The sequence below is a fragment of the Telmatherina bonti genome (genome assembly GCF_933228915.1).
Source record: "Telmatherina bonti genome assembly, chromosome: 23".
Classification (NCBI taxonomy): domain Eukaryota; kingdom Metazoa; phylum Chordata; class Actinopteri; order Atheriniformes; family Telmatherinidae; genus Telmatherina; species Telmatherina bonti.
The window spans coordinates 25,798,148-25,859,095 of NC_136632.1; the positions used below are offsets into that span (position 1 = coordinate 25,798,148).

The 60,948-nt window shown below is 42.0% G+C and overlaps 2 protein-coding genes across 3 annotated transcripts; both read right to left on the reverse strand.

Annotated features, from left to right (window-relative positions):
* Window positions 1-15,192: 15,192 nt before the first annotated feature.
* On the reverse strand, window positions 15,193-30,957 carry LOC306773308 (uncharacterized protein). 2 transcript variants are annotated; one of them, XM_079263097.1, is made up of 9 exons: window positions 30,829-30,957; window positions 28,580-28,645; window positions 27,504-27,629; window positions 27,250-27,324; window positions 26,559-26,654; window positions 26,281-26,375; window positions 20,770-20,812; window positions 19,305-19,388; window positions 15,193-15,782 (listed from the first exon to the last, which is right to left on the reverse strand). In XM_079263097.1, exons 1-9 carry the CDS (start codon window positions 30,886-30,888, stop codon window positions 15,663-15,665), a joined length of 765 nt encoding a protein of 254 aa, XP_079119223.1. In that variant the 5' UTR covers window positions 30,889-30,957; the 3' UTR covers window positions 15,193-15,662. The 2 variants fall into 2 exon arrangements, with proteins under 2 accessions (XP_079119223.1, XP_079119222.1); XM_079263096.1 differs by having other exon boundaries at window positions 20,707-20,812.
* An 8,638-nt stretch (window positions 30,958-39,595) lies between these two features.
* Window positions 39,596-60,698, reverse strand: tspan9b (tetraspanin 9b; the record flags this gene model as incomplete). Its single annotated transcript, XM_079263100.1, has 8 exons — window positions 60,618-60,698; window positions 42,879-42,941; window positions 42,626-42,745; window positions 42,228-42,302; window positions 42,052-42,147; window positions 40,616-40,726; window positions 40,446-40,529; window positions 39,596-39,667 (listed from the first exon to the last, which is right to left on the reverse strand). Exons 1-8 carry the CDS (start codon window positions 60,672-60,674, stop codon window positions 39,596-39,598), a joined length of 678 nt encoding a protein of 225 aa, XP_079119226.1. The 5' UTR covers window positions 60,675-60,698.
* Between the last annotated feature and the right edge of the window lie 250 nt (window positions 60,699-60,948).

The following is a 60,948-nucleotide window of genomic DNA, read 5'->3' on the forward strand; positions in this document are numbered from 1 at the left end:
AGCAGTCAAATGATGGTGTCACGATGGCGCGGCTGCAGAGCTTGACGAAAAGCAGACATGTGGAGAGCAGGAGGACCGAGCTGCTGAACATGGTGCTGCCTGCATCAGATCTGCAACTTCAAGACTAAAACACAAAGCTTACTCACCACAGTCTGGTTGAGAGGATCTGGTTGGTGAACAGGAGACCAGGTGAGGAGCTGATTGGGTAATCTGGAACAGGTGAGATGGGTTGGACCAGATCCATGATCTGTCCTGTTGACGTTGTGATGCTTTCAAGTGAAATGGTGGCTTTTATTTTGTAATTTAAAAAAGAATAAACAAAGACATTTTCATGTAAGAAAGAAAAAAAGAATGAAAAAATAAAACAGTTTTAGAAACATGATGCAGGCCTTGTGTCTCCTGGAAGGAGAGGCCGGTCAGACCGTGATCCTGCCCTGATCGGGTCTACGTGGGAAGAACGTAGCTGGAGTCCCAGCAGGCAAAAGCCAGGTCCATCTGGGCTAACAGTGATCAGCATGCATGTGCTTGGATGGGGGGAGGAGGCTGGAGTACCTGGAGAGAAGTCATGAGACCTGAGCGGAGAACTTTCCAGCTGAATGAGTCCTCATTGAGCTGAATCTTCAGTCTATGTGATGGTCGTAGCTTTTAGCTGCGTTGACTCAGTCGACAGAGAAATAAATGGACTCTTTACTTGTGCAGCACTTTTCTAGTCATCCTGACCACTCAAAGCACTTTACATGGGATTCAGGGTCTTCAGGAGGAGCATGGAATCAAACCACCAACCTTCAGGTTGGCAGACGGCTGCTCTTCCTCCTGATCTGCAGCTGACTGACAACAAATCATGTCACACGGACAATGTCACGTTTCTTATTTAACCTGATTGCAGAAGCTGCACCCAGAAGCGCAGCAGCAGCAGGATGCAAACGTCGACTTTGCACCTGAACGGGAAGAGGGGCGGGGCCTAATTCAAGTTTACTAGTTAAGCACATCGAGATCTGCGGATAAGTCGCTGTAGACGGACGTTTAGACGGCCGAACAACTCCTGAACAGGACGACATCATGGCCAAACTTCTGTACCGTACAGCCTCCAACAACTCAGTACCCCCTCTTCCCAAAGTCTCTATGTTATTCATCGAACAGACGTATTAAAGCAGAACAGAGATGGAATCAGGGGACAGCATAATCTTTGTGGAGAGTCTAAAAGTCAGGGACTTTGGAAGGTATATCGTCTCTACGGTGGGAATCTATACTTCAGACACGTCATCGAAGAGGTGTGGACTATCTCCCTCGCAGGCGATTAAAGGAAAGGCTGAAACATCTTGATGTGTGTCCAGAAGACGCTGACAGGTTCAGGACTCTCATGGAGATTACAATAAAACTTTAACTCTTTGGGATTTCAGGTTTGTCCGTCCTGAGGGACTGAACCACAGACTTTCGACCTCCATATTCAACCCTGAGAAGCAGCTCTTCTCCGACTCAGAGACACGAATGGGAGAAGAGCTGAAAACAGACAGGCCTGTCTCATTTCCTGATAAATGATGTGGAATAAGTGGGGGTGAGTCTGGGACATTGGGACAATCAGCCTGCCGTGTGGCTCAGACAAACAGGTTTTATGGTTGCTTCAGTGTTTACTTCATGGATGTTGATGTTCCCATCCAGCATCATCACAGCAGAATGACTGGCTGCCATGCTGAGCAGAAGAAATGAGCTTTGCTTAGAAGAGATTTATGGATACAAGGCTTCGATTGATATCAGTCCACTGCTGAATAAACATAGGACCCATCCAGGATGCACCCTGCCTCTCGCCCAATGATTGTTGGGTTGGACTCCGGCTTCCCCCCAACCCTGAACTGGACGAACCAGTTAAGAGAATGACTTAAAACAACACAAAATGTGACAAAATGCCCCTTTAAACAACAACAATGATGTTATTTTAAACAGGTTAAAGTGATTGTTATTTGTGGGAATTATCAGATCATTGAGCCTCTCAGGTCCGGAGGAAATGTCTGGAACCTAGAAATGTTTCACATTGATCAGTACTTTGGTTTTTTTCATCAGAAGTTACATTTTCCACGCCTCTATCTGCAGCCCACAGTTTCGTTTTCCCCTCTGACTGGGACACCTGATGTCGTTCGTTTTTCCAGCCTGGAGTTGTTGTATTTAACGTCCAACATTACAGACTGGCTGCTCCTGATTGTGTCTGCAATTAAGAGGAAGGCAAAGACCATCGTAACAAGCAGAAAGTCGGATAATTACTGCATTTCAGGCTTCCATAAACTGGCTTTAGGGTCACTGTTCATACGTATAAGTTGTATTCACAACATTTTATTCAGCCTTTAACTGATCTTTTTGCTTTTTTTTGGGGAAAACATGGTTGTTCCAGCTGAAGGGTCTCACAAGTCGAAAGAAAGTAAAACAGATAAGAGGAGTGATGAGGAAAGTCGGTGCTTAGATGTCATGTTTTCAAACACCCCCAACAATGAGCTGGAGTGAAATCTGATCCTCGGATGGTGAACGTTCCAAGAAAAAAGTCCCATCTTTCTTCAACCCCCCTTCTCCTCCCACCGACACGGTGGCACGTTGCCAGACCACTAAGAGATGAAACAAAACCTTTTCACAGGCAGAAAACTCTCACATGTTCGGCTTCATTGTTTTCCTGCATAACTTTCAGTTTCCTGTGATTGCTTGGGTTTTTTTAAGCCGACTGATGAGGAAGTTCATCCATACCAGTAAATGTGTTTTCTACCATTAAGAAACAGGGAACTTGTCAGAAAATCATCCTAGAAATTAAAAGGAAGACTTACTGGAAACTTCCGGCTTATTAATCAGTTACAGTTTCAAACATTGGGAGATCTCACATAAATAAATTGGAATAAATTAGAAAAAAAAACTTTATATTGTTCTAAAAACGTAAAGAAATATGACCAAAATAATAATTATATGTGTAAGCATTCAAATGAAGTTAAGGTAGAGTCACTTTTAATACTTTTAGTGCTTTTTCAGAGACAAACAGCTGTGGCAGCGCCCACACAAGTCGGCATGCTCCCACCCACACAGATACACGTAGTAAGATATACATCGGCGTGGGGGAGGTTCACACTGCGGCCTTTCTGTGTGGAGTTTCCATGTTCTCCCCGAGTATGCATGGTTTCCTCTCACCATCCAAACACATGCATGCCAGGTTGATTGGTTGCTTTAAATTCTCCTGGAATTAAGGTGCGTGTGGATTGTTGTTTCTCCTGATGTGTCGCCGCTGAGATGTCCAGGGTGTACCTTCCTCCCGCCCGACCATCACTGATACAGGCACCAGTTGCAGCTCTCCTTCTGTTACTGGAAAAAAACTGGAAGAGTCAAACACAAAACAATAAGCTTCAAAATACCCCTTTCTGGTTTGTGTTTTACAAACCAAACACTGCAAAGAAAAGTAATCCGCTGCCTGTTAAGCCCCTATCATGTGTGACGTATGAAGGCAAGCAGCTGCCTGTCTGAGCGGCGACTGCACACCAAAGTAAAAAACGGTCAGGTTTTCATTCCAACCAGGGCTTTATAAGTCGCTGCCAGAACCTGCTGGAAGGATTAGGATCATCAGGAGATTCAACACACCTCAGCTGAAAGCTTTTTATCCTGTTTATGACCTCCTGCTTCTCTTTGTTTACTTGGGTTTTGTTTACTGTGTCTCATCCCATCTTAATCCTCAACGGAATGCGTAACTTTCTACGTGATTCATCGTGATGGTTTTCATACTATAAACGTTCCTTCTGGTTGTGAAACATTCCTGATCTTTGTTCCATCACAGACTCTCATTCTGTACATCACAGATGGAAGGAAAAAAAAGTCATTTCTGTTGCAGTTTGTTGCAAAATAAAAGCGACATTTCTAAAATTTCAACAAAAAACCACCTGTGATTTCCAGGTGTTTAAATTATGTGTTCAGCTCATGTTTCAGGTAAGACTCCAGTTTGAACAACATGGAGAAAGAAAAATGTTTTGCATTTTGGAGCTGATTTTTTTCCGTCGCTGTCGCTGCTGTCCTCGTCTTCCAGAAATGTCTAAAATGAACTGGTCGTGTGAGTTGCCCATCAAAATGAAGCCCCGCCCCTTCCAAAGATATCTGTAAAGAATCCATTATTAGAGCTGACTTGTTTAAAATCATGTTAGTCTCATAAAATTGTCATAAATCTGCATTTTTTTCTTTTCATTTTCAACTTTTCTTACTAATCTGACATAAAACCACATCAGCATCTCAGATGCAGTCTGGCTTAATGATGATGTTCTACTTCAACTCTTCAGACGTTTACATTATGTGGGGAAAATTGCAGCCAAATGTTCTTCAGCGCTGGAGCCGTTTTCCCTGCATGAGCCTCCTAAAGAGGCACTTCCTCTCTGAGGCCCACACCGGGAATGGATGTGTGTGTGTGTGTGGGTGTGTTATATAATAATGCAATTAATGCCATTTCTCAAAGATTCTTGAGCCTGAAGAGGGACGTTTGTTAAGAAATGGTGAATGATGAGGAAGAGCTCGATGTCGGCTGAGAGGAGGCAGAAAAGTCAGGACATGTTTATTTTATAAACAAACAAAAAACACTGGAGGGATAGAAACACCATAAATAAATAAAATCCTGGAAAACACAGTAAAGATGACGGGAACAAAACTTGGGAAAGAAGGCAAACAGATGTGGATCTGGCACAGAACAGAGTCGGCCATTTTGCAGTACTGTTGGAGGTGCTGTTTTCATTGTACTATTTGGAATTTGAAAGGAAACTTGTCATTTACAATTTAATAAACTTAAACTTTGAACTCAACTGATGTACACCAAATGGGTCAAAAGAAAAGATGATGCAATGTCCAAGCAAAGTCAAGAGCTAACAGAACATGCTAGCACTAGCTATTCGGTCACGACCCACAGCTCATGACCATAGGTGAGGGTAGGAACGTAGATCGACTGGTAAATCGAGAGCTTCACCTTCTGGCTCAGCTCCTTCTTCACCGCGACAGACCGGCGCAGAGTCCGCATTACTGCAGACGCCGCACCGATCCGTCTGTCGATCTCGCGCTCCATCCTTCCCTCACTCGTGAACAAGACCCCGAGATATTTAAACTCCTCCACTTGAGGCAGGACCTGACCCCCGACCCGGAGAGGACAATCTACCCCATTCCGGCTGAGGACCATGGTCTCAGATCTGGAGGTGCTGATTCTCATCCCAGCCGCTTCACACTCGGCCGCGATTCGCTCAAGTGAGAGCTGGAGATCACGACCAGATGAAGCCAACGGGACCACATCATCTGCTAAAAGCAGGGACCTAATCCTGAGGCCACCAAGCCGGATCCCCTCAACACCTCGGCTGCGCCTAGAAATTCTGTCCATATAAGTTATGAACAGAATCGGTGATAAAGGGCAGCCTTGGCGGAGTCCAACCCTCACCGGAAACGAATCCGACTTACTACCGGCAATGCGGACCAAGCTCTGACACCTGTCGTACAGGGACCGGACAGCCCGTACAAGGGGGTCCGGTACCCCATACTCCCGGAGTACCCCCCACAAGAGCCCCCGGGGGACACGGTCGAATGCCTTCTCCAGGTCCACAAAACACATGTAGACTGGTTGGGCAAACTCCCATGCCCCCTTCCAGGACCCCAAAGAGGGTATAGAGCTGGTCCACTGTTCCGCGACCGGGACGAAAACCACACTGCTCCTCCTCAATCCGGGATTCGACTATCCGGCGGACCCTCCTCTCCAGAACCCCTGAATAGACCTTACCAGGGAGGCTGAGGAGTGTGATTCCCCTGTAATTGGAACACACCCTCCTGTCCCCCTTCTTAAAAAGGGGGACCACCACCCCAGTCTGCCAATCCAGCGGTACTGCCCCCGATGTCCACGCGATGCTGCAGAGGCATGTCAGCCAGGACAACCCCACAGCATCCAGAGCCTTAAGGAACTCCAGGCGGATCTCATCCACCCCCGGGGCCTTGCCGCCAAGTAGCTTTTTGACCATCTCAGCGACTTCAGCCCCAGAGATAGAAGAGTCCACCCCTGAGTCCACCAGCTCTGCTTCCTCATCGGAAGACGTGTTGGTAGGATTGAGGAGGTCTTCGAAGTATTCCTTCAAGCGACCCACAACGTCCCGAGTTGAGGTCAGCAGCTCCCCATCTCCACTGTACACAGTGTCGATGGAGCACTGCTTCCCCCTCCTGAGCCGCCGGATGGTGGACCAGAATCGCCTCGAAGCCGTCTGGAAGTCTTTCTCCATGGTCTCGTTGAACTCCTCCCATGCCTGAGTTTTTGCCTTGGCAACAGCCGCATGCCGCTTAGCCCGCCGGTACCCATCAGCTGCCTCCACAGGCCAAGAAGGCCCGATAGGACTCCTTCTTCAGCTTGACGGCATCCCTCACTGCTGGTGTCCACCACCGAGTCCTGGGATTACCGCCACGACAGGCACCAACGACCTTACATGCACAGATCTGGCTGGCCAACCTTAACAGTAGAGGCACGGAACACAGCCCATTCGGACTCAATGTCCCCCGCCTCACTCGGGACATGTTCGAAGCTCTGCTGAAGGTGGGAGTTGAAGCTCGCTCTGACGGGGGACTCAGCCAGATGTTCCCTGCAGACCCTCACAACACATTTGGGCCTGCCAGCTCTGACCGGCTTCCTCCCCCACCACCTGAGCCAACTCACCACCAGGTGGTGATCAGCTGACAGCTCCGCCCCCCTCTTCACCCGAGTGTCCAAGGCATGTGGCCGCAGGTCCGACAAAACGACTACAAAATCGATCATCGAACTGCGGCCCAGGGAATCCTGATGCCAGGTGTACATATGGACACTCTTATGCTGGAACATGGTGTTCGTTATAGACAATCCATGACGAGCACAGAAGTCCAATAACAAAACACCATTTGGGTTCGGGGGGGGGGGGGGCATGCCTCCCAATCACTCCCCTCCAGGTCTCACTGTCATTGCCCACATGAGCATTGAAGTCCCCCAGCAGAACAATGGAGTCCCCAGAAGGAGCACCCTCCAGCACTCCCTCCAAGGACTCCAGAAAGGGTGGGTACTCTGAACTGCTGTTCAGCGCAAAAGCACAGATAACAGTCAGGACCCGTCCCCCCACCCGAATGCGGAGGGAAACTACCCTTTGTCATGGTGTGAAGATGTTGGACCCACATGCACGATTAAGCAATCTGGAGAATGTGAAAATGGTTTATTTGGTGAACTGAGGGGATGGTTCCGGAAAGACCCAAAGGCGGGGTTCTCTGCAAAGATAGATGTATGAGTAATGGAAATGATGGAATAATTCTCAGGGAAGTGAAGGTGTCCTACTTGTTTCGGAGTTGCCGTGAATTCGGGTGGTGTCAGGAGGTCCGAGAGGATGGATGTTGGCAGTGGGTGCCAGTGAGGGTCCTTTCGGTGGAGGGCAGATAGGCAGCGACAAGCTGATCGGATCCGGAGGATAGCCAGTGAAGAGAAAGCCAGGTTATTGGTAGGGAGTGGTTGCTGGTGATGATTGGCTGCTGGGAGGGAAATCGCAGGTAGCTCTGGAGAGTCCACAAAGGAGTGTCTCTGGAAAAAACAAGAATTTGTAAAGTCTCTCAAACGTTAGAGGATACAGGAACTCGCTGGAGGGCTTAGGTTTTACCACAGAGGCTCAACGCTCAAGCGACGAAGGACTGGCAATCAGCTGCAGATATAGTGCTGGCAGAAGATCTCTAATTCTCTACAGGTGTGCAGGTCTGCACACCTGTGGTGAAAACACCCTCCAGAAAATGGTTCCTCTGGCTCCCTCTGGTGGATCCTGAAAAGAACCCACACCCCCTGACACCCTTTCATCCAAACCCCAAAGTGCAGGCACCAAGCTGGAGGCCGATGAGAATGCCTACACTTGCTCGGCGCCTCTCACCTTGAGCAACGTCCCTAGAGCCAGGTTCTGCAGCCGGGGATCAGACCGCCAGGTGCCGCCCAGCTCATACTGCACCCGACCCCTATACTATACTATACTATATATATATAGTTATATAAAGTTATATATAGTTAATGACTTTCTGTTTTTCTATTTCTATTATTCATTTAAGCAACAATTTACCAGGAATAAATGGCACATAACCAGTGCTTTAAGTCGAACTAAATAAGTGGTGGTACTCCCTTAATGACTTGCTGTCAGTTTGTCGTGCAAATACGGGACAAAAACATGGCTGATACTTATATGTAGAACTATAAATTGATCTGTAGATTAATAATTTTACAGAATTTTTTAAAAAATGACAAAAAAAAAAAAACAAACACAGCAAGTTCTAAATCAAATCCACATTTGCCAAATTCAAAGTACCATGGAGACACTTTTATGAACTTCAAGCCTCATTGCTGGACATTAAAAATAACACTAAAAAGTAAATACATAAGCCTAAAGTTCATTAACCCTTTCATGCATGAATTAATAATAAAACAATGCAACATTTTTCACAGTTTTGTAAAAAAAAAACAAAAAAAACACTTAAGTGGTTTATTTACAAAAAACCCTCCTTATTCATGAATATGCAAGAAAAAAGCTTGTAAACAGGTTCCCACTACAGGGCCACTATATGCATGAAAGGGTTAAAAACATAAAAAGTTCTACATTTAGACTTATTTAGCTCATTACCAGACTAATTTAACAGTATATTACTATTACACTTTTCCTCTGTTAGACATGTTTTTCCCAGCATCAGGCCTGGTCCATAACACTTAGCAATATTATCTTTAATCTAGAAATCATCTTCATAAACTGAAAATACTGATCAGACATATTCTTAGTTTGCAACATCTGACCTTTTTTTTCTCCACCTTTCCTCTCATTCAAAGCACGTCCACTTCAATGTAAACACAGAAGCGAGTGAACAACGTGATGTTGTGGGCTACAGCAAGCGTTGTGCTTCTAAACCTAAACCGGTCTCAGCAATACATTTCTTTTGAAGCGACTTTTCTTTTTTTTCTTTTTTTTAAATTAAAATCAACAAACATTAGTTGTTATATGTGTTGAAGTCGTAGAAGGGTTTACTGATTGCTGAATAAAAGCTGGTAAAAGTCCTGGTATGCACTATATGCTGTAAAAAAATAGTCCCGGTATGCAAAGGGATAGAATTTAAAAGTGCCGGTACTGCGTACTGCTGCGTACTTCAAGCACTGCACATAACTGTTAAGAAGCATTTAAATAACATCCAAAAATGCATCAGAATGCTCTCACCCTGCCTGCCAGGTAGTTTCTGACATTGTCAACGTTACGTTGTCTGTGAATAAATGCACGTGTTGCATAAAGCCTTTAGGTATGTACATGCATGTGCAGGTGTAGCAGTCAGTCACTGAAACAAAAGGAAGAAGTAAACATAACAGGGTACATCAAGCAAATAACAAGCGAGCAAAGAAAAGTAAAGCGAAATGCAAAACTTCTAAACACACTTTCTTCCAACAGTTTATATAAATCTGCATTTAAGGCTGTTTCTCTGAGAAAAGGGAATGATTAAATGCCACCAGGCTGTGATTAAACTCTTACTCTGCTGAAAGACACTCAGCATGCAGCATTTACTGTACCAACACAAGGCATTTCTAAACTCAACTGTTTGTCTTCACCTCTTCCTGCTCCACCATTGTACAAAACCACCTTCACAAAGTCATGTGGCTGTCAGGAGGAAGCTGACTCGATTCTGACTTTGGCCTTATCCAACATCTCCGGGAGGTCAGAAAGCATATCGACTCAATACATCATGATGTCCATTTGGTGTGGTAGCATTAATATGAAATATCCAGTACATGTCTCTTTGGGCCAGTTTCTTCAGTGTGGGTGCTGATGTGGGTGTGGACTCCACAAACCAAAGCCCTAAAACGGTGACAGACGCTGCAGTCAGTTGGAGCTTTTCCATCACCAATAACTAACTAATGCTCACAAAACAGGAGAAAGTCCACATAAGACAGAGCTTTCCCCTGAGATACAAATAGGACAAATATAGCAGGAATGGTGGAGATGAACTTGAGGACTAAAGGACAGAAAACTGCAAAAGACCTCTCAGACAACTAATCTGACACTACTGTGGTGGTTTTCTGTTTCTAATGCAAAACATATGACTTATGAGTCAAGGTATGACCCTGTGTCTGGCGCAGTGGCTGCTGGGATAGTCGCAGCTTCCCATGACCTTTGTTTGGACAAAGTCGTTAAAGAAATGTATGGATTCAAGGTACACCGGTAGACAAGTTACATGTCTGCAAGTTGAGCATGGAGGTGGAACAATCATGTTCAGGTTTGGACAGGATTTCCCAGGATTAGGGGGAATTGAATTGCAAATGATTGATGTTCTAGGTTCAGATGTCAGTGTGTGCTGGTCTGAGCTCTGGTATCTTTTGTTTTAATGTTCATTCCACGGGAGATTTTCAGTGACAGGATTTCTGTGGGTTGCTCAGATTTTTTCACACTGTTGTAGTTTTATTTGAGTGAAAGAACTTCACGAGCATTTCTATGGGTTTCTTACTGGCAGCCTAATAATGGCTCTCAGGGGCCTGTTTTCCAGCACAAGTTTGATGGTCCTACAAGACTCAGCGCTCCGTCGGAGCAGGAAATTCCAGCATTCCTGGGAATTATGTGCTCTGTTTGGAAATAAAGCATACCCTATACCAGTTCTAAGGTCATAAAAAGATGTTTCTTACCAGGTCTGAAAATCAAGGTGACCAATTATATTTTACTGATCAAAATCATTATCTAAGCAAAAGTTAAACCAGATACATAAGTGGTGAAAACTGAGTCATCTTCAATACTTCAATAGGAAGTAGCCACAAGGTGCTTGATTGACTGATTGTTCTCTATGAGTTAATTGTTAACATGACTGGAAAGACATCAGTGATGATTGCAAAGAAGCAACTGTTCCTGCCCTTCAATCTGAGATGGATTATAAAGTCATTCCAAACTTCATAACTTTATAAAGAAAAGTATTAATCACAAGTGGAAAATATGTAGGACAGCTGCCAAGTTTACCAGGAGTGGAAGTGAGTTTAGCCCAAGGTCGGATGATGCAACACTCAGAGAAACCGTGAAGAAGAACAGGATTCACATTGCACACTCTAGGGGCCTCAGTTTGCATTTCAAATGTTAAACTTCATGACAATCCAGTTAGAAATAGATAGGTATATTTTGTTTACCAGCCAGCACGTACATGTGAAGCCCATTAGGGTGCAGTTTGTTCGCAGTTTCAATGGTGACCATACCTGTGTTTGTCCATATGGGTTTTAAGATGTTTCTGACTGAGTTTTAGCTGGGACCCAATTTGGGGACTGTTGGCCAACCTACATTGACTCCCCATGATCTTTTAGCCCACCCGCATCCCTTATGGTTCCCATAAAGCCCACATGTATCCCACATATGGGGCCACTTAACTGGAATCTCATGGACCAGCAAATTTTGTCCCGTTCAAGCCCATGCCCACTCAGTACCTATATAATCCAAGTTTGACACTTCTGGGCCTCACATGGACAGGCTGGCTGGGTTGGAAGGGTTGCAGGAGAAAGCCTTCTCACGAAAAACAACATGGCAGCATGGCTGAATCTGAACAAACCTCAAGTGTTCTGGAAGAATATCTTTGTACTGACCAGATAAAAATGAGGGTGTTTGGTCACAATCCAGAAAAAACAAACACAGCATATCAGCACAAAAACCTCATAGCACTTGTAAAGTGATGGAGGGATGATTATTTAGGTCTGTTCTGCAGCTGTGTGAGATTATTTGCAAGTGAATTATGAAAATGCCTGTTGCACCTTGGTGCCTTCGATGAAATATTAGCAATTTGGTAAGATAAGATAAGACAAGACAAACTTTATTTATATAGCGCTTTTCATTAACACAAGGTCACAAAGTCCTTCACAACACTAAAAGCATAGAATACCTGCAATATTTGGGGGAAAAAATAGTGTGCTAATCAAAGTATTAGCAACTTTATGTGTTAGCTCAATCATTAGCTATATGATGTGAAAAATAAACACCTAGTCACTTAGTCAACTTTTACAAATCAATACCTGAGACATTTAATTCTGATCTAAACCAGGTCTTAAAATACTTCTGCAAGCTAAAGTTTTAGCAGTTTGTTGTGCTAGCTTAAGTGTTTTCAACTTGGTGAACCTGGTGAATTATTCGCAACCAGGTTTGCTAGCTAAATTAGTCCATTAGCATCTTGATTTTCTTGCTGGATTAAACATTGTTATTTATTCTCTCCAGCCATTGGTTAAACAACCAATGGCTGGAGAGAATAAATAACATGTAATATGAAGAAGTGTCACATAAACACACAGAATTAAGACAAAAATAAAGTGGTCACAATAATTTGATCAAACGGTTGAAAAAACTACAAAAGTGCCTTTAGAAAAAAGAAAAGAAAATAACTTCTTTTCAGTGCACACATAAATATTTTGTCAGTCTAAGGTTTCACTCATCAGTTCTGCCTCTACAGGAAATCCCATCTACTGTGAAAGTGCTGATATACTTCCAGCGAGGAAACAGAGACGTGAAATCAGCAAGCTTAACTTCCTACTTTCTAAACACTGCTGAAACTATAGCTTACTGTTGTTTCCCAGTAGCTTCTTTCTGTTTAAGCCCACAATTTTTGGTCCTATATAGTTTATTTATTGGTCTATTTTGGTCCATAAAACTGTAAACCAGCAGCGCAACTAACAGTGGACTGCTTTTAATTTGGCGATTTCTGCGTTGTCTCTTTCCAGTTCCCGGGAAGACAAGTTGCTTCCATCTTCAGGGAGTCAGATAAGCACTTCCAACACAGCTATCCAGAAAAGCATCTCTGAACACACAACATGTTCAAGCGATTGGATGGGGCATGTTTGTTTTTTCTGTGAATATTGAACTGAACATATTGATAAAGAACTTGAGCGTGAATTGTTCAGATGATGTGGCGTCCTGCAACAGCCACTGCCTACATTTTCTGGCGCTACACTGACATAAAGTTTTTGGTGGTTTCTGCTTTGTCTTTTTCCTGTTCCTCTCCTCCTCTGGTTTGTTCCTATCGCTGGTTGTGTGTCAGTTACACAACTCAACACTGCCCTTGATTTCTGGTGATATTTCTCTATTTTCTGTGTCAAGTGACAGATAGCTAAGCTCCTTGAAAATGGATCAAAACTGGCAAAACTGACACAGGAGATGGACAAACCTCATCCATCTGCGTATCCGTCTTTAACTCAACTCTATTTATTAAGCCCTTTAAACAACCACACCTGAAACAAAGTGTTGTACATAATTAGACAATAAAAGTCAAATTTCTGTGCAGGTCGCATCTGTCTGCACTTAAGCATGTTGGACTGTCAGTCTCATTCACTTTTAATTTGAAAAACCATCCATCCATCCATCCATCTTCTGCCGCTTATCCGGGGTCGGGTCGCGGGGGCAGCAGCCTAAGCAGGGAAGCCCAGACTTCCCTCTCCCCAGCCACATTTGCCAACTCTGCGGGGGGGATCCCGAGGCGTTCCCAGGCCAGCCGAGAGATGTAATCCCTCCAGCGTGTCCTGGGTCTTCCCCGGGGTCTCCTCCCAGAGGGACGTGCCTGGAACACCTCACCAGGGAGGCATCCAGGAGGCATCCTGACCAGATGCCCGAGCCACCTCAACTGGTTCCTCTCGATGCGAAGGAGCAGTGGCTCTACTCTGAGCCCCTCCCGGATGACCGAGCTCCTCACCCTATCTCTAAGGGAGAGCCTGGCCACCCTGCAGAGGAAACTCATTTCAGCCGCCTGTATACGAGATCTCGTTCTTTCGGTCACGACCCACAGCTCATGACCATAGGTGAGGGTAGGAACGTAGATCGACTGGTAAATCGAGAGCTTCGCCTTCTGGCTCAGCTCCTTCTTCACCACGACAGACCGGCGCAGAGTCTGCATTACTGCAGACGCCGCACCGATCCGTCTGTCGATCTCGCGCTCCATCCTTCCCTCACTCGTGAACAAGACCCCGAGATATTTAAACTCCTCCACTTGAGGCAGGACCTCACTCCTGACCCGGAGAGGGCAATCCACCCTATTCCGGCTTAGGACCATGGTCTCAGATTTGGAGGTGCTGATTCTCATCCCAGCCGCTTCACACTCGGCCGCGAATCGCTCAAGCGAGAGCTGGAGATCACGACCAGATGAAGCCAACAGGACCACGTCATCCGCAAAAAGCAGGGACCCAATCCTGAGGCCACCAAGTCGGATCCCCTCAACACCTCGGCTGCGCCTAGAAATTCTGTCCATATAAGTTATGAACAGAATCGGTGATAAAGGGCAGCCTTGGCGGAGTCCAACCCTCACCGGAAACGGATCCGACTTACTACCGGCAATGCGGACCAAGCGCTGACACCTGTCGTACAGGGACCGGACAGCTCGTACAAGGGGGGAGTTTGAAAAACCTGTGGAGTTAAAGCATCCACTTTGAGAGGATATCTGTGAGTCTTTGAGAATCAAAAAAGTCATTCGAAAAGCATCTGTCAACAACCCCAAATGACCCAAATTGCACCGCCTGCAGCCTTCAAGGGTGTGACTTCCCAGCAACAGGTAGATTAATAATGGACTGCATTAGTGGAGATTTACACCCTGTGAATCAGGTTGAAACACCTTCCTTTATAAGACGACTGACTGGTTTGCAACCAGAGACACTCAAGAGGCCAGGTGCAGGGACCGTTAAGTAAAGGACTCACTGAATTGATCATTACCTTTAAGGCTTAATTTGGTGAAATAGACTTTTTTATGCACAGCTTTGAGTGGCTCAACAAACATGATGTATATTCCAGGAGATCAGCAGCTCGTGTGTGAAAGATTTCAAGGTATAAATAGTTTCATTGGAAGACATAACACCCTGACCAAGCCTCTGCTTCAAATCCAGTCTTTGATCCTCATTTCTAACAGCTGAAATGAGGAGCACACTGAAATCTGTCAAATCAGTCAAATCTTACTGACTGTTCTGCGTTTAGAAAGTCTGGTTATGTCATACTTTGAGCACTTTCAAGGCGCTTTCAGAAATTAATGTTATCAGGAAATGGGCTGACCCTGAGGGGCCTCTTCCAACGCCGACCTTTTGCAGAGTTTATCATCTGTGCTGCCATCTTGTGGCATGAAAATGAAACTGCATGCAAATGTCACCACTATGACAGTTTAGGTCATTTTATTTTAGAAAACTGTCATCAGAAATGAGAACAAAGTATTTAATGACAACCTTTGGACAGTCTCTTTATATTGAGACTAAAATCTGCCTGTTTTCTTATATAACTGGTTTTAATTCTGCAAATTAAGGCTGATAACATGTTTTAAATGTTAACAAGCAGCTAAAAGAAGCAAATCAGTCTCATGTTCAGATATTTATACAAAAGAAAATTCATATTTTCGCCACTCTTTCACAGAGTTTGACCTGGTAGTTTTTCACTGAAAACACAGCACTGCAGACCGCCATCACCAAAGAAAGCTGTGGGAAAATGAAAAGCTGGTGCACTTTCCAAACATTTCTCATGATTTTATCTAAACTTAAGTCAAAGAAAAGCTACAGAGTCACATATCAACCACATCTGTGGTTTTTAATGTTGTGTTCAATTCATTTTTTGTGGTTCTCATGTGGTAATCACAAGTTGTTTTTCAAAGTACAGCATTTGTCAAAGTCTCAGTTCTGTTTGAGAGGCCAGAGGTCAGGTGAAGGAGGGTTTAGGTTGGTATTTCACTCTGTTGTAGTCGATGGTAGCTTCTACTTTCGGCGTCTTCCAGTATTTTTCCAAACCCAAAGCTACGCAAAGGAAAATGGCTGTTATCTGCAACAGAGAAACACACAGCAAGAAGGAAACCATGAAACAACGTACTGATGCACTGATGTGCTGTGGGATTATTTTATCAAAGAAAATTTAGTTTGGTTCTTTTACAAACATTAAATTAAAATGACCTAAAATGAATTAAAATGTTGAAAATGAACTGATCTAGATGTGACTTCCCATTTTATTTAATTATTTAAGATCAAGTACAACCCCATCTGCAGAAAAGATGTTTTGTTTTGTTTTTTTAAACCTTTATTTCACAGACATCTTTGTGTTAACTATAAATCTTTTTTTTTTTTTTAAATAAAAAATTTGATGGATCAATACACACACAAAGAAAAAAACAGTAGGTTAACTGGTGGCAGGCAAGGTCACCAAGATTGGGTATAAAAGAGGCAACGACCAAACTGTTTCCAACCCAGACGGGTCATATTCCCCAACATGGTCCCAACTCCTTCAGCGAATCATCAGAAAGTTAAAATGTTTCTCAGTAGCTGCCTTTCCATCACAGATTTTCTCAAAATAAAAGATATTTTTCTAAAATTTTAGACTAAAAACAAATGTGATTTCAAAGTGTTTCCACTGAACGGTGTTTAGTGAATTCATTTCGGTTAAATCTCGTCCAGCCAGACTCCACTTTCAGAAGGATGGAAACACAAAACATTCTGTGTTTTGGAGCAGATAATCTGGTTCCACTGCTGCTGTTGCTGCCATCTTCATCAGAAGGCAAAACAAGTCATCCAGGAGCATCTTGACTAAAAATAAACTGTCCACTGACATGTAAATGCAACAACAGGTTTTTCCATGACACTTGGAAATATAGTGCTGTATTGAAGCATCTGCAAAATAAAAACCATCTCATGACAATGTAAAAAACTTTTCAGAAGTATTGGAGGTTTTATGACATTTAAGTCTTTCCATTGTCAGTTTTTTGTTGCAATATTTAAGTTTTGCGCAAATCTAGAGGCAATGGAAACACAGCTAAAGACAGATTATAAGAACTTTCTTCTTTCATTTCTTTCTTTCTACAGAGCAGAATGTGGTGAAAAACTTCCGAGAGTCTGGATCATAGAGCCTCCGTGACGTCACCCGTAGGTTTCTGAAGATCTGAACTAAAGCTCGGTGAGCGGTTCCTACCATCACCATCTTGGCAGGGGCATGTGTGTCGTCTTGTCCAAAAAATATAAATCTGGGCAAAGAGGTGGAGCTGAGAGGGGGGCGTGTGTGTGTGTGTGTGTGTGAGTGTGTGGAAAGAGCTTGTGTCTATTATTTTTAAATGCCTTTTTATCCACTGTTTGTTTTAATCCTTATGACTTGATTTTATCTTGTAAAGCACTTTGTGTTGCCCGTGGCATGAAACGTGCTCAAGAAATAAAGTTTGATTTGATTTGATTTGGCCCTGCGATGGACTGGCGAGCTGTCCAGGGTGTACCCTGCCTGTCGCCCAAAGCCGGCTGGGATAGGCTCCAGCTTCCCCGCGACCCTGAATTGGAATAAGCGGTTCGGAAAATGAATGAATGAATGAATGATTTGATTTGATTTGATTTGATTTGATTTGATTTGTTTTGCCTTCTTCTGACTTGAAGCAGGAGATCAGGTACCTGTCAATCAAAAGGACACGCCCCTAAATATGCCGAACTTCGAGATTAAATTACTTTAAAACGGGCGAGTTAGAAAAAAATTAACTCCCACCACAGTTGTCATGAAGGTAAACATGACCTATTAAACCTAAAATGTTTTTGTACCAGGCTGTAAACATGTTTATTCCTGCTGTAAACATGTTTATTTCTGCTGTGAAGTTGGTCTTTTTAACATGGGAGTCTATGGGGATTCGCTCTGTTTTGCAGCCCCTAGTGGATGAAGGGGGAACTGCAGTTTTATACACTTCCGCATCGGTTTCACTTTTAACCGCCGAAGGCTTTGTCCATGTTTCATACACGGTCTATGGTCTGGAGAAATCCTAGACTCTGTTGGACGGTCTTGACCTTCCAGCCCTCAGGTAGCACTGCAGGAGAAATCAATCCGACAATATGATCAATACAGACACATGGAAGAATCCAGAACCAGAAGCCGAGACTGAAATATGCTACGAGGAAAACATATATGAAGTTGTTGAGTTCTCTGGCAACCAGCTCATTTCAGATGAACAGATATTATCAGAGAAAGCTGCGATGGCTTCGAAGAGAGAACTGATGTGGAATGGGATGTTGTAACTTTGGAGAGACCAACATGAGGTCTGTGATTATTTTACTGATGATTTATGATAAAAATTAAAATGTTTCAAACATCGTATGAAGGAGAAATAGACAACAACAACCACTGACTGTTGAGCCGTTACCACAACGATGCTGAGATAGTAAAACACAAACGTTTTGGCTTCTTGTTTCCATGGTAACAGTTTTAAGTGGACGAGAACACAAAGGTTGGAAAACCGGCTCCAGAGATATATTTTCAAACATTAATTTTTATTGTGAAGTGTAATTATTTAATGATGATGTCCGTCACACCCTTTTGCATTTGCAAATTTAGACCAAATGACAAACAACACGACAACAACAACGGCAGAACTCCGCCTTCTGTTTGTGCTGCTGGATTTTTATAAATGATTCAAGTCTGCTGACAACATTAATGGCAGACGTAAATGTTACAGACGCTTCACTTCTGTACAAGCTTTGTTATTTTCTCAGGTGCGATGAGGATGTGCTGCACATATGTTGTGATGTCGCTGCCCCCTACAGGCCTGATGTGCACACTACATTGCTTCTTGTCCTGATTGTGTTTTCAGTCGGCAGGAGTGTAATTTTCATGCTATTGTTGTGTGAATGCCACGTTTTTTCAGTCAACAAAGAAGAATATTTGGGGTTTTGCGTTGAACAATTGTGCAAAAACGGTTTCACACTTCTAATCTGCTGTAGCTCAGCAGATGGAAAAGCAGTTGTCCTTCAACTGGTAAGTTGGGGGATCGATTCCAGGCTTCCCCTGAAATGCCGAAGTGTCCTAGGGCAAGACACTGAACCCCAAACTATCCCCTGATGTGCCTATCGGGGTATGAGTGTATTTAATGAGTGAATGGGTGAATGTGACAAGTAGTGTAAAGCTCTTTGAGTGGTCTGTATGACTAGAAAGGCGCTATAGAAGTACAAGTCCATTTACCATTCACCAACTCAAAATACTTCAAGAAACTTCCACAATTTCGGAAAAACTCCTAAAGTCAAAATTCTTTTTGAAATGTCAAGAATTTAACTTAAGTGCTTTCATGATTACATAAATCTGTATATATTACATATATATATATATATATATATATATATATATATATATATATATATATATATATATATATATATATATATATATATATATATATATATATATATATATATATATAAAATAAACATTTGTGAATTTTTTTTTTAAAAAAAGTGACATCTTTTCTTATTTATTCTTGTGTTTTTAAATTATTTATTTTGAGCCCCCAAAAAAAAAAACAAAAAAAAAAAAAAACAGAGCGGGTTAGCTTACTGTAATGGTGGCGAAGGCTGAAATGATTCCAATCCGGACCTTTATGGGGAAGCCCAGGTAGCTCTTTAGAATAGGACCACAGGGCTGCAAAAGTTTAAAGGTCAAAACGCAACTTGACTAAAAGAAAGAAATCAAAGTAACCACATTGAAGTAAAAGAAAAGGAATTTTAACTTCAGCTACAGTGAGACTTGAGTACGAACATATGAAACAGCCTAACAACCAGCAGGAAACGTTGTAAATAAAACTGACAGACGGATAATTAAAACTAAAATGAATTTGAACATCTTGACTGTCACTTCTGTAGATGTTTTTAGTCATCGCATGCAGCTGCAGCCAATCGTAGTTACATAATCTTTATACATTATAGAATGTCTGTCTGCACATCCTCCACATAGACATGCTTTGGGACGGAGGAAGCCTTGTAAAAGTAATATAGAAAGAAGACAGTTAGTGGTTTAAAGTATGAAAAAAAGGAAAGAAATTTAGCATAAATATCCAATTAAACAATGAGCAGGAGAGGGGGGGAGAACAAAGACTTAAAGCTGCAGGCTGCGATGAAGGCCATCACACCTTTGGAGGTGCCCCCTGGCGAGATCCCTCCACAGCTCTCTTATTCTAACATGCAGCATTTCATTTAAGATTTAAAACTGGTCACGTCGTGTTGCCAGGGGGCGTGGCTAATTTAGCATAAATATCCAGTCCAATCCATGTGGATTTCGCTGTGTCATTAGTGTGATTACATGATGTGCAACACTGACAATCAGAAAAAGGGGTAGGATTTAATAAGTTTTGCACTTCTTCCTACTCCTTTTTGAACATATAGATTGTTCCCTTGTATATTAAATTTTTTGGGTCACATGTGTGACCTTTGCTTTGTTGTTTTATATTCATGTTTGAGTTAGAATCTAATTACTGTTATAAACAATCAACAATAATTCGTAACCCCATTATTGATGTGTAGATGTTTTCCGTGTGGAAATGGCGTTATAACTGTGGAAAATATTACAAACATATCTTGTTTTATGTGGGTTGTTATATCAGTTTAGCTTTTCATGGCCGACCCCTCTTACATCATTTTTATCACGCATGTCTCCTGGGCAACCTGACTAAGTTAGATGGCAGTACAATAAAATCTCTAGGAGTTCCATCAAATGTCAGTCAGTATAACACCAAAATGGGGACTTTGACCTAAAACATTGGGTTTCGAGGATTGCTCCAAGATTTGCCCTTGGCATGTGGTGGTGGGATGAGTGTACAGGCAAGTTCAGACCCCCAAAAAGCAATTCATTTCAGAGAAATAAAACCTGCATTGCATGGGAATGAATGTAAGAAAGTAAAGACACCAGGAACAGGGAGTGCAAAGGAGTTATGTGATTCATGCAGGATATGGAGACTGTTTACGTTGGAGTGCACCCATAATTTATCTGAGCTCTGTGGGGCTGGAGGGTGCAAGTCACTGCTGACCATCACACAGGATCCATCTGAGCTGGAGTTCAGAGGCTGAGAGCTGCGAAGCAAAGAGGAAGACACCGGTTAGACTGAAGAAGCAATGTTTGCCATGTCTGATCTCCTGTATTAACCATTTAACTGCCTGTTCAGAGCAAAACCAGCAATGACTTTTATTCTTTTTGTTTTTTGTGTGTCTTTTCCAGCATTAAAGCAAACAGAATGATGGTCTGGATGCTGTTCTGCTGAACAAATTTACTTTGCCAAGGGAAGCTTTACTGGTATGATGATCCCCTTGATTTTCTGGATTCTTTTTTTATTTTGCATAATTGTTTGTAATACAGAGTTTCTACTGCTGGACCGGACCGGAGAGGATAGAAGAGAGACAGAAAAACAAAGGGGAAGAGAAAGAAGAGAAAACACCTCATAGAGAAAGAGAAAAAGAGAGATAGAAAGAAAAAAACAGACAAATGCATATACAGACACATATACATGCATTTGCCTATTTAGACACATGTACATACACATACTGTATCCCTGGAGAACTAAGCAATCAACTGTCAGGAGCACAAAAAACTATCAAGTTAAATATAAGTGACACACAAAGAAAACTAGCCGTCGTTATTGAATAAACCTGCAGATGACAACAGAAAAACACCTTGTAGAGAGAAACAGAAAGAAAGAATGACAATGAGAAAAACCTACATACATGTGCATACACATAAGCACACATACACACCTGCTTATGTATACACGTATACATACACCTACACATTGGAGTCATGTTCCCCCTGCGGGAGAACGAAACCATCAACTGTCAGGAAAACCAGGAACTAACCAGTTAAACCAGACACACAGAAAGAAAACTAGCTGCTGTTAGTAAATAAACCTGCAGACGACTCAGTGACTGTGTCACATGCAGAACTTACAGAGTGGAACGTGTTCAGAGAAGAGTGATCATGTCAATGTGGCCCCGCCCACACAAAGGCAAGAAGAAGGCCAGGAGAAACATGAGAGCCGGGTAGCCGGCAAGCACAGACCCCAACTGCTCCACCCCGGAGCCAGCCATGCACCCACCCAGGAAGTGGCGGAAGAGGGCCCCAGCTAGAGTCCCCAACAGTCAGGGGGAACAGGCCCCAGTGGGCCCAGACTGGCAATGGCCGGCCATGTCTGGCACCGGCCACCCAGTGCAGACAGAGCACAGACCCCAGGGCCCCGAGAGCCCAAAAGCAACCCACCCCCCGCAGGCGGAGGGCTCAACCAACGGAAGGCCAGGACACCCAGACCTCCATCCCAGTGCACACACACACACACACCCTCATACTCACGCACACATACTCCCTCCCTACACACACCCTACCCACCCCATCCCTTTACAGATGCTTAGTCTCACACTACCCTACCCCTCTGCCCTTACTCACATACTCCCCCATACACACATATATACACACATATATACCACATAACACAACTCCCTGTCTACACACCTCAACACGCACCCCCTACACACCCCCCATTCACACACTCCCTTCTTTATCCAGACACACACCCCATCACACACACATTCCCACCAGACATCCAATCACCCACTCCTCCTACACAAACATACCACACACTCACCTTTCTGTCTCCACTTATACACTACCCCCCTATACGTGCCCACACCCTCCACATCCACACCCCCACTTACATACACTCCCTTTATTCACACACACGCCCCATCCCACCTCCACTCTACACCCCCACCCCCCTCTCTTACGTTCCATCTGCAACTTCATCCATTCGCTCCCACACACCCTCATCTTTCCTTCCCAACATGTCCCATGTGAGACGCCCCTGGGGGAGCAGAGAAAAGGAAGGCCCCGATCAGGGGCCCCACGACTACCGCCCACCATTCCCAGTGTCCCCCCCCCCCCCCCCCCCCCCATCCCACAGACACAGCCTACACAGCAACCCCCAGAGCCAGCAGCACTCTCCCCCCATCCAGGCCAGCCTAGACCCAGGTCTGGCCCTGGAAGCCCTGGAAATAGGGATGAGAGAACCCCATCTCTCCTACCTCCCTCCCCGTCAATGAATGATTGTGAAGTGTGTTATTTGTAATTAAAATTGAGGGGAAGTAACCCCACCATGTTGAAAGGGGAACCACCAAAGCAGCCCAACTCACCATACACTGCACGGCCTGCCCTCCAAAAAGTGTTCATGAGTTTTAAATGAGCTTTTTGTGATACGATGACGTAAGTGTAATTAAAACTGGGAGGTGAGCCGGTACTGGTTGCAGGAATCAAGACGTGCACACCTCCCAACGCCCTGAATGTGTGTGATGGACAGCGGGGAATGAGAGAGGTCCAAGGATGTAGGACCAGAGGGAAGTGAGCTTCCCTCCAGAAGGGGATCTTCCACCGGTACTAGGCACGCCTCCCATTCCCGGGGCCCCCGAAGGCCAGGACAAGCCAGAGACAGCTGCCCCAACAGCCAGAGCCCTCAGTGACACTAACCAAGGAGCCACCACCAACCGACTACATGCAAAGGGCGGTGGGAAGAAACAGAAGGAGAGCGGCGACAGAAGGAGACCCCAGACCAAAGGTCTCACACCCACAGAGGACACCCCCCTTTTAATCACTTTTAAAATATCTTTGCAAATAAACCTGCCTCATCTGTCTCTACCTCTTGGTTTAACACGCTCAACGGTATGTTATCCCGTTGAGCATGTTAAGCATTCACATTTTACGACTGTCACCATACCACTGGCATCTCAACCATCAGATAAAAACATTGATTCTTATTCTTGTTTTTCTCTTGCTGTAAACAACAGGGATAAAAATCACTCGTGACAAAGAAGCATGAAAGCTCCTTTAGAGGCTTAGCTAATCAAAACTTTATCCCCCAAAACAAGCTGAAAAAGCAGAAATTGAGATCACTTAGTGCCTCCTCAGAGAAATCCAGATTATGTATTTTTAAAATTTGTTCAAACAACAATAACAATATTCTTGATTATGCAGACACAATTTGTCAAAACACATAGGATTTATATCTTAAACGACTTCATGTTTTTTTTAACTCTCATTGTAGATTTATTCTTAAATGTCCATATCTAACTCATCCGTGTGTGTTATTTGAAAAACTCAACTGGTTACATCCATCTAAGAGACGTGAATTTCACTGGACTCTGTTCATCTTTAAATGTATTTATTTTTACTGTCCACATTACCTCAAGCCATTTTTCATTCCAGTTCCTTCATCGTATTCGCTCAGAAGCACTTACTGTCTCACTCTGTTTGTCCCACGAATCTATAAAGATGTGGGGCGCAGGCAGTGACGTGCGGTCAGGGGAGGCAGGTGAGGCACGGCCTCACCTGTCATGAATTTAAAAGCGGGAAAAAAAACATACAATAAATGTTAATATTTTCCATTAATCTGTATTTAAAATACATTTTCAGTATTACTACATTCATATTTCTGACATTTTATCACAAAATGTTTTTGCCAAATTTGAGTTATCACCGATGGCAGAAACCCTGGGTGAGGCAGTGGCGAGCGGCGCCTCACGTCTGAAAGCGCAATCCAATACAAACCGGGTAGAATGGCGCGTGCCCGTTTCTGTTCCTCGGCCTATCGCCAATATGAACTTTATATAAATATTAGTTGTACACCATGACTTTCTACAGTCTGTGTAACGTCTTTTATGTATGTGTGAGAGAGTTATCCTTGCCAGTCGTACGTTAAAGTGCAAAGAAAAGTAAGTTGGTGAGGCACGCAGTACTCTGCCTCACCTCAAGGGGGCGTACGCTGCAGCGGCTTCAGCAGAGGGAACTGAAAGTCGGCGCCAAGCTGAAGCCAGCGGCTATTTAATACTCTGTCTGATCCATCTCATTATGGAAGATTATATTTAAACACTAAAAAATGTCTTAAAACTTGATTTCCAGTCCAAACAGAAGGTTATACGTGATGGAAGAGCAACGCCGGAGCTAAAAGGTTTGCTTCAAACTGAGTCAAAGAGTCGTCCTTTTCAAACGGAGTGGTACAAGTGAAAAGACTGGCTGTGTGGAAAGGTGCTGTTTTTTCCAGTTCTTACTATTGTAAATCTGACTCTTGAGAAGTCAGTGCCTCACCAGCCTTGAACCTCACGGCGCGTCACTGTGCGAAGGTCATTTCAGTTCAAAGCTCCTTCAAACAAGTTCCCCACATACTTAAGATCCTTAACATGGTTTGGTTTATTTAACTCATCTTTATCTGTTCATCTTAAAACTACCTGTCAATGTTTTTAGTTTTATTACATTATTCTGTGTGAGATTGAATAACATACTCCTTTTTGAAGTATTCATTTATTTATCATTGTATTTATTTATTTTTTGTTATAATTATTGTAATGCTGTTCTGTAATCCCTAGGAATGTCATTACTTTGTGTGGTGGGGAATCCAATGTAAGTAAGCAAGAAGAAAGGAGAAGAAAAATAATGAGTAAACATAATTTATTCTCATATTGCTCTTTATGTTATTGCCTTTTTTTTTCCAATTCTGTGACATGTTCAATAATCCCGGATTCTGACATCCCCGGCTGTGTCATTTTTGTGTCTTACATCTGTACATGGCCAGGAGTGTGAAGAGCTGTGTGCAACTTTGTCTTGTCTTGTTTTGTCTGTATTTTATGTGTTGTTTTGCATGTAATTTGTGTAATTGTTGATTATGATGTATTGTTTTATGTTTTTGGACCCCCTCGAAAACGAGATGGTACATCTCAAGGGGCATTCCATAAAATAAATTTCTCTCTAAACAACTCCTGATGCTAGTTACACAAAGGAAACTATCCGAGAATCACAATTTACATACCAAATACACAAAGATGGTTCTGGAAATATTTTCTCTGATCAGCTGATGGCCCAGTGACAGATAAGGGTGTCAGGATTGGGTATAAAAGTAGCATCCAACAAAGATTTAGTCTTTCCAAGCAGGTATGGGTCGTATCTCACCACATAGATCCAAACTCAGAGAATAATCTATATGTTGCACAAATAACAGATTGTAGTTTTTTAGTGTCCTCAGAGCAGAATATTAGGAAAATATTTGGGGAATCTGGGCATATTTTAAGCAGAAAGCACGATAAACAGATAGTTGTAGCAGGGTGTGAGAATTGTTCCCACATTGCACACCTCACTTTTATTTTACAGGATTTGTTTTATGCATATCCACATCTACCACCACTTGTACATATCTCATTTGGATGCATTTATAATTTCTTTATACTTTTTGAAAATTTCTTTGGATTTATTTTTTAAATTGAATGAAGTTTGGACACGATCCAGCAGAAATGTGTAATTAAATCCACATTTGTCTTTTCAATGAAAAGCTCAAGAGGTTTTTAGTAAACTACCTACGTTCTGATCCTCTATCAGAAGCCTTGAAAGAAAAAAAACATCCTTGCACATTACCGAAAATTAAATACCTATTTGTCCCAAACTTTATTTAAATCCTTAAAAAAAAACTTCTAAAAGCTCCAAAGCTTTTAGTTTTTTCCATTTTTTCCTGATGTACCTGAGCTGTGGTGCAGAACTGGGAGGTGTGCAGAAACAGGAAGCAGGAAGTTGATTATCCCAGTCCTCAAAACGTCTCAAGCCACAACAGGAGTCCTCAGAAACACGCAAACATTGTAAGTTCAGCACATGAACAAAAAGCTGTCAGAAAACTAAACATCACTGTAGAGTGGAATCATTCATAACTTCATCTTTTAGCTCATTAAATAAACAGATCATCTATAAAACAATAAAAACAAACAACTTATTTTCTTCTGTTTTTGTTGTCAGATCTCTTACTGAGGTCTGGAGTTTGTTCAGTTCTGTCTGGATGTAAGGATCGGCTCTGTGGAGCGGCGTGACGTTCAGGAACACGTCTTCCACAGCGCTGTCTACCTGTAGAACACAGTTCAGAGGGGAGAAGCTGCACAACCAACACACACACACACACACACACACACACACACACACACACACACACACACACATACAGTCCTGCTTTTGGATCTGAGTGTTTTACTCCTGTTCTATCTTACCTGATGGACATGTTTACATATAAAGAATATACATGATCCGTTCTCTCTTTATTTGTATACTTATAACAACTTGTGTGATTGAATTCTGACTGTTATCATTGAATCATGGCATTTTTTTTATCTTGTATTCTACAATCCAAGCTATGAAATATCATGCACTTTATTCAATATGCACCACATCCAGTTTGGACTTTACTTATTGTGTTTATACCATGCTATCACATGTGTATCATTGTTCTGTGACCTAAACTGGCCAATGCATGCACTGGATATGTGTATAAACATATGGAGAGGAAGAAAGAGATGTTGTCATGAAGAATTTGACACAAAATGTGTGATAATGCTGATATTCTCTTTTATTTTTCTTTTCAGAAAAATAAAATCTCAGGTGCATTTGGTTGTAATGAACCTTTCAGCCTTCAGGGGGCAGCAGTGAGAAGGACAGGTGGACTTACCTCAGACTGGACTTGAACCAGCGGCGAAGCAACAATCATCAGAGCCACAAACTCCACAAATATCAGTGCAGAAAACTGAAAAACATGACTACAGGTCAGCTCCCTCCCTCTGTGAGGTTGTAACCATCTTTGTGAGGATCTATTTGTGACATTAACCTTACAAATCAAGACATTTTGACATGTTTGACAGTTACAGTTTGGCTTTAGCCACAACATCATCCAGGGAGGAAAGAACAAATGTTTATTTCTCTCACCAGTAGCAGCAGAGGTTTATGGTCCAAAGACGTAACACAGATACCAAGAACAGACAGGATGACTGTGATTGGACCAAATATCTGCAGCACCAGCAAACCATCGCTGTTGGACAGTTTGTCAAACAGCTGGAGCACAGAGACAGATGCAAAGGATTTATAATGACTTCACACACTGTTTTTTTTTAATCTTTTCATCAAACTTGTGTGTCCCAAACATTTCATCCAGACACACACGTGCAAATTTGTCAAAACAAGCAGTAACAGAGACATGAAATCTTAGTGATGCCTTTTTGTTCAGGTTTTCACAATAAAATAAAATATTTGGATTCAGAAGACAACAATGACCCACATTGCACTGCAAAGAATTAATGAATGAACATCATTTTCTCTTCAAAAATTATTAGCAGATTTGATTTTTTTGAATGAACGCTGATATTTTTCATGTCCATTCCTCTCAGGTCTGACAGTTTTATCAGTTTTCAATTAAACTAGGAATGTTTTTAACTTCTAACTGTACAATCTGAGCTGAATATTGCTTACTACTAGATTTATTTGGCAACTATGTAATATTCAGTGGATGCACCTTGAGTCATGAAAACAGAAAATGTGATCATTGTGGTCCCTTTTAATGATGTAGCAACTGTGTCAGACTTAACTCGAATTCCAAGACTCTGTGTAAATGACATATACTGCCTAACATTGGGCTACAAAGCACAGCAACCATTCAGCTGTTCAGTTTTTAGCTCAACATTTGAAAATCTTATATCTAGCAGAGTGCAGCATTAGTTACCTCACATATGTGAAGGCATCATTTATGCTTTTATAGCAACATGCTGCCGTCTGGATGAAATATTTCGGCCAAGATCTTGCTTATTTCAGCAAGACAAACCTTAAACCATGAAAGAAGACTGACTGTTTTAATTGAATCATGGTGTTTTTTATTTAGTATTCTGAGCTACTGAAGCACAGAATCAATATTTAATGTCACCTCTAAAAATTATTTGCCATCAGAATTAATTGCAAACAAAATACTTTAAAAAAATTCGACATCCTCAGGCAATAACTGATACATTTACCTCTGCAATTGGTACGTTGGCATCAGCAGAGGAAAACCCGACACCAATCATCACCACACCAGACACCTGCAGAGTCATGAGGAAGGGAAGTTTCAGTGCAGTTCACAAGCTGCTTCTGCAGCTGAGAGCCTGTTGGGTCTCACAGAGGGGAAGGTCTTTAGCAGCAGCGGCATTCTTCTAAAACTGCTCTTCATCCCCAGAGGGAATAGGGTTAAAATTCCCATCAGCTGGGAACTCCAATTCCTTTTTCACAGATGCCTTACAGTCTTCAAAACCCGACTGTGTCCCGACTGGGTGAAGAATTAGCTTTATGTCTGAAACTGATCCATTTTAGTGTCTGCTACACTGTTAATTATTTACTCTACAATAATCTCATGTGAATGAAATGCTGCATGAGTTGGTCGGGCCAGAAGGCCTCGGAGGTTCCTGAGCTTTCCAGTTTGAGCCATTACATTAGCAATAGCAAAAAATCTGCAGCAAATGACTGAAAACAGCAGCTAAATGATCGAAATCAATCTTGAAAGGGAGCAAAATGGTAAAAGACAACTGAAATTGAGGCACTTGAGCAAGGAAGAAAAATAAAAACAGTAAATAAGTCAATTATTTGTGAAACATACAACATATTGCAAAGTGTTTATAATGCTCCTGGAACCCAAATAACAACACAAAAGTGAAAGTCCCATGTGAATTACAGTTGGGTTAAACTGAGGCATGCAGCGTAATCACTGCAATCAGCAGCAGAAACAGGAAGCAGGAAAATTGTGTTAGATGAAACGAGGAAAAAATGCTTTTACATTTACTCATGACATTCTGTCAGTTTAGTGAGTAAATCCAGCAGATTATAGTCATTTTATACAAGCTTGAGCCTTTAAAACACGTTTAATTGAAATGATTTGTAAAATACATGAATAAATAAATAAGATTATCAACAAAAAATAGGTTTAAGTGTTGAAATAATGAAGCAGGAATAGGAAACACTGGTCAGGAAAAAGATAAGAAGACTAAATGAACAAACATCAGCCAGTAATTACACAAATCAACAAATGTTGTAAATACTTCCGCATTTATGGTCAACAATTTTTTTTTCATTTGTTTTAGACTTAACATACTGGTAAAATCCCACAAGTCAGTGAAAGTGTCATTAACACATCGCAATTCTGATGGCTAAAATAAAAACTTAAAAACAATAAAAATTAAACAGTCTAGGTTTTGTACATTTATTTGAGATTATACTTTCCACAATTAAGCTGAAAAGACGGAGCAGTTGTTCTTGCTACATGATGAAAAATGTCCATATAAAGCGGCGTATCATCAGCATAACATGAAATGTTCACGATAAAAACAAGGGTGCAGAATAACATATGTCAAAGTGAAAGAAAAATTATATTTTATATTGAGTTTGGCAACAATGTGGTGGAAAAATAAATCATTCGAATCAGATGTAGAGTGTTTATTTATGGTGAAGACAAACAGCAGTCAGCCATACCGTACCGTTCAATACCACTTTGTTCATTACACGTTCATAACTCCAGCAATGCACAGTCAAAAGTAAAAAGATGAAAGAATTAAGATCGGCCAGGGATCAGATATAGCAAAAAAAATAAGTTAAAACGGGAATAAAGAAAATAAAAATAGAGAGTCCAAGGACCAAAAATTTGCAAAATAAATTAAATCAGTCAATTTTTTAAATGAAAGGTGAGAAGCCGGTCTGACATGCAAATCATTCCAGAATCTCAGAGCACGATAATGTGACGAAGACTATAGTGTGTCAGAAATATTCATTTTTAACATGAACTAATGGTGCCGACTTTGTACTAAAGAATATTATCATTGTTTGTTTTTTATTTCTATACAAAAGTCATTTTAAAAGTAAATGCATAATAAGATATTCACAAAATTTCATACAATTAGCATTTAAATTGAGGCAGATATTGAAAACAAAACTAACTTATCTTAAGAACACGTTTGATCCTCCATTAAGGGTTACACCTAAAATTAGGTTTCATTAAATTCTGTGTAATTTCTACACCACTAAATTATGTACAAACTAAGAATAAGTTATAGGTTATACGTTTAAGTTTTTTGCTGAGATAGTTTTGCAAAACAGTAAAAAAAAAAAAATAAATTAAAGAAAAAAAAGACAGATTCTGAATGAAAATGATTGATTTTTCTTCTAATCAATGAGTCAACTCTGATAAAAAAAAAAACTCACCTGTTCAATTAACATTAGCATTTAGCAGTTAGCTTACCAGCAGCAGCGCAGTGACACATACGGCGAGTCCTTGTAAGTAACTTCTGCAGCCGGCCATGACCGCCGCCTGAGAGAGTCGAGCTGAAATAGAAACTGAGTAAAGACCAGAGCCGACTGTGTGTGTGTGTGTGTGTGTGTGTGTGTGTGTGTGTGTGTGTGTGTGTGTGTGTGTGTGTGTGTGTGTGTGTGTGTGTGATGGTGTTGTTTAAAGCTCAGGGGTGTTTGGCTGCAGGACGGAGAACATGACCAAGTTTGGAAGATCAGCTGAGAGGAGAGGGGAGAGGAGGAATGGAGGCGAGGTTAGTCCAGGTAAGAGTTACATCTAGTAAGAGGAAGAAAAACAGGAAGGGAAGTGGAAAAAAGGGTTGAAAAAGGAAATGAGCATGAGGGTGGAGCGGTGTGAAGAAGAATACCTTTAATCGAGTGACATGTTTATTATTATAACAGCACACAAACAGAATGCCACAGAGCTGTTGGGGAGGGAAATGGCATGAAGGGGGCTGATATCAGGGCTGCATGGCAGCAGCAGACTCAACAAAGCCTCCCAGACACCAAACCGCATCACGGCTTCCTGCCACTTTTACTACTTTCATCTCCACTGCTAACACGACGCTAACTCACCTGCTAACCACTAATCATTAAATCTGTCCTCACTGGTTAGGGAGGCTTGTCAGACCTCTTTTCACAGGACAGCCTTTAGTCTCCTACAAGCATCCAGACTGCTGTAATAAAAGATTATATTAAAGTTTAAAACTCTTTGGGATTTTTTTGCATTTCCCTTCATTTTCAGTCTAGTCCTTGTTCCTGAACATTTTCAGAGGAACTTAACTTTGACATTTGAATCAAGCAGAAAAAAAAAAGCTCCATCCCTTGAGTTTTAGGACTCAAGGGATGGATCAGTGTTGGCAGAAAATGGGATTTTTGCAACAAAAAGGTGATTCCAAAGGAGCCGTCATCTGAAAATGTATCATATTTGAGGAAAATGGGCTAAAAACTATCAGCAGCATTATGATCCAAAAGTTGTGTTTATAAAACCCTTTGATATGGTAAGTATCATAAACATTTGTGTCACTTTATGGGGAAAACTCTGTTGTTCATGATCGGCTGTTGGTTATATGCCCCCTGGTGGACACCGTTTGTACTAATATCTGTTTTATGATTAAAAAGAAATAAAAGTAAATTAGGGCTTTCTGACCATTTTTATGGGTCGGTTTTTTTAAGGGTTACAGGCTGATTCATACAGGGAAGTCCAGGGCTTGACTTGGTTGGCAACTCCGAAAAATGCTTTGTTCATTATTTTGCTTTGCGAATGAGGTGCACAGCTTTCCAGTGGAAAAGAATTCAGTGCAAATTCAGTGCAGTGCAAATGCTGGTTGTTCATCATACTCCAAACAACTTCTACTACATAGGTGGAAGCCTGAGCCGCCACCTTATCATGGTGGAGGGGTCTATGTGTCCTGAAGATCCTAGCAGCTATGTTGTTGGGGCTTTATGCCCCTGGTAGGGTCACCCATGGCAAAAAGGTGTCTAGGGGAGGGACCAGACAAAGTGCTGCTCAGCGACCCCTATGATGATGATTACCATTGGCTGAAGTGTTCCCTTGCCTGGACGTGGGTCACCGGGGTCCCCCTCTGGAGCCATGATTGAGGGTGGGGCATGAGAGCGAGCATCTGGTGGCTGGACCTTCGCCCATTAGGGCCCGGTTGGGCTTAACCCGAAAGGGTTACATGGGCCCCACCTCCCGTGGGCTCACCATCTGCAGCAGGAACTGTGGGGGTCTGGTGCAATGTGAGCTGGGTGATGGCAAGAGGCAGGGACCCTGGTGGTCCCATCCTCGGCTGCAGAAGCTGGCTCTAGGGAAGTGGAACGTCACCTTTCTGGTGGGGAAGGAGCCTGAGCTTGTGCGCGAGGTTGAGCAGTTCCGGCTAGATATAGCTGGACTCACCTCGACGCATGGCTTGGGCTCTGGAACCAGAACCCTCGAGAGGGGCTGGACTTTCTTCCACTCTGGAGTTGCTCGTGGTGGGAGGCGCCGAGCAGGTGTGGGCATTCTCATCAGCCCCCAGCTTGGTGCCTGCACGTTGGGATTTACCCCGGTGGATGAAAGGGTAGTTTCCCTCCGCCTCCGGGTGGGGGGACGGGTCCTGACTGTTGTCTGTGCTTATGCACTGAACAGCAGTTCAGAGTACCCACCCTTTCTGGGGTCCTTGGAGGGAGTGTTGGAGGGTGCTCCTTCTGGGGACTCCATTGTTCTGCTGGGGGACTTCAGTGCTCACGTGGGCAATGACAGCGAGACCTGGAGGGGAGTGATTGGGAGCCCCCCCCCCCCCCCCCCCCCCCGAACCCAAATGGTGTTTTGTTATTGGACTTCTGTGCTCGTCATGGATTGTCCATAACGAACACCATGTTCCAACATAAGAGTGTCCATATGTACACCTGGCATCAGGATTCCCTGGGCCGCAGTTCAATGATTGATGATCCAAATCTGAGACCATGGTCCTCAGTTGGAATAAGGTGGATTGCCCTCTCCGGGTCGGGAGTCAGGTCCTGCCTCAAGTGGAGTAGTGTAAATTCTCGGGGTCTTGTTCATGAGTGAGGGAAGGATGGAGCGTGAGATCGACAGGGCATCTACAGTAATGCGGACTCTGTGCCGATCTGTCGTGGTGAAGAAGGAGCTGAGCCAAAAGGCAAAGCTCTCAATTTACCAGTCGATCTACGTTCTTACCCTCACCTATGGTCATGAGCTGTGGGTCGTGACCGAAAGAATGGGATCTCGTATACAGGCGGCTGAAATGGATTTCCTCTGCAGGGTGGCCGGGCTCTCCCTTAGAGATAGGGTGAGGAGCTCGGTCATCCGGGAGGGGCTCAGAGTAGAGCCGCTGCTCCTTCGCATCGAGAGGAACCAGTTGAGGTGGCTCGGGCATCTGGTCAGGATGCCTCCTGGACCTCCCTGGTGAGGTGTTCCAGGCACGTCCCTCTGGGAGGAGACCCCGGGGAAGACCCAGGACACGCTGGAGGGATTATATCTCTCGGCTGGCCTGGGAACACCTCGGGATCCCCCTGCAGAGTTGGCAAATGTGGCTGGGGAGAGGGAAGTCTGGCCTTCCCTGCATAGGCTGCTGCCCCCACGACCCGACCCCGGATAAGCGGCTGAGAATGGATGGATGGATGGAGGTGGATGCAGATCTTAGAGCATCTGGAAGAATAAATTAAAACAAATCCAGCAAAGACCTGAACCAGGACCTGAACATGCATCTGGATCATCTGCTGTTGGCCTAGGCTTCATCAAAAATGCCTCCATGGAAACATAGCTGTTAAGAGGCCAGAAAAGGCTAAGCTATGTCACATGACACAAGAACTGGACTAGGGATCAGTGGAAACCAGTCATATGGAGGGATGGATTGTCCCTAGAACCTGGACCTCAGCATGTGAAGCAGAATCATCTGGACAGAGAACAGAACCAAAGTCATAAAATCATCCAAAAAAGAGCTTTAGAAAGTCCTTGGAGAAGTCTGGAGAACTGATCCTAAAGGCAAACAAATGAAGGGAAGCTTGAAGGGATTTTAGACTGTGACAAAGAACCAAATCTTTTAGAGCTGGACAAACGCCTCAATTTCTGAACACATTTAATCACTTTATGCCTACTTTTCCTTGTTTGTCATATTAACTCAAGACTCAGACCAAGTTTTATCTTGAGCTTCTCATCATCCATCATTTCAGATGTTATTCTCATCTCCATGTTGTTTTCGTGAACAGCTTCGTGTTATTGGGTTGCTGAGCAGAGTACAACAGAAAGGAATCCGGCAGAGCCATTAAGAGCAACACTGTGTTGACTTTAGACTAAAAATAACTCCGTCACAGTTATAAACAGCGTCCCTGTTTGTCTCCCAGCACACACACACATACACACATACATTTCAGCTGCTCGCCACAGTAAAGCAAAGAGGGGTGAATTAAGTCATCGCTGTTCATCATGTGGAGTATAAACACAGATCACAGCTGCTGCTTGTCCGGTTAGTTAATGCAACCATCTTCATCTCATTGCTGCAGCTATGTTTTACTTCTGGATGCTGGTGTGATTCATCCAGTGGCAGCTCTGGGAATTTTCACCTGGCGTGCCAGAGGAGTGGCGGGATGAGGAAGCAGGGTGGCGTTGGACGTTCTCACTGCAGTATGATAAAATCTTTATGTGTAAGGCCAAGAAGGTTGTATGTACCAGACCAACCATTAAAACTGCAAACAGACAAAACAAAAACAGAACAAAAACCTAGAATTAAAAGTGTGAGGAACTGTTTAAAAAAAAAAAAGCGGCAAATAGAAAAGTTTAATGGACATATTGGAATAAAACCATCTTCAGAAAACATGTCATTTATTCAATCTGACTTTAACTTGGTGTTAAAAGTCTCACCTGGAGGAGGTTGGGCGGCTCCACCCACGCCAGGGCGCAGACACATTAAATCCTGCATGTCAGAGATGGACCACAGGAAGGTGTTCAATACCTAAATTTGTTTCTATGGAGCCTAAGATGAAGTTAAAGTGGTTATTTTATGTTTTCGGACATAAAAGTGAAGTTTTATCTTTTTGTGATGGAGTGTCCAGGATGTACCCAACCTTGTGATGGGTTTATCAATACTTTGACATCACCCAGTCAAAATATCCAGTTCAATCTGGGTTGTCTATGTAGATACCACTCTGCTGATACAAAACATGTAATGTGTTTTCGCTTTAAAACATTTTAGACAATTAAATGGTGGGAGTGTTTTCCTTCTGTCACATGACTACAGCAGCCTGTCAGATTTCATGTCACGATGATGCCACCACTGTCAGGGATGAGGTTTTAATGGGATATTTAACCAGTTTGATGGAGGGCATTGTGCATTTTGTTTTATCATATTCATCATATTACATGTTTTATTTTCCAGTTAATGACTATTAATAATCTTAATTGAAAGATTTTTAAAATAACTTTAAAAGATTGATTTTATCTACTTTTTGTTGCTTTTATTCATCAGTATAATTTATTGTTTTTAAACTTTTTAAAGTATTAATGTTCTTAAATTTAATTTATTTTGCATATTTCCCTCACAATGAAGATACTGATGCACCTTTACACAATCAGGATTTTCCTTTCAGGGGTAAGAAGTGTCAATGATGAAAAAAAATGCTAATAACAAATAACATCTATTGACAGTTAACGTTTCGTTATCGCCCATCCTGAACCCCTCCTCTCATCCGTGATAGGCTCCACCTTCCCTGCTGCCCTAAACTAAAATGCATGGCATTAAAGCCATCATTCTGCTTATTACAATACTGGGGGGGGATCTCTTGAGCTCCTGCATGAAGCTAACTACTACTGAAACCCTCACACTTTAGTGTGCAGTTTACATTTTAGCCAGTAGGGGGCATTGTGTGGACTGAAATATTTGACAGACTAAATCAAATCAAAATTTATCTCCATGTTTGTTTGGTTTTTTTTTTTGGTTTTTTTGTCCAGCATTAAAGCAAGGAGAATTATTTTCTGGATGCTGTATTCTGATGAGCAAATTTACTTTGCCTAGGGAAGTTTTGTAGATGTAATGCTCCCCTTGACATTACTGATTTTTTTACAATTGTTTATAATACAAACTTTGTACTTCTTGACCGGACCGGAGAGGACAGAAAGAGAATCGAAAAGAAGAGACAAAAGAAAAACACCTTGTAGAGAGAAAAAGAGAGACAGAAAGAAAGAATGACAAAGACCTACGTATACATAAGCACATGTACACACCTGCTTATATATACACTTAAACATACACCTATACACACTGGAGTCATGTTCCCCCTGCAGGAGAACGAACCATCAACTGTCAGGAGAATCCAGAAACTAACCAGTTAAACCAGACACACAGAAAGAAAACTAGCTGCTGTTAGTAAATAAACCTGCAAACTGTCACATGCAGAACATACAGAGTGGAACGTGTTCAGAGAAGAGTGATCATGCCAATGTGGCCCCGCCCACACAAAGAAAAGAGGAAGGCCAGGAGAAACCCGAGAACCAGGCAGCTGGCAGTCGTCTCCAAACACAGATACCACCCCGCTCCGGAGCCAGCCATGCACCCACCCAGGAGGTGGCAGAGGACGGGCCCGAGCTGGAGTCCCCCACAGTCAGGGGGAACAGGCCTCAGCGGGCCCAAACTGGCAACGCCCGGCCCCCCCGGACACCGGCTGCCCAGGGCAGACAAAGCGTGGACCCCAAGAGCCCAAAGGCAACCCTCCAACCCACTCCACCCCAATGGAGAGCCAGGATCCCCAAACCGCCACCGAGCGGCAGGTCGGCCGTATCCCCGGGCACCAAGACCCATGTTTTGTTTTGTTGTTTTTTTTAAGATAAAAGGCAACTAGATTTCATTTGGATCCAGCCTCTGCTGAAGCTAATGTGACAAAATGTCATCTGGAAGAAAAAATAAATAACATACAGACTTAAAGTTAAAATTTGATGTAATGTAAAACAAAATGCTTTGGAAACTGTAAGAAACAAGTAAAACACACATTTGAAGGAACACTCTCATGCAGGCCATCCTAAAATCCATGCTAAGCTAAACATGCTAATGCTAACATTGTATCATGAACAACTCTGGTCATTCCTGTTGTCTTGTACATGGCATCCAGCATTCCTGCTTGATTATAAAAGCTGCAAACTTCATGATCTACAGTCAAATAACCCAGCTTATCAGAGAAAAATCAATTAATCTAAAGATATAAGTCAACAAAAAACGGGCACATTTTCACAAATGTATTAAGTTTAATAACAGTCCAACAGGTTAAATTAATGCTATGTTTCATCTACTGTAGACAACATTTCATTTGGTTGATTAAAATGAACTAAATCTAATGATTCAGATGACTTAATTGTGATTCAAACAAAACCTAAAAGTGCAGGTGAGACGTGGAAGTTGTGTTTGGTATTTTAAACCTTTTTGCACCTTAAGCATTTGCACACATACATCATGTTTACTATGAAAAGCTTTTGCAAATTTATATCTAAATAATCTCAGACTTATGATGCAACACCATGAAAATCCAGAAATCCTCGACATAATATAAACTGGGTTTAACCTCAGCATGATTGTTCATCTTTTTCTGGATCCGTAACACCAGTTTCCCAGTGCTGATGATGATCTGAGGTTTGCTTCCTGTAATAAAAGGTGAACTTTGTTGGGAGGACAGAAAGGAAGGTCTGGCATTTATCAGAATCCACTGTTTATCTTCTGTCTGACAGACAACAATGCAGACGGACGGACAGAAGTGAACGGCAGCAGGCAGAGCTTCCATTCATGGTGCACAATGTTTGAACAGCTGGAACGCTGACAAAACGTCTCCAAACAGCAGTGGGTTGCAGACGGTCACACATCAGCTCAGGATGTCTGAAACTGTGGTCTGCGGCCCCATTGTGGACCACTAGTTGAGGCTAGAAGGTCTCCACAAAAAACACCCCATAAACATTTTTTCCACATGAACAGCAGTGCACCAATACTAATCCATTTTATTCTTAAAATGTTAAAACTCTGCATAAATATTTTCAACTTTTCTCATTAAAAAGGACACTTTAAAAACTTGTGTAATAAAGTTTTATCTGTTCTGCAGAAGGTTTTATCGGTTTTATGCAGGACACTGACAAAAACTTGTAGAAACCTGCTTGAATCATCCATCTTCCTATTTAGGGATGAAAAGGGAAAAGTTTATATTCATTTTAACAGTTTGCTGAACATCCTAAATCTTTTAAATACTTATTGTACCATGAAATCTACTTTAAACCGATGCAACATTTTACTTTACAGGTTTGATATTTATCAGGCAGAAATTCAGGCCAGAATAAGTTTTCCACAAGGTTCAGGTTTCGGACCAATAATCATGTTTGATGTGTGTTGACGCTGCGATAAACTGGTGATCTGTCCAGCAAATAAAATTAATTCAAAACAAACAAAAAAAAAAACCCAATTACTTTGCATTGTAAAGTATTTTTATTATACAGACCACGTTATATTGTAAAGACCACAGAAACTGCCAGGCATGGGTTTATCATTTCTCTGCATCAACTAAAATTTTAATGATGGAACATCTTGTTGAAATTATTCTTTTGGGTCTGATTTCATTTTCTCTTCCCGGATTACACACAAAAAAAGTTTTGTTTAAAAAAAACAAAAAACAAAAAAAACAAAGAAGCTGAACAAAAATGGTGAATTAAATGTTTTTCATTTTATTATGAAACTTCAACTTCCTGAAGATCAATATTTTCCTAAATTGTCGGCAAACAATACAAAAGCACATGTATGGAAGCCCAACTCTGCCGAAAACAACAGAAAAAATAACTGCTTAAAAAAAAAAATGTATTTACAAAAACTAAGTAAAAGTCAATTATCAAAAAACTAAGCTGGAAGCTATTTGGCCAGAATGGCTTTTCCATGTTTAATATTCAGTGTTTGACTAACTGTTCAAGATTTTGTTCATTATGAAGCTTCAAAGAACAAAATTTGGATAACTATTTTTTTTGCTGTTAAAACATCACCTGTGTTTGTACGTAAATGCCCGTTAAGTAATAATATTATAGTATGGTCAATAAGCTCAAAGGAACAACGACATCCTGGAAAACTGCTTCCTGTTCCACCACATCTTTGTTCAAAGTATTGATTACGTTAAACTTCATTTTTAGATTTAAATAATGCAAAATTCCTTGCTGATAAAGAGCAGAGGGAAAATGATTGAGGTTAGACGTTCCTGCTGGAGACTCAGGCGGTCTCGACGCCATCTTTCTTGCGGATCTGGCAGTACAGAATCATGGAGAGGACCATGCCGAAGATCTGCAGAGAAAAGAAACTTTAAGCTGCGTTGGGGCGTTTTTTTAAAGGATTAAAATCACACAAATCCACTTACAAACTAGTTACATTCTGACTCTTTCACACAAACACCAGACAAACTGCAGCTGATCATTATTTTAACAGAAATCTGGCGGGACTAGCAATGTCTTCCAGTTTCCCACCAAACCAAAGCTTCCAGATTTTAAAATGGCTGAGCCCAGTTACACCAGCAGCCAATTTTGTTTTACAATTCTCTAATATATTTTCTGTGTGTTAAGTTTGTGTAAACAGCAGTGAGTTATCAAGAACAAAACTGCTGCAACGGGCTTGTTCGTAAAATAAGAGCGTCAATTTAATAATCAGCATCACCAAAAACGTCTGTGTTCCCATGGTGACATTTTTACACTGGCTTTGTGTTTTTCTTTATTCATGATTTCTCTAGAAGCTAACAAATGGGTTTGGGAGGCGGCCATCTTTCCCTGAGTTGATGCAACTGGATCAATAAACTAGTTGGTAATGAGGTCACCTACTATAACCAATGGTAACGTCATAGTTCATACATTTCCCATCCTAAGTTAACTAGCTGTTTGAAAAGCATGCTGTGTACAGTATAGGAAGTCTTCTGCCCCCTGGTGGACTCTTTTTGCAAAGACTTCTGCTTGAAAACTTATTTCTTCCTATTATTTCCTGCATCCTGCCTGAAAAAGCTGCTTTTATATCAGCAGCAACCCCAACGGCTCCAGTTTCATCTGGTAAAGATATAGTTTGTCTTTGAGCTGACCAGCAGAATGGCGATGGCGAAGGCGATTCCCAACACCACCTCCAAGTTGTTCTCCATCAACTGGATGATTTTGTCCGAGCAGGGCTGCAGAACGACACGACGACATGTTCACCACTAAACAATTGAAGGCTTTCAAAAGTCCGATTTCTGTTTAGAAGTCTGAGTCTCACCGTCTCATTGTAGGTGGTCGGACACTTGACTGTTTCTGTGGCGTTGCAGCGACAGGAATCAGGAACCTTTTCCCAGTCTGACTTTCCATTCACAAGCCCACAACACTTGAGCTGGAAAACACACACCAGACAGATTAAAACCATTAACTCCAGGATGCAGACACGTATACTTTAGAGCTATTCTATTAAACTGCAGGACTTTTCTGAATCATCATCCGACATTAAATTTACAGAATCGGAGTGAAACAGAACCTTTTACGCCCTCTTGAGGTCATTCGTGGTTACTACAGTCTGACAAATCATGTTCAGAGGATGTTTAATGTTTGTGGGGAAATTACTTGTGACACTTTAGAGATATTAATTAAAATTAAAAAATAGTTTTCATAGATATTAACAATATTTTATTGCATTTTGTTAGATTTGTACATTTGTTTGTATAATTAAAATTCGGGAATTTAATCCAAGCTGCCAACATGAACATGTGAATGCAAAGATTAATCTTGTGGTGGAATTATGCGTATAGTGTAGTTTTAATATGTTACTCATTTATTAAGTTATATTAAGATATATATATTCTGCATAGTTAGAGAAGTTCAGTAAGCTTGCTTTAGTAGATTCATGCATAAAACTAAGTGTTCTGCTCAAGGCCTGTTTCAGCTTTGACTGTTGTTATCTCCAAGCTAGCAGTTGTTCTGACTAGTGCTGCCAGGCAAAGGTTGTTTGTGTATGCTTAAAGAACACTGTAGCACTCTGAGCAGGGGCAGAGCTCTGGAGACCTCTCGCCCGCAACATCTGTACATGCCCAATAAATTGAACAGAAAACAGTTGATTTATAGATTTATTTCTCATCGGATAAATTCCACGACAAATCTCAAAAAAAAAAAAAAAAATTAAGTGCATAACGACAAACCATATTAAAATCTGAATTTGACATTTGCAAACGCCAACATATTTTGTCTTTGGGGTCTAAGCTCAAAAAACTGATCTAATGGATGTCAACTGGTTGAAAGTCCTTGAAAACCAGCCAGGTGACTGGTGAACTGCACATCTTTATTCCAACAGACTGGAGGAAAAATACTTTATCTGGCAACTAAAAATCTCCTGCAACACCCTTGTGGGTCAGAAACGCGTCTTTGGGAATGAATGCGTTAGATCAGTGGTTCTAAACCTGGGGTCCCTCAGAGACACAGGGAACGCTTTGACCAATCTGAACCACAGACAATCATTCCTCAGTTTTGTTTATTTAGCTTTGGTTTTCTCAAATGACAGAGTTCAGACAGCATATATCAGTCATGGTGAGAATCTCTTAAAGCATAAAACTAAGCATGGGGGGGGAGGGGGCACGAGGGTCCTTGGCTTTTTAATAGGCGCATAAAGGTTGGGAACCAGTGCGCTAGGTGACTGTTTACGGTATTCAGCCACTGTTTGTGTCTTACTTTACGCTGAAGGATCTCCAGGTCGTCCTTCACATTTTGTGGTTGCTCTGACAACGGGATGAACTTCTCCAGACGCTTCTTCATCCAGTCCTTCACCTACACAATGGACAAGAAAAGAAAAATCATGAAGGTTGTGGAAACTGCTGATAACATGAGGACAGCACTGCCGGTCTCACCTTCTTCTCCTCTACAGCCCCCACGATGCCTGCCGCCAGCAGGAGGATGAAGATGACGAGGAGGCTGATGAAGAACTGAGACAGAAAAAGAGAAATTATTTCTCCGTTTTAACTATTTGTTTAATTTCTTCTTTTTAAATGTAAAATGTTTTCACCATTTCTGCTGTATTTTCCTTAAAAAAAAAAAAAAAGGTCTTAAAGCCTTCTGGTTTCACCACGTCAACAATAAACAAAGATTCAGCATCTTTGCAGTTTTTGTTTAGAAATGATTAAAAAAAAACTAAGATTAATGTCTTTGTTTTTTTTTAAACTTAGAGGTTGAACAGCTCTATAAATCAGGCAGAAATCCATGTCAGTGTCTGACAAACTAAAACATGAAGAAGATGGACGATCCGCACCAGCAGCAGCAGGCAGCGGCTTTCTCTGATGGCGCCGCAGCAGCCCAGGAAGCCGAGCATCATGATGATCACGCCGATGGCGATCATTAGGTCGATACCAGGAAGAGATTCATTAGTGATCTGCAAACAGATTTACAAGTTTCTCAGCTGATCACGAGCAACACGAGCCGCATAATAAAGTGATTTCAGCAGAATGCGTTTACCTCAAACAGATAAAGATTCGCAACAGAAAAGATTTAGAAATATTTCTTACCTCGTTTCCATCTTTGGTGACCCTCAGGTAAATGGAGACTCCCAGGATGATGCAGCCACTGATCTGGAGAGGAAGAGGATGTTGGAGTAATTAGAGAAGAATCTGGCGACATCTGGTGGAGAAGATACACAACTACGACGTTTTCCTTAGATCACTTATTAGAATAAAAAAATCTAATATTTAACACAATATAGTGTCTGTGACAAGAAATGACTTTTAACAGTTTATTTCATTTTATTTGACAGGGTCAAAGCTTATTAAAACAGCAGAACAATTCTAAATACGGCAGATTAAGCCAGACAAATTTGCATCAGTTGTCCCAGGATGGATCGTCCAAGGAGGAAATAAATAGTGTAAAAAAAAAAAAAAGATAATTTAAAATTATGTTATTTATAATACAGTTGATAAAATCTACACCAGTGGGATAAAACCAACCAATCAGGTTAACAACCTCACAAAAAGAAAAAGTGTACAGATAAAAGCATTAAGACAGCAGCAGCTGACAGTTTAATGTTAACGCCTGCTTTAACGCCAACTAGCAACCGTTTCAAACAAGACAAACATCACATGTGCAGATGCTGGGATGTTATTCCATCAAGCTGTACCAAGAACAGCAGACTATCTTTACAATTTCCTCATTGGAACAATACATTCCACACCCACTCCCAGGGGGCAGTGAATCCATGCAGGATTTTTTACAGAAGAAATATTTGCATATTTAACATTTTCCTACTCCATGAGGCCATATTCCCGTAAAATATTTGGTTTAACTGACAGAGCTGCATATGAGTCCACTTTTGACCAGTTTAATCCATTTTGGCCTCAGCTCTGAAAATTCAAGACGTCTAAATATATTAATTATTTTACAATCTGTAGTCATTCTCCAGAAACAAAGATGTGCGAGTCTGCATAAACATTTGTTCTGCTAGTCTGGAGATAATTCACTCGCGACGGCGTTGCATCAACCAAGCTGCAAAACTAAAATCGTGCTGTAAACCAACCACAGCTTCAGTTTACATCATACCGTTTTTATATTATTTTTTTATACATTTTTCCATTTTATATATACACACACACACATTTATTTTATATTTTATCTATACTTTATATTTTATCATTTTATATTATATATAAATATAACACTGTCATCAGCATACATTTGTATAAGCATCAGAGCACATGGAAGCAAACAAGAGAGCCTAATATGGATCCCTGTGGAACACCAGTAAACAAAGAACACGGATAATTATAAATTAGTACTGTTTGAGTTTTATTTAAAAAATATGAACCATTTCAGGGAATTAAAAAACTGTTTATCATAAAATTCTTCAATCCAACTTTTTATAAAATCCAAACTCACAGCAGCAACAGAGCCACCATTAACGGTTATTAGATATTTTCTACGAAAAATACTTAGCGGTGTGAATGGTTTGATCTGAAGCCAAACTGCACTGGATGTAGTGGAAACCAGTACAAGCAAACATGGGCACAGCCAGTTTGCGCATCCAACCCACAGGCTGGGACTGGAGGGAGGAGGGAGGGTCCGATGGAGGGGCTAAGCATGGGCGAGTGTGTGTGATGGTGTGTATGTGTGTGAGTTAGCAAGAGAGTGAACTCTCCCCCAGTTGGTTTCTCCATTTCAGCTGCCTGATGATGGAACAGGACGGCCTTGGGAGAGCTGATCCAGGAAGGTCCATACTGGAACAACTCCAGGAGTAATGGAGTGGATGATAGTGGGGATAAGGGGGAGGAGGGAGGGGAGGCAAGCTTTAAGGTGTGTGTAGGGAGGATTTGTGGATAAAAGTCAGAAATGGAGGGCGATCATGTTGGCAGAGGGAGATCAGAGGAGTAGCAGGGAGGCGACTCAGAGTAAAGATTTGATTTTTCTGTTGAAAAACGCCAATAATTACAGTGAGCTGTGGTTCACGAGTGTTGGGGGTTGCCAGGGAGCCCGAGAATGGTGTTGAATAGACAAAAATATGAAGTGTTGGAGTTCTATGAGTAATAGACCTTTTTGGTTTGTAAGGTCCAGTCCTTGTCAGACAGAAAGACGGCTGAAATCCATTTCTTTATGAAAAGAAAGTCGGTTTTCGTACAGCGGCGCTCAAGTTGCCGGCTGTTTGCAGACGGAGTTCAGATGAGAACCAGGAAGCAGAAACAAAGGAAACACTCTTATGTGATGCTTTGAGAGGTTTAATTACATTCTGAGGCGAGTGGGAAGCGTGTCTCACGCCAAATACAGGTTCTTCTATCATATCAAATTAAATATATTATATATAAATACAACAAAAGGCTGATGTATCGGTGCATGTTTGCAACATTAGCAGAGCTGAACCAGCTCTGTGTTCCGGCTGTCCAGCTGCTCTGTGGGTGCAGCTCTGGCTGATGAAAGACATCTATTATTCAGAGCTCACACAATTAGCCGCCACCAACATGCTGTTGTAAGTAATTATGTGCCGTGAATATTTCATCCTCTGAGCAGAGGGGAGACAGAGCTGGAAGACGGGGCGGCCATCAGTGTTTCCATGGAGATAAATAACTTCTGTAGCAGGATAATGGAAATGAAATGAAGGGGGAAAAAAACAACACTTTATTTAAAAAGGAGCTTATTGGAAGAATGATGTCCAAGGCATTTATGAGTGTTTCCTCCCAGACAGATTTCCACCTCGTATAAAAATGGAGGTTATGGTTTCTATCAGGATTCGGCTGATATCCGAGAGGCAAGGTAAGGTTACAGTTGGCTGAATGAAGCTACCACATGACAGGTAACCATCCTGACCTGCACCTGTTGGTGGAAACTAAGCTAAATTCTCCCAGTATTCTCCCAGTTTAGCTCAAGTCCATCAGCCTGAGCCTGTAAAGGCCGGGTGGACATTCGGGCAGTGACAATATGCTTTTGTCCCGATTAGATTCCGATTTCTTTGGTGCCGATTCGATTTAAATTGCGATTCTCATGATTCTCTGATATTGCTGATTTTTGTAGATGTAACTCCACCTGCGTGGGGATCGCGCCTCTCCATGTGCGGTTACTCTGCGTTGTGTTCGTGGTGTTGGGGTGCCAGGCGGAGAGACGAGTCGGAAACAGGCAGTTGTCTATTTGTGGCTCGGACCGGGCCGTTTGTTCGTTGCGTCGTGTCAGCGGCTTCACCCTTATGATGGGACACAATACACATTAACTCAAGATGGCGCCGCTACAGAAGTATACTAAACAGCCAGGACTGATGACTAGACAGTATCAGAGCGCCATCTAACGGCCTTGTTAGGCAACTGCTCTACATCGATTAAAAATAAAAATGTATGAAACTTGTTTTTTGCTTGCAGATCATCATTCTGCTGCTATGATGCCCAAGAAGACAAGTAAAAAGAACAAAAACAATGAAAATGACAAAAAAAAAATTTTAGTTTATTAAATTTTATTTGAAGAAAAAAATCCCAGTTTTTCGATTCGATTCTCCCACCCAGAGTGGACATCAGGGTGACACCAGCTCTGTTTCCATTACAGGTTTTCACAAAACAGCTACATTTCTAAATTCCTATGAAGTGAAGCTATGATTTGGAGATGTTTCCACTGAATGCGGTTCAGGCTGTAATTCTGGTAAAGTCTCGTGCCGCGTCTAGTCCTCTACTGCTGACGGAAGTCATTCTCCAGAAGCATCTTTACGACTAAAACTGCTGGCTTGTCTGTTGACTGAGTGTGGGTGACGTGTTTTTCCTTTTTTACCCACAGATATAAAAGTTTAGAATTTCTTCTTTGGTAAATAAAAAGTTGACACTGACTCATTTGCTGATCAGTGGAAACCGATTAGCGCTGAATAATTCCATTTTACATCCATCATGACTTGTTCAAAGTGAATGTTTAAGTTGGAAATGAAAAAAAAGGTCATTTGGATGTTAGTAAATTCAGCTCTGCAGGATACATGAGGTTTGTCTTTGAGATGACAGATGAATAAAAGGAAACAGCAGCACCGCACCCTGAACCTTGCATACAGACCGGATTACAGTGTGTCAAGGGTTTTCCCCACACACCCCTCAGTAGTGGAACCAGTGCAACCAGTCAAGCTCCATATGTTGGTGGTTCAGATGCACTTCAGACTGGTTTCTCCAGCTTTAGCTTTATTCAAATGTCCAGAAAGGTGTTTCTGTTACAACACATCTGATGGGCAAAACAGTTTGCAGACTTCATGTTCCATGCAGTCAGACCACAAAAGCCTTCACATCCCAAAGAGCAGCTTTATTTGGAGACATTTTCATGTCCCACCAAAATACTGAAGAGGGCTGCAAAACATGGAAGGAAAAGATGAACATGTTGAATAATGGTTAAAGTTTATTTTCTCTGATAAAACTGGACCAGCCCATCAATACTGATGCAACAGGAAGAGCCTAAAGTACAACCGAGCACCCGGCTACGCAGGAGACTACGTCCTAAAGCCACTTACATCTACATTTATGACACAGGTTAGCACTGAGGAGGCTAACTACTAGCTTCTCTTATGATTTTGTACTGGAGTGGGTACTCCCTCTGTCAGTTAGAAATGTTAGTATTAGATGAGCTAGCAACTAGCTTCCCTGGGCTGGGACCATAGACTGTATATAAAAGATGGGCGGAGCCTCCGTGACGTCACCCGTAGGTTTCTGAAGAGCTGAATTGAAGCTCGGTGGGCGGTTCCTACCATCACCATCTTGGCAGGGGCATGCGTGTCGTCTCGCCCGGAAAATACAAATATGGGCAAAGAGGCGGAGCTGAGAGGGGGGCTGTGAGCGTCATGGTGGATAATTGACATCGAGCGAACTCCGAGCTGCCTGTAGCTAAGAGCTAACCGAGCGAAATCTGGAGCTAACAGTAGCTAACCAGCTAACGGAGGTAAGCTGGCTAAAGCTAAGTCACGTTAACCAGCTAAAAACTGCGGTTGTTCCATGTTCTTACTTAAAGCAGGAGATTGGGTACCAGTCAATCAAAAGGACACGCCCCTAAATATGTCAAACTTCGAGATTAAATTACTTCTAAATGGATGAGTTAGAAAAAAAGATTCACTCCCCCCACAGTTGTCATGAAGGTAAACCTGACCTATAAAACCGAAGATGGATTTTTGTACCAGGCTGTAAACATGTTTATTTCTGCTGTGAAGTTGGTCTATTTAACATGGGAGTCTATGGGGATTTGCTCTGTTTTGCAGCCCCTAGTGGATGAAGGGGGAACTGCAGTTTTATGCACTTTTGCATAGGTTTCACTTAACAGAGGTTGCCGTTTGGTTAGCTCTGAAGAGGCTAATTACTAGCTTCTCTGTTTTGTACTGAAGTGGGAACCCCCTTTTGGTGTCAATTAGCAATATTAGCATCAGCATTGAATGAACTAGCAACTAGATTCCCTGGGTTGGGACAATACAAAATTATATCTTACAGTCATTTGGCAGATGTTTTGATCTCAAGTGACTTACATGTGAGAAGTGATCAATTAACCATAAATCCACCTAATCTCACATCACATCAAAAGTCAATGAGTAGCTGATTACACACCAGACCCATCGTCCAGGTACAGTTCAGTGGCACTCAGGTGCTGGTTTATCATTAATCAGATTATTAACTAGCTTCAGGTTGCATATATCTTCCAGCTACAAGCAGATAACCCCCGTCAGGTGCTCAATAGGTACTTTTGACGTCAGAGCTCCCCACCGGACACTGCAGCTCAGCATGAAACAAACGTGGGAAAATTTCTACATTTTTACACATTTTGGGGGTGGAATCCATTATTTAAGTTTTAACACCAGGGTAACACAAGTCTATAGTATCTAAACCTGTTTAACCAGAGCTTTTTAGTGCTTAACTTTAACCAGCAAACAAACATGACACGAAGCCCAGTATCCCAGGTGAACGTCCTGCATCAGATCTGTTCTGTTCTTCAAATCATTTTCCACAAAGAAAGAAATTTGAATGAATTTATGCCGAATGGAACAAATTATTTTAGCCTTTTAAAGACTTCATGGTTTTTGGGATTGTGATGTTGCATCCTGGGTTGAGCAACAGTCAAAGCAAAATCTGACAACGTTTTAGTCGTACATCTACAGATCAGCAATCTTAAGATTCGTTTGCACAAAGAGCCAAAACACACAGTTGAGCTGAATCCTGCAGATTTACGTTCAGTCAAGTTGAGCGACAAACAGAAGCTAGTTGTCGGCAACAGCCTGAGGATAAAACCATCTTTAAGCTCTTGTTGCTGGTGGCCTCATTTACAGACAACAGATAACTGCAACCGCTGCAAAAGTGAGTTTGTTTATTTTACTGTTGAGAAGAAAAGTCAGCCGATGAACACATGAAGAGTAAAAGATCTGATGTGTCAGCAGGACCTGGAAAAACTAGTCCGGCTTTCCTCTTTAGACTGGTTACTACAGCAGAAGACCTTCTGATGAAGACTGGCCCTCTTCCTGAAGCTCATTCAGAACTGCTCCAGTCCTCACTAAGACCAAGAAAATGGCCCACATCGGTCCAGTTCTGAGGTTTTTACACTGGCTGCCGGTCCGTCAGAGGATGGACTTCAAAGTTCTGTTCTGTAAGGCTCTGAATTGTGCAGGAGAACCTAGCAGACCCCCCTCAGGTCATCTGGATCTGGTCTATCAGTTTGGGAGTCAGTTGCAGACATAGAGAGCCTGCGTTCAGCTTCTATGCTCCACATGTCCGGAGGAAACTCCCAGAAAGCCTCCGATCGGCTGCAACATGCAGGTTAAAGACCCTCCTGGTCTCAGCTGCACGGAAACACGCTTTGACTCTGAATTATTAAAAACAATGCCACATTTTTTCCACATGCAAAGTTTTACTTTTCTTTGCCTTAAATATTTTATTTTGTTTATTCTATAGAAATATTTATAAAATATTGTCATATTTATAGAACAGAAATATTCTATAAAAGTTGGCTGGTATGTTCTTGTCCTGTTTATCACATGGTAACTACATGTATGTGACATTTTATACCCTGTTTATTCTTCAGTGGGTGGCGGTGTGTCGGGTGACTCCTCATGTCCACGGAAGTAAACTATATTCCATCCTCACTTAGGATTATAGTGGAAAACAACCTTTAAAAAAAGTGTCCACTGTAGTTGACACGATGCATCGAAGGGTGAATGAAACGCTCTTTTTTCCTTTACTTTATAAATATGCTTTTCATTTGTCAGTCTTTTCATCAAATGTGTCTAAAACACGTTGAATCACAGCGTCATTGAGTTGAGCTAAACAAATAAACATGCCTTGTCAGTCAGCATGAGCCTTATCCCATTACACACACACACACACACACACACACACACACACACACACACACACACACACACACACACACACACACACACACACACACACACACACACACACACAGAGCTGCTGTTTTCTTACAGGGCGGCTGCCTGCGGTAAAATAAAACTACAGTCCTAACATTCACTGAGGTTTATTCTCTGAACTGTTTCCATTCATCGTGATTCAGTTCTGCGTTCCTGTTGGCAGCACCCTGATGAGAACACCCAGAGAAACCTGCAGGACAACATGGTGATCTCACACACACACACACACACACACACAGCAGTCCGACAAACAAACACACCCTTTCTGCTCGCAGCACCAAACAAAAGCCACCTTAACCCCAACCCTGTTTACGCAACTGATTAAATCCGTCCTCTGACAGTTTCAGTCCTCAGTGCTCGACAAATTTACCCGTCTGACTAAAAACAAACAGAAATTATGTCCATTGTCCCTGTTTTCATCTGCAGAAGTCCTTCCAGAATAATTACAGTCAGAAGAGTGTGTTAGTCCAGCTTTAATAAGGCTGATTTAATCCAACAGACCAAAGTTTAATCTGGTAAATGACCAGCCGTCGTTCAAACGGACCTTTCAGCCGAAACACCCGACCTTTGAGAAAACATTGAAGTCAAATAGTCTGAATACAAATTCTTGGCCCTTTAACATAAAAAGCTTGTTTATTGGGATATTTACCATTGATTACCATGTGATATGTCCCGATGGTGTAACTTTAACTTCCTGGTAGGCTGCAGAAGACGGATCAGACTGTTCAGCCGGACTGACTCAAGTTTAACCATAAAATGATGCAAAATGTTTTAAAACTAAGTCTGAAAATGTCAAGTTGGGCTCCAAAGGATTCATTTATGTAAATAATTTAACTTGTTTCTGTTGTAATTGTTTTGACATTAATTGAATTAGTAAATTATAATTAGATAATACTGTATTAAAGTGGGAATAAATTTCTCTCATGACGTCTAATTTGGTTCAAATTCTGAATAAATATCTGGATTGGCTGATTGAATTTATGTGAAAGCAGGATTTTGGGTCAGAATCAGTGATTTCAATAAATTCCAGATTTTAGTTCCATCAAACAGAATCAAATGGTTTAAATTCCATCCAGATTACAGCCAACGAGAATCAGAGGTAACCTGAGTGCAGCAAATAAGGTTGTCAAGATTAAATCCCACCAAGTCCGAAATGTTTCCAATCATTTTTTTTTTTTTTTTTTTTTTTATAAAAGTTCAGTTTCAGTATCTTTATTTCCTCATTTCTAAACTGAGAATCTCTTAAAATCATTTCATGTTCCGTTTGTTGGTCTATAATCTGAAGCAGAAACACTTGATAAGCATCAGTCTGGAGCTTTCTGTGATGATATGATGCAAACTTCACGCCAGGTGGGTTCTTATCCCTCAGCAGTGACTCACAGGTTCAGTCACTGTTTAAATGAGGAAACCTTACGTACAGAAACCCAAAAGCAGACAAGACGCTGTAATTACAACCACAATACCACACAGGGAGTTCGCTAAATGATACAACAGAGCGCCGTTTAGAGCCATGAGTCACGCCCAGGTCTCTGCAGCTCGCCAAGTTCAAAACAACTTCCTGAAAACTTCAGCAGAGGACTGGTTCTCATCCCCCTTCCAACTGACGGAGGGATGCATGACGTGCACACATGTAGGCTTCATTTGCATCATTGCAGGTTTAGTTTTCAGGACCCATCAAGTGCAGGAGGAGCATTTCACACCCTCATCTGCCTTCACTCCAGGAGCCTGAAACTAACCAGCTTGTCTGCGTCCATTTGTGGCGTCTTTCTGCCCAATTTACTCCTTTTTGTCTCAGTTTTTTGCCTGTTTGTTCCTCTTTAGCCACTTTTCTCCTCAATGGGAGGGGATTAAACCAGTGAGCAGGATCTGCAGCAATCATGGCCTCCACTTCTCGGGATTCTGAGCGTCCACGAACGTCATCACTGGGTTGCTCCAGTTGCACCAACTGGGGGAAAAATGGACAGCTTTATAATGGAGCGCATCTATAAATGCTGCATAACAGAAGAAAACACGCGGCTACCTGCCAGATGAAGTGAACATGCCGAATACGCCACATGTTGCCTTTATGAACGAGCACGCCGCAAAGTTAATAAACTTACTGCTGTTTATACTAAAAACTGAGACAATAAACTACAAGTGGCACGGATCGCTGCTCCTCTGAAACTTACGGCTCATCGTCCAGAAAACACAAGATCAATCTCATTTCTACTAAAACTAAATGCACATTAAAGTCTGTGCAGACAGTTTGGCTTCAGCGCGCTCCCCTGCATGTTGGGACGTATAAAGTTTTAACATTCGGCTTGTTTTCGAGGCTGCAAGAGATTTTATTCGAAAGTTCCTTTTCAGTCTCCTTGACCTCCCAAAATGTGGAAAACTGAAGTTTTTATTTCTTCAGCTTCTGGTTCTAAATACATTTAGAAAACAGAAAAAGCTACTGGTAATGCTGGAAGGAATACTGGTTCATTTAGTACGATATGAAACCTACTTCTACCAGCTTAAATGGCCCAAACAATGTTGGGAAATTGTTTGAGGGGGGACTTTTTTACTGCTGCACCCCTGAACAGGAGGAGAGAAGTCCGGTTTTCTGGGGTTTAAAGAGAGAAAGTTCAGAGAGTGAAGCTGTAGCTCACGTCGTTGACAAAGACGGCGTAAAAAGTCGTATCTGTTGTCTGCAGACACCGAGCTTCACAACGTTTCCAGTATGTGAGGAAGATGCAGGCTTCCCCTCACTAATCAGGTGCTGTTTTGTCACTCAGACATGTACATATCCCTTTATTTCTTTGTTTTTGTTGATGTATTTATTCACTAAAGATGGGTCCTATTTAGTTGAATGATACATTAATTTGGTTTGTTTTCAGGATATGTTTGGGTTGGCTTTTAACCTCTGAGGCGTCATGAAGGCACGCCCATGAATGTTGCTGACAAGGGCCTGGTGTGCTTAATTAGTTGGTTGGCACAAACCAAATGGCCTGAGAGGGGGGAGATTGGGGAAGTAGTAGTTAATCTTTGTGTTGATTAGTATTTCTTGTTTTGATTAAAGTGATAAGGTGTGAGGTAATTTAGTCTTTTTCCATTGGTGTTTAGAGTTGAGCTGTATTGTATGTTTGTAAGATTTGTACTTGTGACAACGCTCCTGTGTTGGGCATTAATGAATATGGTTCTTGCCTATATATACACTGGTGGAGGAATGAACTGTAAAAAAAGGGGGAAAGGTGTCTGTGCATGTGAAACTGAAAAGAAATCTAAGTAAAAAGAAACCGAGCTCTGCCAATTTTGGAGTCCCGTGGTTCTTTCTCCTCTTCTTCCTTTGGCTGTGCAGCTGAGGGGACGTCGCCATTCTGGACTCCCTAAGGTTAAAACCTTACACAGTAACTCATCATTCAGTCCAGAGCAAGCAGCAACCTCCGGCGGTTAACAGTGAAGCCTCTGTGGAAGTGCATAAAACTGCAGTTCCCCCTTCATCCACTAGGGGCTGCAAAACAGAGCAAATCCCCATAGACTCCCATGTTAAAAAGACCAACTTCACAGCAGAAATAAACATGTTTACAGCAGGAATAAACATGTTTACAGCCTGGTTCAAAAATCCATTTTAGGTTTAATAGGTCAGGTTTACCTTCATGACAACTGTGGGGGAGTGAATTTTTTTCCTAACTCGCCATTTAAAAATAATTTAATCTCGACGTTCGACATATTTAGGGGCGTGTCCTTTTGATTGACAGGTACCCGATCTCCCGCTTCAAGTCAGAAGAACGGTTAACAACGTGACTTAGCTTTAGCCCGCTTACCTCCGTTAGCTGGTTAGCTCCTGTTATCTCCGGGTTAGCTCGATTAGCTCTTAGCTACAGAAAGCTCGGAGTTCGCTCGATGTCAATCATCCACCATGACGCTCACAGCCGCCCTCTCAGCTCCACCTCTTTGCCCATATTTGTATTTTCCAGGCGAGACGACACGCAGGACGCTGCCAAGATTGTGATGGTAGGAACCGCCCACCGAGCTTCAATTCAGCTCTTCAGAAACCTACGGGTGACGTCACGGAGGCTCCGCCCATCTCTTTTTATACATGTTGGTCCAGATGGTCCAGAGCTGACGTTAAACCAGCGACCACCTGAGCTGCAAACAGGACTTCTTGTGTCAAATGTTGGATGAATTCTTATGTCTGCAGGATCTGTTCGACTGAAACAAGAATTTTTTTTTTTTACATTATGCCCTCAGGGCGGGAAAATCAAATCGAAAAGTAGAGTATGAGGATTTTTCGCTTCACAATTTAAAATAATTTTTTTCCCAAATATAAAGAATGCATGATGAAAATTTAAGTAATTTCTATCGTTATTGATCTTTTTACTTGTCCCATTGAACATTACAGCAGCAGAATGATGGTCTGGCTACTGTTTGCTTTTTCCTAACAAATAAAGAAAAATGGCGAGTAGAAAAAGTTTTGTACACTTTTTTGTTTTTAAGCTGCAAAAATCGTCAATATCAAAAAATAGTGAGAATCGGCACCCAAAAAAAATCGGAATCAAATCTGGACAAAAGCGTATCGTCAGTCCAATGATGCAGCCAACCGACATCATGCAATTACAACAACCGCACACCAGGGGGCGTGTAAAGAAACGCCTAATGGCCAAAAAGAAAAACCATTTCAGCAGACCAGTGTGAATCGGCTGAGAGCCCAACACATCCACATCCAACCTGAAACAGCTGGAGGATACTCCAGTTAGCCGACCATTACACCCCATTCAGCCAAAACATACAACACCGTCTCCCATCTACTGCTGTGGACAGCCCATCCTGCATGGAAACAAACATCTGCATCAGAGACGAGATGTTTCCAAACGCCATCCAGCAGGACTCTGATGGAAACTGGTGAAACTGCATTTTCCTCCTGCAGGTGCTTCCCTGACCACGCCGCATGGATCCAACAGCTTGTACGGTTCTGTATCATGACCCATTCAGCCGAGGTGGAGGTTTTATATGACTGGAGATGAAAGCTAACATGCTAAGAGAAAAAAATATCCTGCAAAAACTCCAGACAAAGAAGCGAGCAGACCGACTCCACACTCATGAGGTAAACACATCATGTCTGCTGAGTGCTTCTGATTCAGTTAGCATTGATTTAACATGGTTTCTGGGAATGTTTGTGAGGGACTGAAATGACCTCCAGCGGGTTGTTTTCAACAGGATGAACCACATTTAAATGTGCTCTGGTTGTTTCTAGTTTGTTGGAAAAACAAAAAAGGGATGTTCTGACGTGTCAGGACTGTAAAATCATCAACTTCACATCATTCAAATGCTCCTAAATTCACATTATATTGAAGCTTATTCACTTAAACCAGGAAAAAAATAAATCTAAGACGTCCTGTTGGGGATTTACACTCCACTGACCAGTTTCCACTAATAGAGTCTGAATTCTGAGAAAGACATTAAAAGTTAATCGAGCTGTGAGGAGTGTGTGCACCAATAACCAGCATTTCCATTTGCATCAAATCCAAGATTGTCCAATTTGTGATCAAGATGTAGAACCAGAACCGTCACATACGGAGAGCTTTCATCAGGAGTTAAATTTATTTAATGAGCCATTTTCACAGAACCAAACAGCAAAACGATAAAAAATGATCATCTCCACATTTCTGCAAGCCCAAAACCAGTTTCTTTTGTGCCAAGAGAACCGGAAATTAGTGAAACAAATCTAAGAATATGACAAATATATTTGCAAAAAAAAGACCTAAATATACAAAAGTGAAGTCCAAAGAGTGGAAACACTCATTAAGCCGAGAGATGAAGATTCTACATATTATATTTAAAGTCGTCATGGTTAAAAGAAACCAAACCGTATTTGACTGGCCGGGCCTCAAAGTTCAACAACAAAAGTTGGAAACAGGACAAAGGAACCTGAAACAAACTGCAACTCAGCTGCAGAAATAAACATTTATAAAAGATGGAGTTGCAAAAATATGTTAGGAATTTAAAGTTGCATCACCGTAGGGATTTCCATTTACTGACTGATAAATAGACACAGTCCCTCCATGTCGGTCTGATCCACCAAGCCTCCACACACACCTTTCTGGTGATTGGATCTGTCATGTTGTAACAGTGCATGATTTTTCTTGAGCTCTACATGTTCTAACATATCTTTAAAAAGAAAATTCCACCTGAGGGTGTGATTCCCTGCATCAGTTTAACAGATATGAGCTCTTCACACCAACCCTATCTTATAGATCAGGGGTAGGCAACTCCGGTCCTCGAGTGCCACAGTCCTGCAAGCGTTAGGAGTTTCCCTGCTGCAACACACCTGATTCAAATCAATGGCTAATTAGCAGGGTCTGATGTCCAGCTCTGAACAAGTCTGCCAATTAGGTGTGATGTGTGTCATGTGTGTCGCTGCAGAGAAACTCCTAACATTTGCACCCGAGGACCGGAGTTTCCTACCCAGTATAGATGTTCAACCCACCGAGCCATGTGGTGCACAGTGTTCAAGTTTATTTTTAGAGCACATTTCTACAGCGGCCGCTGCCCAAAGTGCTGAACAATAAAACAACACACTCCACAAATCAAAATAAAACACTGCACATTAAAAAATAAATAACATCTGGACACAAAAATCTAAACTAAAAGTAAAATTAAAATAGTGGAGACGCTACTGTGGGTCAGGATTGGGCTGGATTTGTGCTCAGTTTCTCTGTCACGAAACAACAACAAGAGGATGTTCATGGAGGAGTGTGTGAGGAAACACAACAGAGGAGGATCAGCTGCTGCTCCAGCACCACTGTTTGTTTCTGAAACTGTTTAACCGCTAACGTTAGGTGACCCATAATGGTCTTGATACTTCCAGCTGGCTAAGCTGAAGACTTCATGTTAGCATACAATCATCATCATTATCAACGCTCTGGAGTGGACGACGTTAAACTTCTGTTGTACTTTGCATAACAAGCCAACTCTGTTCACCTTCGGAAAAGAAAGCAGTCAACATCTGCCTCTCTTCATTCTGCCTTCTTTCTTCTTTTCATACTCTGATTTTTTTTTTTTTTCTTTTTTTGTCTTGTCCAGCATTTAAGCAGCAGAATGATGGTCTGGATGCTGTTCTGCTGAGCAAATTTACTTTGCCAAGGGGAACATTACTGGTATGATGATCCCCTTGATTTTTATTTTATTTCTTTATTTTGTGTAAATTTTTGGGTTTCTACTGCTGGACCAAACCAGAGAGGATAGGAGCAACAGAAAGATAAATGGAAAAAGAAAGAAAACACCTCGTAGAGATAGCGAAAAAGAGATAGAAAGAGAAAGAAGGAAAAAACATCTGCATAAACGTATGCATGTACACCCATATGTATTTGCCTATATAAACGCATGAACCTACATATTCACACACATAGACACAAACAGGCCAATCTTAGATTCTTATTCCCCTTGCAGAGGACTAGACTATCAAGTGTCAAGAGCACCATAAACTATCAGGTTAAATATTAATGGGAGACAAAGAAAACTAGCTTCTGTTATTGAATAAACCTGTAGACGACTCAGTGACTGTGTCACATGCAGAACATACAGAGTGGAACGTGTTCAGAGAAGAGTGATCGTGTGACCCCGTCCACACAAAGGCAAGAAGCAGGCCCCACGTAGCCACCCCCAAGCACAGGATCCAACCACCCCACCCCGGAGCCAGCTATGGACCCAGCCAGGAGGCAGCGGAGGGGAGCCCCAGCCGGAGTCCCCCCACGGTCAGGGGGAACAGGCCCCAGCAGGCCCAGACCGGCAGGAACTGGCCCCACCGGGCACCGGCCGCCCAGGGCCATACCCTGATTGATGACTTTCGGCCAGCATGTCGTTTGGCCCCCAGGTCACTCAATCTGGGTTCACTGCCATTAAACTTGCCTCCGGTTGCTGTGAACTTAACATTTGAGTCTCCAAAGGTGGGGGCGGGGGATATCCCCAGAAAGTCCAATATGTTGGGAGGACTATGTGACAAAGTTCATTCTCTCTGTTGATCTTATCAATATATCTGAAATAAATTGACACCAATTAATTGGAGGGTCCGATTCATTTGAAATAAAATCATTGCAGAAAATAAAATGACATTTTATTCTATGATAGAATTGTTACTCTTTTTTTTTTTTTAGCAATCAAAATAATTTGCAATAAAATACAATCATTTTTTCCCCTCTTACAAAATGTAAAAAAAGGGTGCCCATGCTGAGATACGTCAGGCTAACAGCTTTCTACAGTCATTTAGCGGACACTTTTATCCAAAGCGACTTACATACTTGCTCATACCACAATAGTCCCATCGGGGGGCAAGTTAGGGTTCAGTGTCTTGCCCAAGGACACTTTGGCAAGGGGAAGTTAGGGGAAGCCTGGAATGGAACTCCAAACTTCCCAGTTACAAGCCTCCTGAGCTACAGCCACCCATCTGACAGGGAATCACCTTGTTGATGCTAAAAGCTTGTTTTTCGTCCGTCACACCGGCTGATCTTCACCGTTTTTCCAAAGAAACAAAGTAATTTTGTTTCTGTGACCAGCTGCTGGTAACAAATAAACTAAAGATCCAGTTTAAAACTGGTTCTTTGCCAAGTTGTCTGTAATAAATAGACACACACGACTCATCCCTTTGGTTAGGAGCCTTTCTGTGCTCGAATGAAAAAAAAAAAGGAGGAGGAGGAGGAAGAAGAAAATTTGAAAGAAGTGTCTAGTTGGAAGAGAAAAGAAATGGAGGAAGCAAAACCTGAAGCTAAAAATCTGCAGCCAGAAACGCTTTTTCGGTACATTTTCGCCTTTTAGATCTACTGAAGACCTGATACTTCACGTCTACACAGTAAAAATGTCCATGGCCTGATTTTTGAAGGCAAGGACAGAAAAAACTACTCCAGATAAACACATGCTTGCATAATATGTTGCCAGTTGTGTTCACATATGTTGGTAGTGATGCATCACCACCACTAGGTGGCAGCAATCCAATTAAACTGCTCATTCACTGCCCTAAAACAAAAACAGCTTCATTACATCAAGATCTGATTTAAAATAAGCTAAATGAGTAAAAGTGACAGAATGGATCCCACCTATAAACAAATAAGTCAAAGACCAACAAAATTTAGAAACTTGTTTAAAATATTTAACCCCTTAAAATCCAACTGTTGGGTTTTTATAGACGACTTCTGAACAAACTATTTTACTGGACGCCTGCTGATGTAACAGGACCGTTGGTGCAACAAAACGTGGCGTCATAACCGTGTGGATAGAAAAGCTACAAACGTGCAACATTTAACGCTGCAACATGATAAGGAGGCCGGTTCAAACTGGTTTTCAGTCCACTTCCAGAGTGGTGAAAGTCATTTGATTAAGTCTTTCTGCTCAGCCTGTAACACATAAAACCACATTGTTATGCTGGGATGGTGGATGTTATCAGTAAGCGAGTCCAGAAAATGCAACTTGAACAGATTAGAGGCTGATTCCAGTAAAATTCCTGATGTTTGTTCATCCATGCAGTTTATTTTCATCACAACTGCATCAAACAAATGCCTCGTTACCAGGCCTCAGCAGAGCCGCATGACATGCAGATGATTCAGGTGTAACCGCTCCCCCGCCCTCCATGTCTAACATGTAGATACCTGGAAGACAGACTGGTCATGTTCCACCAGGACGTCTGGGGCAAAGGGCTTAGAAGCTGATAAACCCAAAAACAACTTGGAGGCGGAAAGCTTTTATTAACGCTGCTTTTATTGGTCATAATTTCTGGTGTAATTACTCCTCTGCTGTAGACAGGTAGAGTCCCAGTGTGGCAGTGGAACCAGTTCTCCTGGTTGGCTGTTTCAACACAAAACCAGTCCAGGGCCTACTTCATCACCCCGAACCAGTAAGAAAGTCAACATGGATTTATATCACCACCTTCTTTTGGCCCAAGAAAAGCTCAGACTTTGAGAACTTAAGTCTCATTTTGGCCTGAAAGAAGATCTCAGATCTCTTTTTCATGTCAACATAAGAAAAACCATTAAATTCATCAGGTTTATCTCCAGATCTGCCAGTTTGAATGGGAGGAGGAAGCAAGCATCAAACTTTAAATGTATGAGCAGAGCAACTCAGAACAAACTCATAAGGTTTGTGTCAAACATTTACAGCCTCGGCTTTTTAAAGTTTGATGGAGTGAAACGAGGCTGTGGATGATGCAGGTTCCCGCCAGCCATCACGCCCTGAAACTGAGCACCATTTGTTTGTAATGGGAAAGTCAGAGCTCAAACCCGTTTTACACATTACACGATGAGCTCCCGCTCAGAGCAGGGGCAAAAAAATCATTTAAATGTCAGAAAAGCAGCTGAATGTATGAGAAAAGAAGGAAAAGTCACTCAGTTTTAAACCAGAAACTCTGTTAAACACGTGCACCATGCGTGTCTGTAAACCAGGAGCATCAACGCAGAATTCCACTCACCCAGAAAAGCAGGTTGAAGAAGAAAAGCAGGTATTTGACACAGTTGTTCACAGCCATGGCTTTGCTTTGTTTGTACTTGCAGCTCCTCACAGACTGAAGGCAAACAGTGAAGGCATCAGCCTCTTCACCTCCTCCTTTCCCTGAGCTGGACCCTCCCCCTCAGTCCAGCCTCCTCATTTCCCTACAAACATGTCAAATGAAATTCTGGCGTTTTTGCTGAAACTAAGGGAGTGGAAATGTTTATGGTAAGTAAAAGGGGTGTAAACATAACATGATGAATGAATTTAATCCTAATTATGATGATACATACATGACTTTTAAAGCCATGTTA

Excerpts from the sequence above, each read along its gene's own strand:
- LOC306773308 (XM_079263096.1), bottom strand. The coding sequence starts at position 30,888 with ATGGCCGGCTGCAGAAGTTACTTACAAGGACTCGCCGTATGTGTCACT. Across the intron at positions 27,325-27,503 it reads ATAAACCTCTGCTGCTACTG|TTTTCTGCACTGATATTTGT; the intron begins GTGAGAGAAATA and ends CATGTTTTTCAG. Across the intron at positions 26,655-27,249 it reads TGGTTCAAGTCCAGTCTGAG|GTAGACAGCGCTGTGGAAGA; the intron begins GTAAGTCCACCT and ends TGTGTTCTACAG.